The 72,089-nt window shown below is 35.5% G+C and overlaps 5 pseudogenes; 3 read left to right on the top strand and 2 right to left on the bottom strand.

Annotated features, from left to right (window-relative positions):
- Nucleotides 1–21,695: 21,695 nt before the first annotated feature.
- Nucleotides 21,696–24,268, bottom strand: LOC125418822 (ribulose bisphosphate carboxylase large chain-like; annotated as a pseudogene).
- A 798-nt stretch (nt 24,269–25,066) lies between these two features.
- Nucleotides 25,067–26,543, top strand: LOC132804103 (ATP synthase subunit beta, chloroplastic-like; annotated as a pseudogene).
- A 17,400-nt stretch (nt 26,544–43,943) lies between these two features.
- LOC132804249 (large ribosomal subunit protein uL2cz/uL2cy-like) lies at nt 43,944–45,127 on the bottom strand (annotated as a pseudogene).
- Nucleotides 45,128–46,141: 1,014 nt separating this feature from the next.
- LOC132804248 (DNA-directed RNA polymerase subunit beta''-like) lies at nt 46,142–54,472 on the top strand (annotated as a pseudogene).
- Nucleotides 54,473–66,505: 12,033 nt separating this feature from the next.
- Nucleotides 66,506–68,014, top strand: LOC132804147 (ATP synthase subunit alpha, chloroplastic-like; annotated as a pseudogene).
- Nucleotides 68,015–72,089: the final 4,075 nt, after the last annotated feature.

Genomic DNA, 72,089 nt, shown 5'->3' with positions numbered 1-72,089 from the left:
TCAAACTAGTCAACTAGTTTCCTAATTTGATTTTGACTTTTTATTTTAGGAAATTAGTCTTTTATTTGGTTTCTATTTATTTATTTGTGGGAAAAATCAGCTTAGGAAAGTTATTATTTTATTATTTTCATTGTCAATTAATTAATTCCTAATTCAAAATAAAGGTATTAATTAATACAAATTAGATTAGGAAAGGAGGTGAATTTCGCCAAGCTAGGTTTCCTATTCTTTGGTGGCCGGTTTTACCTAGATAATTAGGATTTTATTTTGTAAATTTTTAGCCTATTTAAGGGCTTGTTTTATCAATAATATTCAGTACATTATTCATACAGAAAATTATTTGTGAGGTTGAATTCTCTTTGTTCTCTTTGAATACGTAAAACACCATTAGTGAATGAGTGTTTTAGTTTTGACTTATCAATAGGATATCCATCACCTATTGTGGCATCTTCATTATATCAAGGTTTCTAATAACAGATTGTTTAGGGGTTAAGGTGAGCCTTAGAACTTGAACACAATTAGATTTGGGCTAATATAATACTGGTTTAGACGCAGGTCATCCTAGGTTCATATCATTTGGTATCAGAGCCAAGATTTTGTTCAGGTTTGATCTTTCTTTATTTCTTTATTTGTTTTGTGTTATTCTACAATTTTAGCATTAGGTTAAGGTTTCTTCTATCATCATACACTTTCTGTAGTTCAAAAAAAAGAAAAAAAATTTGTTTCCTAATCAAATTAGGATTCCTTATTTTGTCGTATTTTTATCTCCTAGTTTGTTGGTTGATTTTCATTATTATTCTTGTTAATTTGGTTTATTTTTTATTTTTCTTTTCTGTTTTTGATCTTAATTATTTCCATTCATATATTCAAAAAGAAAAAAAAGAAAGGAAAAGAAGTGTGTTTACGGCAACAAATACAAAATTAATAAATTTTGCAAACTTTGCATTATGTTGTCTCTGGTTTGGTAGTTATTTGGTGTTGGAATTGCAATTTAGTTGTTTATTCTTGCTACTTCCGTTGAGATTGTATTTTTTGAAAAAAAAAAGGAAAAAAAAAAGAATAAGAAAAGCTGAACAAAGAAAAAAAAGGATTTGCGGCAACATATTTGAATTTTGCAAATTGTGTTGGTCACGGGTTTGGATTTTAGTTGGCATTGAAGTTATAGTTTATGCTGTGTTTGGTACTTCTGGAAATTGTGTTTGCATCATTATATTTGAGTTTTAAAAAAAAAGTAAAGCCGAATAAAAAAAAAATCGATTTGTTGAAATTTGGAGTTTAAAATTTGTTTGCTGGAAATTTGTAAGAACTGCCGAGTTGTTGCTTATTTATTCAATATATGGAGTTGATGGAAGTTTAATTTTGCTGCTGGATATTTGAATTTTGGATGCTAAAAATATTGGATTAAAATTAGTTCAAGGATTTGATACAAAAACTTGAATTACAAAGGACAACAACCAGCAACTATTCCTTAGTTTTTATCCAAATTGAATCTTGTTTGTGTTGAATTTCTTTTTCTAGTATTTGACTCTTGAGTTCTTAATTTCTTACCATCTAATCCAGTTCTTATTGTTTCCAAAGTTTTCTTTGTTAAATTGCCTTATTTTTGTTTAGAAAAGCCGAGAATTAGTTGTTTAAAAATTCTCTCGGTATTGTTTGTTTTGTTGCTATTGTTTTGTTGATAAGTTTAATTAAAATATACTTGTGATATAATTGTTGTTTTTTGGGTGTTTTAATTAGAACTTTGAGTAAATTCTTTGAGTGGAAAAAAAGGCAAGAGTGTGTGAGCTTAAAAGAGGGTAAAAGCCGAAACTATTGTACAAACACGAGTGTCGAGTCCTTATTTTAGTGAAACACGTGAGGGAGTAAATTTGGTGAGGTCCTATTTTATTTTGTGTTATTCATACTAACATGGCAGATTCAAGGGTGAGAAGAGGAGATTCACCATTGAAAATTAATGAAGAAGTATTTAAAGGCAATTCTCGAACTATGGGGAGTGGTGAGCAAACGGACATGAGGGCTGTCTTGGAGCAATTACAGCAGATGAATACTCAATTTGACCATATAAGTCAAAGTATGGACAGATTAGAAACATCCCAAGGAATGCCAAATACAAGGTTTGATGCTTATGGAGGCCGAGGTCGAGATCGAGGAGGCCGAGGGCAACGTAGAGAGGAATTTTAGGAAGGTAACTTTGAAGATGACTTGGAGGAGGAGTGTGATGAAATTTTTGAACCTTAAGGAAGGCCAATCCATGGGAGACCAGCAAGGAGTGAAGATGATGATCTTGAGAATATCAAGGTAAACATACCACCTTTCATGGGAAAAAGTGACTCGGAGGCTTACTTGGAATGGGAGGACCATATGAAGATGATTTTTTATTGTCACAACTATTCGGAGGCCAAGAAAGTTAAATTGGCAGAAATGGAGTTTGGATACTGTGCACTGCAATTGTGGACTAATGAGAAAAGTACCCGAAGAAGAGTTGGTGATGACTTTATTACTACATAGCGACAAATGAAAGGAGCCATGTGGAAGCAATTTGTATCATCACACTACCATAGGTTGTTGCATCAAAGACTCAAATAATTATCATAAGGTAGTAGATCTATGGATGATTATTACAAGGAGATGGAGATGCTCATAATGAGATTGAGGTTGAATGAAGATAGAGAGGCAACTACGGTGGTTTCTAGATGGATTGAATTAAGAGATAGCCAACCAAGTGGAATTGCAACAATATGTTGAATTGGAAGAGATGCTACATGTGGCTATTAAGATTGAGAACCAAATCAAAAGGAGGGCCACAAGTTCATGGTTTGAGGGAGTATCAAACAGCGGGAGATCAAATCCAAATGCTTGGAGAAGCAATCCAACATATGGCTACAAGCCAAAATCGAAACAAGATGAAGAAAGCTACAATCAGCCAAAAAAGGAGTCCAAAGCTGAATCTATACAAGCACCAAAGAATGAAGGTAAATCTGATCCTTAAGCTTCTAGAACTCGTGATATTGTGTGTTTTAAGTGCCAGGGACAAGGACACATCACTAGCCAATGTCTAAATAGGAGAATCATGGTATTGAAGGACAATGGTGAGTTGCAGTCTGATAGTGATGATGCTGAAATTGAGACCGAGCATGAAGAGGAAGAAATTGAAGATGAAGCCGAAACCCTAAAGGCTTCAAATTCTTAATTGAGTTTGGTGGCAAGGAGAATGTTAAGTGTGTACAAGGATGAGGATCAAGTTCAAAGAGAAAACATCTTCCATACCCGATGTGAGATTCAAGGTAATGTATGTAGTATGATAATTGATAATGGAAGTTGTGCTAATGTAATTAGTAATGTGGTAGTTGATAAATTAGGATTAACAACCATTAAACATCCTGAACCATATAGATTACAATGGCTTAATGATAGTGGTGAGATTAAAATAAATAAACAAGCCAAAGTAAAATTCAGCTTTGATAAATATGTGGATGTTGTATTGTGTGATGTTGTTCCTATGCATGCGGGTCATATTTTGTTGAGCAGACCATGGCAATTTGATAAAGATGCTACTCATTGTGGTCGAGAGAATTGTATTATTTTTAAATTTAAAAGTAAAAAGGTCAAGTTGGAGTCATTAACTCCCAAGGCGGTGTATAGAGACCAACTACAAATACAACAAAGAGGGAGGCCGAAAAGTTCAAGGAGAAAGCTAGTATGGCACCAATGGCTTCACCATCCATCCAAGAAGGTAAGTCCGAGCTTGCTATTTAAGGTAAGCATTCTAAGACTCAAATTGAAAGGAAAAACCATGAAAAGGCCGAGAGTGGAGTGAGAGAGGAAGAGAAACCTAAGAGTGTGAGTAAGGCTGAAAAAGCTAAGATTGAGGACCGAACCGAGATAAAAAAGAAAAAGAAAGAAAAGAAAAGAAAAATAAAATTTTTTATCTTAGCTCTGGTGATGTTAATAAAGCAATTTTGAATAAGAAACTATTGCTGGTTATGATTTATAATGATGCTTATTTAAATATGTTTTTATTGTATAGAACTTTATCTACATTGTTAACAGCTTTACTTAATGGAAATTTGAAAATTTGGAAGAGATTATTTGCTAAGTTTAAAAAGTGTAATTTTTACCATAATGAGCATGTATTTCTAGATTTTGTCACGTTACTATTTGACCCAGGAGATTTGGTTTAGTTGCACTTATGAAAGGAGAGGTTTCCAAAACAAAGAAAGTCAAAGCTTATGCCGCATGTGGATGGACCTTTCCAAGTTTTGGAGCGGATTAACAAGATTGCTGATATGAACCTAGGACGATCTACTCCTAAGCCCGTATTATATTAGCCCAGATCTAATTATGTTCAAGTTCTAATGGTCACCTTGACCCCTAACCAACCTGTGATTAGAAACCTTGGTATATAATGAAGACGCCACAATAGGTGATGGAAGTCCTATTGATAAGTCAAACTAAAACACTTACTCTCTAATGGTGTTTTAGGTGTTCAAAAGAACAAAGAGAATTCAATCTCAAAAATAATTTTCTGTATAAAATTCAAGCTTCCTTCTCATTAATAAATAAGCCCTTAAATTGGCTAAGATTACAAAGCAAAAATCCTAAAAAAATAAATTCAAAACCGGCCACCTATAGGAATTAAAGAAACTTGGCCGAATTCCAATATTCCTAAACTAAGTTTTCTAAACTAAATTTGATTAATTAATTCCTTTATTTTGAGTTAGGAATTAATTAATTTACAATGGAAATAATAAATTAATAACTTTCCTAAACTTATTTTTCCAGCAAATAAATAAATAAAAACTAAAAAGTAATGGAAGTTTCCTAAAACAAAAAGTAAAAACAAATTAGGAAACTAATATACTAGCTTTTTGACTAAGTTGACTTTGACCAATCTTTGACCAATTTGAACTCCAAATCAGCTTCAATATGCTTTGTAGGATGCCAAATAAGCTGAATATGAAGTCCCACACGTTGCCCTTGCTTGTAAGAAAGAGAAAAAGCCAACTCAGTACAATACAGTAAAGTCAACACAAAATACAGCAAAAATAAGCCAAATTTGAATCTATCCGTACAACCCCTTTTTGAATTCCTTTGAAACTGGCTTGAATTGATTCAATATCCTCTAGACATATGTATTGAATCCATAAAGATTTGGAACCATTTCATGTTGCTCAGTGTCCATATTTGCATCAAAATCTCTACCCGGGTCCGTATCGACTTCCACCACTTGGATGCTTAGAATAGACTTTGTATCTTCTAGTATGGACAAGCTCTGTTGACAATTGATTACCCCTATATAAATGCTCCCAGTTTGTGCTTAAATCTATGAATTTGAGCTCTTGTGATTGGCTTGGTCTTTATCCATGTCGAGTCAGCACCCCAGCGGGTTATCAGTTGAGCAGGCTCGGGCGGAATCACATCATTCCCCTCCTCTTAAAAAGGATTTGTCCTCAAATCTAGATCATCACCTGCAGTAAAATAGAACAAATCAGCAACATTAAATGCAGCACTCATGTTATACTCACCCGTTAAATCAAGCTTGTAGGCATTCTTGTTATTTGGCTCCAAAACTTGAAGAGATCCGTACACATGTGGCAGAGGCTTGGACCTTTTTTGTTTGTTCGGGGGACCTCTCCTTTCTCGAGTACAACAAAACAAAATCTCCTGGGTCAAACACTATCACAACAAATACTAGAAATATAAAATCATCACACTTTTTAATATTAGCAAATAATATCTCCCAAAATTCTCAAATTTCCACTAAGTAAATGTTTTAAAAATGCAGATAAAGTTCTATACAACAAAAGCATTTTTAAATTAGCATCTTCATAATTCATAACCAGCAATGGTTTTTTTACCCATGATAGCCTTATTAACATGCCCAAAACTCACATAAAATTTTTTACTTTTTCTTTCTTTCCTTTCTTTTCATTTCTCTCTCTCTCTGCCACCATACATTTTTCCTCCCTCTCGATTTCTCACCATTTCTCTTGGGTTTCTCCATTCTTCTCACCTCACTTTTGGACTTCTCATGGTTTTTCCACTCAATTTGTGTTTGAAAATGCTTACCTTGGACAGCAAGCTCGGACTTACCTTCTTGGATGGATGGTGAAGCCGTTAGTGCCATACAAGCCTTCTCATTGAGTGTTTCGGCCTCCCTCCTTTGTTGGATTTGTAACTGGTCTTTATACACTTCCTTTAGAGTTAATGGCTCCAGCTTGACCTTCGGGCCTTTGAATCTAAAAACAATACAATTCTCTTGACCAAAATGAGTAGCATCTTTATCAAATTGCCATGGTTTACCTAATAGAATATGTCCGGCATGCATTGGCACAATATCACACAAAACAGCATCCACATATTTATTTATGTTAAATTCTACCTTGGCTTGTTTATTCACTTTTATTTCACCATTATCATTAACCCATTGTAATCTATAAGGTTCTGGATGTTTAATAGAGGTTAAGCCTAATTTATCAACTACAATATTACTAATTACATTTGTACAACTTCCACTTTCAATAATCATACTACAAATTTTAGCTTGGATTTCACATCAGGTGTGGAAGATGTTTTCTCTTTGAATTTGTTCCTCATCTTTGTATACAGTAAGGATCCTTCTTGCAACCAAGCTCAAGTCATCCCTCAAAGGTTGGAGTGTTTCGGGTTCCTCATGCTCATCATCTCTGACTTCTCCATCTTCAATTTTAGTTTCAGCATCACTTTCTTCACTTTCGGATTCTAGTTCTCCATTACCTTTCAACACCATAATCCTCCTATTTGGGCATTGGATAGCTATGTGTCCTCATCCCTGAAACTTAAAACACACAATTTCATGAGTTTTAGAAGGCTTAGGATCATATTTACCTTCACTTTTGTGTGCTTGGACAAATTCGGTTATAGTCTTTCTCCTTGGCCAATTTGAACTTTCTTCTCCCACTTTTGGCTTTGGGCTGTTTTCAAAGGTCGGATTGTTTCTCCAGCCACTTGGAATTAATCTTCCATTGTTGGAAACTCCTCCAAACCATGAGCCTACGCCCCTCCTCTTGAATTGATGATCCAATTTAATAGCCACATGCAACATCTCCTCAAATTCCACATATTGTTGCAATTCTAGTTGGTTGGCTATCTCACGATTCAAACCACCAAGAAATCTTGCCATGGTTGCTTCTCTATCCTCATTCATGTTTAAAATCATCATGAGCATCTCCATCTCTTTGTAATAATCCTCCACAGACCTATTTCCTTGAGATAGGGATTGAGGCCTTTGATGCAGCAATCGATGATAATGTGATGGTACGAACCGCTTTCTCATGGCTCCTTTCATTTGTCGCCATGTAGTGATCAAGTCATCCCCAACTCTCCTTTAGGTGTTTTTCTCATTGGTCCACTATTGGAGTGCATAATGACCAAACTCCATTGCTGCCATCTTCACCTTCTTGGCCTCCGAGTAACAATGACAATCGACATTCATCTCCATTCTCTCTTCCCATTCCAAATATGCTTCCGGATCACTTTTACCCATGAATGGTGGGATGTTTACTTTGATGTTGCCAAGATCATCATCTTCATTCCTTGCTGGTCTCCCATGGGTTAGCCTTTCTTGAGGTTCAAAAATTTCATCAAACCCTTCATCCGAGTCATCTTTATAGTTACTTCCCCATAATTCCTCTCTTGGTCGCCCTCGGCCTCCTCGACCTCGACCTCCATGAGCATCTAACCTTATATTGGGCACCCCTTGGGATGTTTCTAACCTGTCCATCTTTTGATTTAAATGGTCAAATTGGGCATTCATCCGCTGTAATTGCTCCAATACAGCCCTTATGTCCGTTTGCCCACCACTCCCTGTAGCTCAAAAATCACCTTTAAATCCTAATTTCTATCAAGCATCGATTCTATTACATTAAAAGTTATAGAGCCCATGAATCTATTTCCTATTTTTTATTTGTGATTTAGCAAAGTGGTTAGTCCTTGACTATAGAAAGAATACAGAAAAAAATACCGAAACACAATAAGAAAGTGTGCACTTCAAATTCAAAAAAAATAAAAAGCAATTTTGTTTTATGATTATTCCTTGTTCGTTTGCGTTTAGCTCGAATGAGCATTCTAAAGAAACTTCAGTTAAGCTGTACTATATACAAAAGAGGATTCTTTAGTTTTCATTTTTTCCTTCTTGCTAAGAAAGCTATCATTCTTCAGTTCTTATTTCAAAATACTTCAATTTGTACATGTAAGAAATAGGCCAATTCGGCAGCTTTTTGCTCAATTTCTTGTAGAGTCAAATTCTTATTACTACGAGTCAAGGGAATGGACCTGTGGCCTCTTATTTCCATATAAAGGGCATGACGAGCATAAATACCATCTTTAACTTCTATTCTAATGGATTGAATGTCTTTCATAAGGAATTGGAGGAAGATGCAATGATTTTTTCAAGGAAATCCCGAATGAAAAATACACATTATTCCTTCTTTTATATCGAATCGATCATAACCATTACGTACATTCCACAAAATTGTGCACCACAAATAGGAACTAATAAAAAGACCAACGATTCAATAGAAAGACATCACGATCCATTATGGAAAAAAAATTATTTGCTGAGAGGGAACTAAAGATATCAAATTCCTACCAAAATAGCTAGAAGTTCCAACCAATAAAAATCCTAATGAACCTAACAAAAGGATAAAGGCCTAGTAGAAATTAATCATTTTTCGAGACCCCGCTATAAGTTCTATCCATATACGGTCTGATCACCAACTCATACTATACTAGATCTAGCTGCATTTTATTGGAATTAGGGAATAACCCAAAAAAAATTTACTTTCATTTTTTTGTTTCCGAAGTTACTCTCATCAACTAGCACTGTTATGATGTGAACTTTTTAGGAGTAATTCATCGAATTGCCAAGATCTAAAATAAAATACGAACATCCCTTTCATATGATATCTTATAGATATCCACATACATATATTGACCTTACATTTCAGAAATTCATTTCGATATGGATCCATTTGAAAATAGCTCTAATTCAGTTACTCATATATCATGTTTACACATTCATACGAGCTTATGCTCAGAAGAAGCCACACGTTATACCATATTCTAATAAATAGATATCTGTGCTATGATTCACGTAAGTCTTGAAAAAAAAATAGATAAGATTTTGCCCCATTGTATTTAAAAAATTTTGTTTGTTTTTTAACATGAAGAGATAAAGAAACCATTGCAATTGCTAGAAAAACTAAGCTCGACAAAGGCACAAAAATAGAGGGTAAGATGTTAAGAATTGTCATAGAATGGGTACCTCGATTTAATATTTGATTTGTACCTATTATTTATTATTATAGTAATCTTTTAACTTGTTATAAAGATATCTTATAATTCATATAATAATTATACTATTATACTGAGTATACCTAAGTGAGTATATACACTGTTGAAATGTGGTGATCTTGCCACAATGTGCAAGGTAGTTCGGTTACACTTGCACTCTTTGTTTTACAACATCAAAAACCAAACATTATTTATTTTTATGCATTTTATTTTATCTTGTAAAATTTAAGAACAATATCCTTTTTGTAATGCCCTAAGCTCATTATCTAGCTTAGGGCCTTTTTGTCTAATTGCTGGAATTGTATTTCCAGCAACATAAGTCCACTTCCTTGGATGTTGTTTGAAGTAGGTTTGGGATTTGGATTTGAATTTTGGATATGATAAGCTAGATATGCAGAGGAAGCAGCAACAAAAAGAATGGCCCAATTTGGAGCTGGGAAGGCTGAGTTAAGCCCAAAACAATCTGACCCTTGTGCAGTTTTGTTGCCTAGAAAACTAGGCAAAACTAGGCAAAACTGCCTCGGGTTTGATTACTTTTGAATGGGTAAATGGACTTTTTTTTATTTGATTTTTGGCTATAACATAGTTTAATATTCAAAAAGGCTTCCCTACAATTTTCAAGTCAAATGGAGCTGGTTTTCAAATTCAAATGCCTTAGACAAGCTGAACTGCCCATTAAATAAGGTTTCTTGCATGCCCAGCACATTGATTAGAGTTAGTTGAGGTAGTTTGGCTTGGTTGGTTACTTTTAATGCTTTTTTATTTATTGCTCAATATGGAATCATGCCTTATTATCTTTTTGATGTATTTAAAAGTATGAAAATTGTAATGAAAAACGTTGAGAAAGAAAATATTCAAAAAACATATTTTGAAAAACAACATTTTTGGCTCTCTCTCTCTCAACCACTACATTTTAGTTTCTTCTTCTTCCCAAAAGCTAACAACCTTCTCAAGAACCCTAAACCTCCATTAAAACCAGAAAAAAAACCTTATCAAACCCAAAAAAAAAAAAAAAACAAAATCAAGAACCAAGAACCAACAACAATCATTCTTGACTAACACCTTGAATGATTGTGCTCTAGGGTACAACAACATAAACCTACACCAAATTCCATCATGGTATCAGAGCATAGTGTAATTTCTTAGGACCTTGTGAGCTTTCAACTTAGACCATTTTATTTGTGAGAGGATCCCCCACCTAAAGCCTTCCAACCGAAACCAAAACCTCCCAAAAAGACTAGTTGAAACTCACCAAAACACCACCACCCGAGAGCTTGTTCTTGTGTCCATTTTTCAAAACTTTTGAAAAACCATTTTTTCAAATGGCTTCACAATTCTTTGCAACCCCAACACCACCTAAGTTTGAAGGCCAAAACTATTCCATTTGGAGTACAAAAATGAAAGCCTACTTTCAAGCCTTTAGTTTATGGGAAGTCATAGAAGAAGGTTATGTAGTGGAAGAGTTGAGAGCTAATTGTCACGTCCCGTCCAGAAGAGGTGAAAACCTTGAGTTTTGGCTGGAAGGATCTACACTCTCCATGAGGATCCATGAGAAGTCTGGAATATTCTAGAGGATTCAAGAGAAACCTAGACCAATGTAGATGAGAACCTCTCTAGAATACTCCATGTAAATATCTTGTACATAACCCTAGAATAATCTAGAACCCTAACTAGATGGGTGACATGTGTACATATCTAGAACCTTGTATCGTTGTGATACGTGCCAAGCCCTCTATATAAAGGGGTTGGTCTCTCATTTGTAACATATCCAAGAATCCAAGTATTCTAGCAATACAAGTATTCTCCACATTCTCTCAATCTATCCTACTTCCTACTCTTTTACTCTTAGCTTCCGCATTTTCATAGCTTGTGGGCAAGGCTTACTTAGCAAGGGAGGTGCTAAGTGCCGCACGGGAGTGTTGGAAAAGTTAGGCCCGTGACAGTAGTTGATCGAAAAGATCCGCAATAAGAGGGATGGGATACTTGTTCTTGATGGTGATCTTGTTCAAAGCTCGATAGTCGATACACATCCGCAGCGACCCATCCTTCTTCTTTTGGAATAGCACCGGTGCACCATATGGAGCTTTCGAAGGCCTGATGTAACCCGCATCGACAAGGTCCTTGAGTTGCCTCCTAAGCTCTTCCAATTCTGGTGGTGCCATGCGATAGGGGCTCATGGCGGGTGGCTTAGACCCCGGTTCCAACTCGATCTTATGGTCTAACTCCCTCCTAGGTGGTAGTTTCTTAGGTAGCTCCTTGGGCATCACGTCCTTGAACTCTTGTAGCACCGCTTGCACTTCGGGAGATATTAGGACGTCCTCATGGCCATCAAGCTCTTGAACAACAGCTAGATAGCTTTGCTCCTTCTTTTTAATGCCCTTCTTAAATTGCATGGCCGACAAGGCTTTGGCCTCCATCTTGCTAGCCCTTTCCGTAGGTACCATGCAAGTCAACCCTCCATCCATGATGCACATAGAGTTTGCGAATGGAAGGGGGAAGGCCTTCACTTGGTCTAGGAACTCCATGCCTAGCACGACCTTGAAGTCATCCATGGGAACTACCGATAAGTTTAATTGGCCTCCCCATCCTCCAATGGTGGCTTGTACACCTCTAGCAACCCCATGGATGGGCTTTGCAGCCGAGTTAACTGCCTTCATTGATCCACCCTCTTTCGAGGCCTTAACGCCAAGTCGTTGTGCCTTTTCTACCTACAGGAAGTTATGCATAGCCCCCGTGTCCACCAATGCTTTGGTGAGCACTCCATTGATCTTTGCTTCTACAAACATTAGGCCACCCTTCTTTGAATCTTTAAGAGTGGCTTTGATGGCATTCAACAATTGTATGGAGCCCATATTGGCCTCTTCCTCTTGTCTCTCCTCGTATTGGGTAGTCATGGCATTCAAAGCCTTTCCTGAACTGGACGCCTGCTAACGGCCTAAGGAATTTTATGCTCCAGAGCCAGCAAGGGTGGACTTTATATAGACCCAAGCCCAGGTGTCCAGAAAGCTTCAAAGATTAGGACTGCCACTCTCTACCTTAGCGACACGGCAATGTTATGGTGGAGAAGGAGGCATGGCGACATAGAGCGAGGTACGTGCACTTTTCATACCTTTGATGACTTTAAAAAGGATCTCAAAAGGTAATTCTATCCGGAGAATGCCAAAGATAAGGCAAGGAGTCGCCTTCGACGACTCAAGCAAGTAGGCCATATCCGGGAATACATCAAGGAGTTCACCAACTTGGTGTTGGAGATCCCGGACCTATCGGATAAAGACTCCCTTTTCTACTTCATGGATGGATTACAACCCTGGGCCAAGACGGAGTTGAAGAGGCATGGAGTACAAGATTTGGCTAGTGCCATTGCGTATGCCGAAGGCTTCATCGACTACTCCAACCAAAGAGACTCTCCGAAGCCAATGGAGAAGAAAACCAACCATGGAAAAGGTGGGGGAGAATCAAGCAAGCCCAGAGAAGACAAAAGAGAGGAAGGTGCACACAAACCTCAAAGCTCGAAATGGAAGCCGCCTAGAGAAGGTAAGGATGCTTCCAAACCTAAAAACTCTTGTTTCTTGTGTGATGGACCGCATTGGGTTAGGGATTGTCCGAAAAGAAAGGAATTGATTAAGGAGTGCCATGACACCAAGTGGGCTGGCCACCCGGGCACTCGACGCACCCTAGCCCTAATAGGAGCCACATACTATTGGCCCCATATGAGGGACGATGTGGAAGTCTACGTGAGGACATGTCTTGTGTGCCAACAAGACAAAGTAGAGCGAAAGCAACAAGGAGGGTTGCTAGATCCATTGCCCATTCCAAACGGACCTTGGGAGAGTGTCTCAATGGACTTCATCACTTGTTTACCTAAGTCGGAGGGCTATGGTAGCATTATCGTTGTAGTGGATCGGTTTAGCAAGTATGCTACCTTTATCCCTGCACCTAAGGATTGCACGGCAGAGGAGACTGCCCGACTATTTCTGAGGCACGTGGTGATGCTGTGGGGAGTACCTAACAATATAGTAAGTGATCGGGACCCTCGATTCACTGGAAGGTTTTGGACCGAGCTCTTCAAACTTCTTGGTTCAGATTTAAACTTCTCCACTAGCTTCCACCCACAAAGTGATGGGCAAACAGAGCGCACGAATGCCTTATTGGAGCTCTACTTGAGGCACTATGTGAGTGCCAACCAACGAGATTGGGCTAAGTTGCTAGATGTGGCCCAATTCTCCTACAATCTACAGCGGAGTGAATCAACTAATAGGAGTCCATTCGAGATCGTGACGGGAAGACAACCAATGACTCCTAATGCCCTAGCCTTAAGCTATGGAGGTAAAAGTCCCGCTGCCTACAGGTTTGCCAAGTCCTGGGAGGAACAAGCCGATTTAGCTAGAGCATATTTGGACAAGGCATCTAAAAAGATGAAGAAGTGGGCAGATACTAAGAGAAGGCATGTAGCATTCCAAGAAGGGGAGTTAGTCATGGTGAAGCTACTGCCCCAACAATTCAAGGCCCTACGGAAGGTGCACAAGGGGTTGGTTCGACGCTATGAAGGACCATTTCCCATTGTGAGGAAGGTGGGTAAGGTTTCCTATCAACTACGACTTCGTCCTAAGTTGAAGATTCACCCTATTTTCCATGTGAGTGTCCTGAAGCCTTACCATCAAGACATGGAAGACCCTAGTCGGGGGGAATCAAAGAGGGCACCTACGGCGGTTGTGACTTCGTTTGATAAGGATGTAGAAGCTATACTTGCAGATCGGGTCATACGACGTAGGGGGGTGCCTAACTATACCGAATACCTAGTGAAGTGGAAGAACCTACCGGATAGTGAAGCTAGTTGGGAGCATGAAGACGCTTTATGGCAATTTAAAGACCACATTCGGAGGTTCAAGGAAGAAGACGCGACGAGGGCGTCGCGAGATTACGTGGGGGAGGGTGTCACGTCCCGTCCAGAAGAGGTGAAAACCTTGAGGTTTGGCTGGAAGGATCTACACTCTCCATGAGGATCCATGAGAAGTCCGGAATATTCTAGAGGATTCAAGAGAAACCTAGACCAATGTAGATGAGAACCTCTCTAGAATACTCCATGTAAATATCTTGTACATAACCCTAGAATAATCTAGAACCCTAACTAGATGGGTGACATGTGTACATATCTAGAACCTTGTATCGTTGTGATACGTGCCAAGCCCTCTATATAAAGGGGTTGGTCTCTCATTTGTAACATATCCAAGAATCCAAGTATTCTAGCAATACAAGTATTCTCCACATTCTCTCAATCTATCCTACTTCCTACTCTTTTACTCTTAGCTTCCGCATTTTCATAGCTTGTGGGCAAGGCTTACTTAGCAAGGGAGGTGCTAAGTGCCGCACGGGAGTGTTGGAAAAGTTAGGCCCATGACATAATGCAACCCAAGCACAAAGAAATGCACATGAGGTCGAAGTTGCCAATGGGTTCAAGGCCCTCACTGCCTTGCACTCCTCCATGAGTGATTCCATTTTTACAAGGATAATGTCATGCACAAGTGCTAGAGAGGTTTGGATAAAGCTTCAAGAGGAGTTCCATAGAAATACTAGAACTCGGCAAATGCAAGTTTTAAACCTAAGAAGAGAGTTTGAGACCTTGAAGATGAAGGAGAATGAGCTTGTCAAGGATTTCACGGAAAGGATGCTCAAAGTGGTAAATCAAATTCGAGTCCTTGGTGAGCAATTGACCGATCAAAGGGTAGTAGAGAAAGTATTGGTGACCTTACCCAAAAGGTTTGAAGCTAAGATTTCCTCCCTTGAAGAATCTAGAAATCTTAGTGAAATAACCTTGAGTGAGCTCATCAATGCTCTTCAAGCAACCGAACAAAGGAGAGCCATTAGAAAGGAGGAGACCATAGAGAGTGCATTCTATGGTGGCCACGGCAACAAAAAGAAGAATAAGGGAAGGAAGAGCAACAATAACAACCAAACTGGTTTTACAACCAACAACAACAAAAGTGGATGGAATCAACAACAACAACAACAAAGCCATCAAAACTGAGGAGGGCATCAACTTTGCCCTCATTGCAAAAAGCTTGGACATCCACCATCCAAGTGTTTTTGGAGGCCGGATGCATCTTGTGAAAGATGTGGAGGAAAAGGCCACATTGCCAAAGTATGCAAGTAAAGGAGACAACAAGCCAATGTGGTTAATGAAGAAGCCGAGAACCTATTTGTGGCCACATGCCTTAAGGCCACAAGTAGTGGTTTCGGTTGGCTTGTGGATAGTGGTTGCTCACACCACATGAGTTTCCAAAAGGATGGCTTTATGGAGCTTGACCGAAACTACAAAACCAAAGTGAAGATTGGTGATGCCCGGTTCATGAAAGTAGAAGGCAAAGGAGATGTGTGCTTGAACACCAAGGAAGGTACCAAAATTATAAAAGATGTGCTATATGTTCCTAGTTTGTGTGAGAACTTGCTTAGTGTAGCACAATTGGTAGAAAAAGGCTTTGCTTTAAATTTTGCAAAAGATGGATGTATCATATATGATGCTTGTGGTAATGAGCTGTTTAAGGTACCATTGAAGGACAAAAGCTATAGATTGGACCTAGTTAAGAATGAACAAGCCTTAAAAACCAAAGTGGAGTCCATTTCTCAACTTTGGCATAAAAGGCTTGGGCATTCTAGCTATGGTGCCATGAAAAACACCAATGCCATTGTGAAGGACATGCCAAAGATTGAGGAGATGAAAAGCCTATGTGATGTATGCCAACTAGGGAAATCCACACTGCTTCCATTCCCTAAAGCCGGTTCATGGAGAGCTAAGGAGAAGCTTGAGCTAGTCCATTCGGATGTGTGTGGACCGATGAGTTTGTCATCAATTGAAGGATGTAAGTACTTGCTAACCTTCATTGATGACTACTCAAGGATGTGTTGGGTATATTTTCTAACAACCAAGTCACAAGTGCTTGAGAAGTTCATGGAATTCAAGAAGATGGTGGAAACCCAAAGCAATGCAAAGATCAAGTGCTTGAAAACCGACAATGGTGGAGAATATACAAGCTTGGCTATGGAGGATTTTTGCAAAGAAAATGGAATGGTGCATCAATTCACAACACCATGCACACCACAACAAAATGGTGTTTGTGAGAGGAAAAATAGGACCTTGATGGAGATGGCAAGGTGCATGATACATGAGAAGAACATGCCAACGAAGTTTTGGGCCGAAGCCATATACACGGCTAGCTACATCCAAAACTGAGCATACACCAAAGCCAATGAGTCCAAGACACCCTATGAGATATGGTATGGAGAAAAACCATCTTTGGACAACATAAAAATCTTTGGAAGTGTTTGTTTTCTCCATGTTCTTCCACACATGAGAGACAAGCTTGGCAAAAGGGCAAATGTGGGCATCTTGGTCGGCTTTAGTGAGGTTACCAAAGGTTTTAGGGTTTTCAACTTGGAAACCAAGAAACTTGTGGTAACAAGGGATGTGAGGATTGATGAAGATGCTGTTTGGGATTGGACAAAGGAGGAGCTTCTTGTCCATGAAGATAATGCTCGGTTGGATGATGAAGAAGAAGAAACAAATGACAATGACAATGAAGAAAATGAAGATGATGAGGAGGATGCACTTAAGACCATTGGAGCCGAATTGGAGATTGGAGATGGTGTTAGAGGAGAAAGGCCATTGTCCAAAATATATGAAAGGTGCAATGTTGCCTTGAGTGATCCTACCAATGCTTAAGAAGCTATGCAAAAGAAAGAGTGGATGGAGGCCATGCAAACCAAAATGGATATGATAGAAAAGAATGAAACTTGGTCTTTGGTTTCTAAACCTAAAAACAAGAAACCAATTGGTGTAAAGTGGATCTTTAGGACCAAGTTCAACCCGGATGGAACAATATGCAAGCACAAGGCAAGGCTTGTGGCAAAAGGCTATGTACAACAAGTGGGTGTAGATTATGGAGAGACGTTTGCACCGGTTGCAAGAATGGAGACCATAAGGCCCATCCTATCCATCTCAGCCTCAATGTCATGGAAGGTGTAGCACCTTGATGTAAAGTCAGCTTTCTTGAATGGTGTGCTTCAAGAGGAGGTTTATGTCAAGCAACCCGAGGGCTTCATTATTCAAGGATATGAGGACAAAGTCTACCATCTACACAAGGCACTTTACGGGTTAAAGCAAGCACCTAGGGCTTGGTATGGCAAGATTGATGGTTACTTGACCTACCAAGGCTTTAGGAGGAGTCCAAATGAGCCAACACTATAGGAATGAAGAAGGCATGGTTGTTATCTCACTCTATGTGGATGATTTGTTGGTCATGGGTGAAAATGAAAAGAATGTGGAAGTTTTGAAAAATGAACTTGAAAAGGAGTTTGACATGTCAAGCCTTGGTGAACTGAATTACTTCCTTGGAGTGGAAGTGATGCAATGCTCTAGGGGTATTTTCATATCTCAAGAGAAATACATCAAAAATCTTTTGAAAAAGTTCAACCTGGATGAATGCAAGCCAATGTCAACACCAATGAGCCAAGGAGACAAATACAAGAAGTAGGATGGCACACCAAAGGTAAACCCGACCCTATATAGAAGCATGATAGGAAGTTTGGTCTATGTATGTTCAACAATACCAGATATTATGCATGCCACATGTGTTTTGTCTAGATATATGCAAGCACCATCCCAAAACCATTTTGTAGGTGCCAAAAAAATTCTTAGATACTTAAAAGGAACACAAGACTTTGGAGTTTGGTATGATAGGCAAGATGTGATGAGATTAATGGCCTACTCGGATAGTGATTGGGCTGGATGCTTGGATGATATGAAGAGCACTTCGGGGTATCTTTTCTCACTTGGTAGTGGACCATTCTCATGGAATGCAAAGAAGCAAGCAACAACCGCTCAAAGCACCACCGAAACCGAGTACATTGCTTGCTCATCATATGCAAATCAATGCATTTGGCTTAGGAAATTATTGGAGGACCTTGGTTATCCTCAAGAGGGCTCAACCATCATCAAATGTGACAACACTTCATCCATATCAATAGCCAAGAACCCCGTTCAACATGGAAGGACAAAACACATACCGGTGAAGTATCACTCTTTGAGGGAGTTTGAAGAAAATGGAGAAGTAAGCTTGGAATATATCAAGACCGAAGATAACCTTGCAGATTTCTTCACCAAGCCACTTCCAAAAGCAAGATTTGAGACCTTGAGGAAGCTTCTAAATATTCCAAGCAAGAACACCAAGGAGGAGTGTTGAAATGTGGTGATCTTGCCACAATGTGCAAGGTAGTTCGGTTACACTTGCACTCTTTGTTTTGCAACATAAAAAACCAAAAATTATTTATGTTTATGCATTTTATTTTATCTTGTAATGTTTAAGAACAATATCCTTTTTGTAATGCCTAAGCTCATTATCTAGCTTAGGGCCTTTTTGTCTAGTTGCTGGAATTGTATTTCCAGCAACATAAGTCCACTTCCTTGGATACCGTTTGAAGTAGGTTTGGGATTTGGATTTGAATTTTGGATATGATAAACTAGATATGACGAGGAAGCAGCAGAAAAAAGAATGGCCCAATTTGGAGCTGGGAAGGCTGAGTTAGGCCCAAAACAATCTGACCCTTGTGCAGTTTTGTTGCCCAGAAAACTGGGCAAAACTGCCTCGGGTTTGATTACTTTTGAATGGGTAAATGGACTTTGTTTTATCTGGTTTTTGGTTAGAACATATTTTAATATTCAAAAAGGCTCTCCTCCAATTTTCAAGTCAAATGGAGCTGGTTTTCAAATTCCAATGCCTTAGACAAGCTGAACTGCCCATTAAAGAAGGTTTCTTGCATGCCCAGCACATTGATTAGAGTTAGTTGAGGTAGATTGGCTTGGTTGGTTACTTTTAATTCTTTTGTATTTATTGTTCAATATGGCATCATGCCTTATTTTCTTTTTGATGTATTTAAAAGTATGAAAATTGTAATGAAAAACGTTGAGAAAGAAAATATTCAAAAAACATATTTTGAAAAACAACATTTTTGGCTTTCTCTCTCTCTCAACTACTTCATTTTGGTTTCTTCTTCTTCCCAAAAGCCAACAACCTTCTCAAGAACCCTAAACCTCCATTAAAACCAGAAACAAAACCTTAACAAACCCAAAAAAAAAAAAAAAAACAAAATCAAGAACCAAGAACCAACAACAATCATTCTTGACTAACACCTTGAATGATTGTGCTCTAGGGTACAACAACATAAACCTACACCAAATTCCATCATACACTAATTAATATTAATTATTAATAAAGGGTATATAATGTATATATACTAAGATATAATAAAATAAGGATATAATAAGGAATCTATAATATAAGATAATAAAATAAGGATATAATAAGGAATCTATAATATAAAAGTCTATAGACTAATATATATATTTTTAATATATTTAATATATATTAAAAAAAAGAAAAGAAAATGTTACAAATCTGTGAAGTATATAATAGACTAGAATATACTAAGTACGTATATAATATAATTAATGTAAATCAAAAATGTAAATATGTAAACAAAATAATAAGTAAATGGGCTTATTCATCTTTCTACATGCAATATATGTATCATAATTCACTTTTTTATTATGTTCATTATTTATTTTTATTATTCTACATTTTTGTTTGTCCCTTTGCGAAAAAATTCGTTATAATACGAACTGACAAAAGAGATTCTTAGTAAAATCAGGGATTCTTAAGGGATATAGAAAGATGCAAGATCCCCTCGGCCAATGTCCATGGATGAAAGAGACAAAATTCGTTCTTTCTATTTTGTTTGATAGAGATTTCCTGACCTGATTAGTAATCAGGGCTATCGATAAAAAAACATATCTACATGATTCTTTTTCCAATTTAATCTTATGTTACCAAAGAAAAATCCATTCTTGGAATTTTGACTTTGCTTCCCATAAACTAAATAACTACTTGGTTCCACAAAACAAGTACTAAATTTTTTAATTTATTAAATATTAATTAAGGATAAGATTAAGGATAAGGATATATGGCTTTCCTTAATTTTATTTTTGATTTCATTTTTTTATTCAAAGGAAAGAAAGCATGGAGCTGAAATAACTCACTCAGAACACGTTTTAAAGGATTATGTGGTACGGTTGGATCGAATAAGCCCTTATGGAATAAATATTCAGCCATTTGTGCACCCTTAGGTACTGTCCTGTTCAATGTTTGTTCAATAACTCTTTTACCTACAAATGCAACGTAGGCATTTGGTTCGGCAATAATGATTAATACATAGAATAACTTATCATTTGATAGATAATAATATAAAGCAAAAGATATTTTAGTCATTTGCATCAAGCTCAAACTTCCTTCTTGCATACATGCTCCTTTAGAAGCACACTCTAGAATAAGAGGTAAAATTTATTGGTAGCATGTTCAATCAAACGTGTGATTTTCTCGCTCACTACCGATCCCATACGATCTCCCATAAACTGAAAATCCATAACCCCGATTGTTACAGGAATACCATTTAGTTGACCTATGCCTGTTTGAACAGCATCAGTTAATCCTGCTGTTCTTTCACTAAAACCAATACGATCTTTATAAGGTTCCTCCCGCCAATGAAATTTTATGGGATCGCTGGAGACCATGTTTTCATCTAGAGGCTCCCAAGCACCTGGATTAACCAAAGTTTCGATTCTATTTCAACTAGTCATTTTCAAATGACGTCCACAATGTTCACAAATATTCATTTGAAATTTAAAAAATTTCTTATAATTTAATCCATAACAACTTTCGCATTGCACCCACAAATATTTGTATTTTTTTAGTTATCTCTAAATTAATTTTTCTATCTCTTATTTGTATTTGATTTAGAGAAAATGCTAAATCATTTTTTCTTTCTCTTATTTCAGCTAGAACTTTCCTTAATTTGTTTTCTTTTAAAATTTTATTTAATTTTAATTTGTTTTCTTTTAGTTGAGTTAGAGCTCTTTATAAATTCCTTTTTCTTTTTCTTATTTCAGTTAGAGCTCTCTCGAACTCTCTTTTTCTTAGAGTTTTTGTAGTATCATCTGTACTGGTTCGTATACTGAAACTCCCACTTTTACTACTCTTATCGCTTTCGCCATGAATGTAACTATAAATGTAACTGTCATTGGAATTGACACCATTACTTAAAATATAACGATCAGTACTAATTTGAGATCGAAGATAACTATCAATGTAACTAGTAATATGATTATTCCAACTATATTTAGTATCATACATGTAATAATAATAGTGAGGATTATCACTCTTAGATACATTATTCGGATAACTAGAATTTTGATAACTATAAAAAGAACTTTTTGGTGCACTTAGAAAAGAACGATCGGTGTCAGTCTCAAAAATTTAATTTTTAATATCAAAATATATGGAGTAATGGTCCCTATTACTATCCCTAAATAAAAAAGTTTAATCATATATGAAATTTTGAATGTACCTCCTGATGCTGACTAAATGATCGACATTACTGTAACTATAATTGTTACTTTCAATCCCATTAGGAATCTTTTTATTCATATGATTTAAAATCAGATCTTTATTTACACTCATATTTTCATTTTTAGTAGGACCACCAAAACTATCCATTGATTTGCTTAACCTACACCTGTATTCTAACCCCCTCCTTAACATCATCGAATTGAATCAACATTTTCCATAGAGCTTTCTTGCCCCCATTTACACAAAAATACAATAAACAAATAGTCATTTGATAAAAATCATTTGAATATTCTAATTAGAATTTAGAATCAAAATAAGCATATAAATCAAATTGTTAGGATTATTGACTAATAACAGGTAGATACTAAAAAAAAAAGTGATTATCCCTTGCGAGAATCCAAAGTATCTATTCTCTATATATGATAAAATAGGATGAAACTTTTTTGCAATTAAAAATAATTGGAAAAAAGGTTTTTTTTTAAATTATAAATAGCAAATAGCGGATTCCTCCATGTTGTGTCAAATTCACATTGAAAAAAGAAAAAAGTTGTTTTCTCGTATGAATATGAAGAACCTTTATTCATAAAATCTCACCTACTAATCAGTTTCTATTCCAACACAGAATGAAAAGGACAATATACAGGATGGGTAGAAGAAATTATGATACTAGACTCGATCCATGATCCGAAATGGCAAGATATAATAATATATAAAATAAAAATATAATTATAAAAATGATAATTAAAATATATAATATAAAAAATACAAAAGTACACCAATCCTAAGGATCCATAGGATTAATTATGGATCCAACACAACAATAGAAACATTTAAGTTGTTTGGCCTTATATTTTGTATTTAAGATCTTATCTTGTATATCTAGATAGGTCTGTATCTATCAAAAATTGATAAAATCATTGTATTCGACTAAATCCTTTTACTAAAAGATTGGGCCGAGTTTAATTTCAATTACAATTAAGAGGACGGATAGTTAGTAATTATTAGATTACAAAGTATCCATTGCTTCGAATTCAAATTTGATATGCTTCCATAATGAACTGTAAGTAATTATTGGATTACAAAGTATCCATTGCTTTGAATTCAAATTTGATCTCCTTCCATACTTCAGAAGCAGCAGCTAGTTCAGGACTCCATTTACTACCCTCACCAATAATTTCATTATGAGCTTGTACACATGCTTTTAGAACTACTCGATTAGCTACGACACTGGCGCATTTCCCCAAGGGTGTCCTAAAGTTCCTCCACGTAGCTATAGTACGGAGCAAAGATCTTGGTTAGAGCGGGCATATGCCAAACATGAATATCCCCTGAAGCCACAGGGATAACACCTGGTAAAGAGACCCAATCTTGCATGAAATAAATACCGCGGCTTCGATCTTTTTCAATAAAATCATCGTGTAGTAAATTAACAAAGCTTAAAGTGATGTTCCTTTCGCCTTCAAGTTTGCCTACTATAGTACCAGCATGAATATGATCTCCACCAGACAGACGTAATGCTTTAGCTAGTACACAAAAGTACATGCCATGATTTTTCTATCTATCAATAACTGCATGCATTGCACGGTGGATGTGAAGAAGTAGACCATTATCTCGGCAATAATGAGCGAAGTTAATATTTGCAGTGAATCCCCCTTTTAAGTAATTATGCATTACTATAGGAACTCCTAATTCTTTGGCAAATACAGCCCTTTTAATCATTTCTTCCCATGTACCTGCAGTAGCATTCAAGTAATGCCCTTTGATTTCACCTGTTTGAACCTGTGCTTTATAAATGGCTTCGACACAAAATAAGAAATGGTCTCTCTAACACATAAATGGTTGGGAATTCATATTGTCATCATCTTTGGTAAAATCAAGTCAACGTGAAGACATTCATAAACTGCTCTACCATAATTCTTAGAATATAACCACAATTTAGGTTTAATAGTACATCCCAATAGGGGGTGGCCATACTTGTTCAGTTTATCTCTTTCAACTTGGATTCCATGAGCCAGTCTTTGGGAAGTTTTAGTATAAGAAGGAGGGATTCGCAAATCCTCCAAACGTAGAGCGCGCAGGGCTTTGAACCCAAAAACATTACCCACAATGGAAGTAAACATGTTAGTAACAGAACCTTCTTCAAAAAGGTCTAAGGGGTAAGCTACATAAGCAATATATTGACTTTTTTCTCCAGCAATAGGCTTAAGGCTATAGCATCGACCTTTGTAGTGATCTAGACTGGCAAGCCCATCAGTCCATATAGTTGTCCATGTACCAATAGAAGATTCAGCAGCTACCGTGGCCTTTGCTTCCTCAGGTGGAACTCTAGGTTGAGGAGTTACTCAAAACGCTGCCAAGGTAACAGTATATTTGGTTTCATAGTCAAGAGTGTAATATGTCAATTTATAATATTTAACAGTGGCTTTGAATCCAACACTTGCTTCAGTCTCTATTTGTGGTGACATAAGTCCCTCCCTACAACTTATGAATTAAAAATTCTCGCAATACCAAGGTCTACTCGACATGAATTAGGAGTCAATGAAACCTTTGATAGGAATCTTTCACTAAATCATCAACTAATTAGAACGGTTCATTATTAGACCGTGGTATTTGATTTGCTAAATACATCATTATTGTATACTCTTTCATATGTATGGCGCAACCCGCTTTTTGTTTTTCAAAGTTTCTAATCTCTTACCTTTTTTTTAATCGAAATATCTAAGAAATTCACTCTTGACAGTAATATATGTTATATATGTAAATCCTAGATGTAAAAATATGCAGAATTCATTCATGAATAGAAAGAAAGGGCATAGGTATAAAAAAGAAAAATAATATAAAATAATATAATAAATAATAGGCTAGGAATAAATCAATATGCTAAAATAGGAAATAGGACATGAAATAAGGGCCGATGAGATAGAAAATAGGAATCGTAAATAGAATGAGTTTGGGTTCAAATTCCATAGATAACATGGTTCGTATTGTATATAATGATAGGAAAATGAAAGACTTTCTCAAGATTTTTATTCATCTACTTGATATTTTGAAAATGGATTTTGGTTAAACTTGAAAATTCACTCATTGAAATTGAATAAGTAAACAATTGGATTGCATTCGATTGGATGGCCCTCACAAAGTTGAGTGCTAGCGCCCATTTTTATTTCTTATAGAAATATTGAATTAACCGATTAACTTAACTTACTATCGAACATTTATTTTTTATTTCAATAATTTTTGCAAAAAGTTTCGACATCTTTTTATTTTATTATGAGAATCAATCCTACTACTTCTGGTCCGGGGTTCCCGCACTTGAAAAAACAACCTGGGGTGTATTGCTTAAATCATTGGTTCGGTATTGGATGTAGCTTTTCCATCGGGCAAGATGCCTAATATTTACAATGCTCTAGTAGTTAAAGGCCAAGATACTGTTGGTCAAAATATTAATGTGACTTGTGAAGTACAGCAATTATTAGGAAATAATCGAGTTAGAGCGTTAGCTATGAGTGCTACAGATGGTCTAACGAGAGGAATGGAAGTGATTGACACAGGAGCTCCTCTAAGTGTTCCACTTGGTAGAGCGATGCTAGAACGAATTTTCAATGTGCTTGGAGAGCCCATTGATAATTTAGGTTCTATAGATACTTGCACAACATCTCCTATTCATAAATCTGCATCTACCTTTATACAGTTAGATATAAAATTATCGATTTTTGAAACAGGAATTAAAGTAGTAGATCTTTTAGCCCCTTATCACCGTGGAGGAAAAATAGGACTATTCGGGGGAGCGGGAGTGGGAAAAACAGTACTCATTCTAGAATTGATCAACAACATTGCCAAAGCTCATGGGGGCGTATCCGTATTTGGCAGTGTAGGTGAACGTACTCGTGAAGGCAATGATCTTTACATAGAAATGAAAGAATCTAAGGTAATTAACTAAAAAAATATTTCAGAATCAAAATTAGCTCTAGTCTACCGTCAGATGAATGAACCACCAGGAGCACATATGAGAGTTGGTTTAACTGCCCTAGCTATGACGGACTATTTTCAAGATGTTAATGAACAAGAAGTACTTCTATTTATTGACAATATCTTTCATTTTGTCCAAGTGGGATCTGAAGTATCAGCCTTGTTGGGTAGAATGCCCTTCACTGTGGGATATCAACCTATTCTTACTACCAAAATGGGTTCTTTACAAGAAAGAATTACTTCTACCAAAAAGGGTGGGTCCATAACTTCTATTCAATCAGTTTATGTACCCGTAGACAATTTGACCGATCTCGTTCTGGCCACAACATTTGCATATTTAGATGCTACTACCGTACTATCAAGAGGATTGGCTGCCGAAGGTATCTATCCAACAGAAGATCCTTTAGATTCAATGCCAACTATGTTAAAACCTCGGATCGTTTGGTGAAGAAAGTTACGAAACTGTGCAAAAGAGTTAAACAAACTTTATAACATTGCAAAGAACTTCAGGACATTATAGCTATCCAGGGGTTGGATGAATTATCCAAAGAAGATCGCTAAACCGTAGCAAGAGCATGAAAAATTGATCACTTTCTATCACAACCCTTTCTAGTAGCAGAAGTATTTACCGGTTCACCAGGAAAATATATTGGTCTAGCAGAAACAATTAGAGGATTTAAATTGATCCTTTCTGGCGAATTAGATGGTCTCCCTGAACAGGCTTTTTATTTGGTGGGTACTGCAAAGGCTACGAACTTAGAAATGGAGAGCAATTTGAAGAAATGACCTTAAATCTTTGTGTACTGATCCCAAATCAAATTGTTTGGGATTCGAAAGTGAAAGAAATAATTTTTTCTAATAATAGTGGACAAATCAGCGTATTGCCAAACCACACGCCTATTGCCATAGCTATAGATATCGGTATTTTGAGAATATGCCTTAGCGACCAATGGTTAATGATGGCTTTGATGGGTGGTTTTGCTAGAATAGGCAATAAGAAGAACACTATTTTGGTGAATGATACAGAGAAAGGTAGTGACATTGATCCACTAGAAGCTCAACAAACCCTTAAAATAGCAAAGGCTAACTTGAGTAAAGTTGAAGGCAAGAGACAAAGAATTGAAGAAAATCTCGCTCTCAAACGAGCTAGGACATGAGTAGAGGCTAAATGTGATATCATAACTAGATGATGGGTCTAAATAAGCAAAATAAGGTGTATAAATATACACCTTATTTTATTTTGTTTGCTTCTGCCGATTGAAATGAAAAAAATATTTAATTCGAAATGAAAAAGATAAATAGAGTAGGATGAAAAAGTTACAAAATCAATAAAAGAGCATAAGTAGAAAAACATAATAGAGACTATTCACGCTAGTATTGAATCAGTTCTACCTACTATTGGATTTGAACCAATGACCCCCGCCGTATGAAAGCAATACTCTAACCACTAAGTTAAGTAGGTCATTTATCATCACAAAGAGGAACAAGTGTGGCCTATCACATTGATAGATTATAAATGGAATATTGTTTATAAGCAATTCCAATCGAACAAATCAAAGAGATATGATGTTGGATCATGTAATATTCATCTTGACAAGAAATTATCTACATGATAAAATATGTATCACAAGCATAAAGGCTATAGCTTAATTAGGTAGAGCACCTCGTTTACACACGAGCCAATGTTTTTCAGAGGAGTCCATCATGGAATCAAAAGATTTGATCTTATTGAAAAATGGATGTCTTACTCTATGATGTTTAGGGAACAAAATAAGAGAACAATAGCCTGACAAATGGTTTGGTCCGATATGGATTCGTGCGCCCATGTAGGTGCCAATATAGAACCCATCATTAAGTTGAGATAGTGATAAGGTAAATACCCTGTTGATTCAATGCTAGGCATAATGAGTATAAGGACCTCAAAAAAATTATCTTTTCATTCTATCTTATGAACTTTACGGTGCATGAAGTTTCATATTTGATTCTAACAGTGCAATAAAGACTCCATTTAACCTAAGTTGATCTAGGCCTTAAGCAGACCTACATCAGAATGACCCTTCTTTGAAACACTTTGATACGAACCTAGGACGACCTGCTCCTAAACCCGTATTATATTAGCCCGGATCTTTAATTAAGTTCAAGTTCTAATGGAATGGACCTTAACCCCTAACCAACCTGTGGTTAGAAACCTTGGTATAATGTAGACGCCACAATAGGGGATGGAAAACCTATTGATAAGTCAAGCTAAAACAACCAATTCTCTAATGGTGTTTTAGGTGTTCTCAAAGAACAAAGAGATAATTAATCTCACAAGTATTTTCTTAATCAAATCAAAGTTGTATTATTATTGAAAAAATAAGCCTTTAAATAGGCTTTGAAAGAAACAAAATAAACCCTAAAAACCCTAGGAAAAACCGGCCACGCAATGAAGAAGTCTACCTTGGCCGAAACTTTCCTTTTCCTAAACTAATTTGGATTAATTAATTCCTTTATTTTGAAATAGGAATTATTTAATTTACAATGAAAATAATAAAATAATAACTTTCCTAAACTTATTTTTCCAGAAAGTAAATAAATAAAAACTAAAAAGTAATGGTAGTTTCCTAAAACAAAAAGTAGAATAAAATTAGGAAACTACAATACTAGCTTTTTGACTAAATTGACTTTGACCAATCTTTGACCAAATTGAGCTCCAAATCAGCTTCAAAATGCTTTGTAGGATGCCAAATAAACTTATTGTGAAGTTCCTCACGTTGCCCTTGCTTGGAAGTATGAGAAAAGGCTAATACAGTAAAATACAGTAAAGCCAGCAAGGAATACAGCAAATCCGGCCTTTCCTTCTCCTTGTGCGCAAACCACCTTGTTGGTCGGCTTTGAAGCTTCTTTGGCTGGTTTCTATGACTCATACTCCATATGAATTGAACCCATAAGGATGGGGTTCCAATTCATACAACCCGGCCTCCTTATTATCACCAAAAACGTCACCCGTCCCTATTTTGGCTTCTATTGCTTGTATGAGTAAAACAGGCCTTAGTTCTTTAGATGTGGCCAACCCCTCTTGACTATGACTTATTCCTTGTATGAAGACAGCAAGATTTTCCTTGAACTTCTTGGCTTGGGCCCTAGTGATCGGTCCCACCTTCATTTGTATTGGGTCAGCACCCCAGCGGGTTGTCGGTCGAGCAGTCTCGGGTGGATTCGCATCATTCCCCTCCTCTTGAAAAGGATTTGTCCTCAAATCGAAGTCATCACCTGCAGCAAAAGGAGATAAATCAGCAACATTAAAGGTGGCACTAACACTATACTCACCCGGTAGATCAAGTTTGTAGGCATTGTCGTTTATCCTCTCCAAAACTTGAAAAGGTCCATCACCCTTCGGCATGAGTTTTGATTTCCTTTGTTTGGGGAATCTTTCTTTCCTTAAATGCAGCCACACCCAATCTCCAGGTTCAAACACCATTGATTTTCGGCCTTGATTAGCCACCCTTGCATATTGCTCGGTCCTCCTCTTAATGTTTGCTCAGGTCTTCTCATGAATCTACTTTACAAAATCAGCTTTTTGATTTCCATCTAGATTAGCACGCTCACTTAAAGGCAAAGGTGTTAAATCTAATGAAGTCAAAGGATTAAAACCATAAACAATTTCAAATGGAGTAAATTTAGTTGCTGAATGTAAAGACCTATTATATGCAAATTCAACATGTGGCAAACATTCTTCCCAAGTCCTTAAATTTCTACTAATTAATGCTCTCAACAATGTAGACAAGGTTCTATTTACTACTTCGGTTTGTCCATCAGTTTGTGGATGACAAGTAGTTGAAAATAAAAGCTTAGTACCTAATTTAGCCCACAATGTTTTCCAAAAATAGCTTAAGAACTTAACATCCCTATCCGACACAATAGTTCTTGGCATTCCATGCAATCTCACAATTTCCTTGAAAAATAAGTTAGCAATATTGGATGCATCATCAGTTTTGTTACATGCAATAAAATGTGCCATCTTAGAAAACCTATCTACTACAACAAATATTGAATCCTTACCTGTCCTTGACCTAGGCAACCCAAGAATAAAATCCATAGACAAATCTACCCAAGGATAGGTAGGAATCGGCAAAGGCTTATACAATCCATGCGGTTTCAATGTTGATTTTGTTTTTCGGCACTTCAAACATCCTTCACAAATTCTCTCAACATCTCTCCTCATGTTAGGCCAATAAAAATGTTCTTGCAGCAAGGATAAAGTTTTTAAAACACCAAAATGACCCATTAAACCATCCCCATGACCTTCCCGAACCAATAATTCCCTAATACTACAATTAGGCACACAAAGTTTATTTTCCTTAAATAAATATCCCTCAAATATGTAAAATTTATTAAATCCATGTTTCAAACAGGTTTTAAAAATTTCTCCAAAGTCACTATCATGCTAATAAAGTTCTTTCAATTGTTCAAATCCAAGCAACCTAGCATCTAAAGTAGAAAAGAGCACATACCTTCGGGATAATGCATCGGCAACCACATTTTCCTTACCTTTTTTGTAGCGGATCACATATGGAAATGTTTCAATAAATTCAATCCACTTAGCATGCCTTCGGTTGAGCTTTCCTTGACCCTTGATATGCTTCAAAGACTCATGATCCGTATGAATCACAAACTCCTTTGGCATAAGATAATGCTGCCACGTCTCCAAAGCCCTCACCAAAGCATACATCTCCTTGTCATAAGTCAGGTAGTTTAGGGCAGCTCCATTCAATTTTTCACTAAAGTAGGCTATGGGCCTTCCTTCTTGCATTAAAACAGCTCCAATACCTACACCCGAAGCATCACACTCAATTTCAAAAGTCTTAGAAAAATTTGGCAAAACTAACAAAGGTGCATTACACAGTTTTTCTTTCAATAAATTAAAAGATTTTTCTTGTACTTCCCCCCATTTGAAAACAACATTCTTCTTGACAACTTCATTCAATGGTGCTGCTATGGTACTAAAATCCTTGACAAATCTTCAGAAAAAACTTGCCAAGCCATGAAAGCTCCTCACTTGGGTGATAGAAGTAGGAACCGGCCACTCTTGAATTGCTTTCACCTTAGCTTGGTCAACTTTGATTCCTGCAGCACTAACTACAAAACCTAGAAACACAAGCTCTTCTTTGCAAAATTGACATTTTTTAATGTTAGCAAATAATCTTTCCTTTCTAAGAACTTGCAAAACTTGCCTAAGTTGATCCACATAGTCATCCAAATTTCGGCTATATATTAGAATGTCATCAAAATAAACAACCACAAATTTACCAATAAATGGACGCATTACATGATTCATAAGCCTCATGAAAGTACTAGGTGCATTGGATAATCCAAAAGGCATAACTAACCATTCATACAGCCCATATTTAGTTTTGAATGCGGTTTTCCATTCATCACCTTCTTTCATTCTAATTTGGTGATAACCACTCCTAAGATCAATTTTTGTAAACATGCAAGCACCATGCAACTCATCAAGCATATCATCTAATCTAGGAATGGGATGTCTATATTTGATGGTAATATTGTTTATAGCCCTACAATCAACACACATTCTCCAAGAACCATCCTTTTTAGGTACCAACAAAACAGGGACAGCACATGGACTTAAACTCTCACGAATATATCCTTTATCAAGCAAATCACTTACCTATTTTTGCAGCTCCTTTGTTTCTTCAGGATTACTCCTATAAGCTGGTCTATTTGGTATGGCAGCCCCTGGAACAAAGTCAATTTGATGTTCTATCCCTCGAATAGGTGGTAGTCCACTTGGAATTTCATTTGGGAAGACATCTCCAAATTCCTTCAAAAGAGAAATCATTGAACTTGGCAATTCAAGTTCTTCAAAGTTAGTTTGATCATTAAAATAATTTTCTTTGTAAAGCATGACCAGCAACGGTTTCTTACACTCAATAACCTTATTAATATCCCCTAGACTCAAATAAAAATTCTGGTTTTTCCTCTCTTTTCTTTCTTTTCTTTTTCTTTCCTCGGTTTGGCTCTCATTGGCGGAAATTTCCAGATTTTTTGTGCTCTCGGGTTTGCTCTCTTTTCTCACCCCTCTCTCAGCTTTTTCTTGGTCTTTCCACTCAATATGAACCTTAGAAACCTTACCTTGGTCAGCAACCTCAATCTTACCTTCTTGAAAGGATGGTGAAGCCGTTGGTGCCATACTTGCTTTTTCCTTGAGCTTTTCGGCTTCTCTCCTTTGTTGCATTTGTAATTGGTCTTTGTAAACCTCTTTAGGAGATAATGGTTCCAGCTTGACCTTCTTCCCTTTAAACCTGAAAATAATACTATTTTCTCGACCAAAATGAGTAGCATCTTTATTAAATTGCCATGGTCTACCTAATAGTATATGTCCGGCAATCATGGGTACAATATCACATAAAACTACATCCTCATATCTACCTATATTAAATTTTACTTTGGCTTGTTTGTTTACTTTCATCTCACCACTATCATTAAGACATTGTAATCTATAAGGTTCTGGATGTTTAATTGTTTTCAAGCCTAATTTATCAACTACAAGATTACTTATCACATTAGTACAACTCCCACTATCTATAATCATGCTACAAATTTTACCTTGTATTTCGCAGCGAGTGTGGAAGATGTTTTCTCTTTGTATCTGCTCTTCATCTTTGTAGACAGCAAGTACTCTCCTTGAAACCAAGCTCAACTCAGCATTAGATGTATCTACAGGTTCGGCTTCATCTTCATTGCAATCCTCCTCTTGCTCGGTTTCAGCCCCACTTTCTTCACTTGCGGATTCCAGCTCACCATCACCCTTTAATACCATGATTCTTCTATTTGGGCATTGGCTGGCTATGTGTCCTCTTCCTTGGCACTTAAAACAAATTATTTCTCTGGATTTCTGAGGTTTAGGATCAGATTTTATTTCACCTCTAAGTGCTTGGACAGATTCGGTCTTGACCTCCCTTCTTGGCTGGTTGGTAGATTCTTCTCCTAATTTCGGCTTCAACTTGTTTTCATAAGTGGAATTGTTTTTCCAGCCACTTGAACTTGTCCTTCCACTGCTAGAAACTCCTCCAAACCGTGTACTAACACCCATCCTCTTGAATTGGTTCTCAAGCTTATTGGCTACATGCAACATCTCCTCCAATTCCAAGTATTGTTGTAATTCAAGTTGGTTGGCAATGTCTCGGTTTAACCCTCCAAGAAATCTTGCCATGGTTGCCTCCCTATCCTCATTCATATTCAGCCTCATCATTAACATCTCCATCTCTATGTAATAATCCTCCACGGACCTACTTCCTTGAGACAAAGATTGAAGCCTTTGGTGCAGCAACCTATGGTAATGGGATGGCACAAACCGCTTCCTCATGGCTCCTTTCATTTGTCGCCATGTTGTAATTAAGTCATCACCAACTCTCCTTCGGGTGCTTTGCTCATTTGTCCACCATTGGAGTGCATAATGGCCAAACTCCATTGCTGCCAACTTCACCTTCTTACCTTCCGAATAGTTGTGGCAGTCAAAAATCATCTCCATTTTCTCTTCCCACTCCAAATAAGCTTCGGGATCACTTTTACCCATAAAAGGTGTGATATTAACCTTGATATTTCCCAAATCATCATCGGTATCTTCCCTCCTATATCTCCCACGTAGGGATGTCAATTTGCCCCGCCCATCCCCGAAACCGCGGTGCACCGCCCCTAACGGGGAGGTTTTTCCCTGCAAAAACGGGGTGACGGGACGGGCTTGGGCTTACTCTCTTAGACCCGAAGCGGGGATGGGCCGGGATCGGGTATTAAAGACCCCGGCCCGAACCCGGCCCGTATATATTACCTTTTTTTTTTTTAATATTTTGAAAATTAAAATTAAAGTTATTCGATTGGTTATGGGCTGAAATTAATGGTATGAAAAATTAAATTTTATATTTTTTTATGTTTAATAATTTTTATATTTATTGTTAACTAATTAATCTCATTTTTGTTAGCTTCATCTTCACCATATGTTGGAGTTTGTTCTTCTACTATGAGTGACATAGTAATTGATAAGGAGGTAAATTGAATTTATTTATTACAAAAAATGTTTATATTAAATTGTTTAAAATTTTTTGATATTATTTAATATTTTTGTTTATTTTTGTAGCAATCAACTCTTACGGAACATTCTTTCATGGAGACTTAAGGAAATGAGAAGTAAAACTTTATTATGTGTGCATGTGTATTTTTATAAATTTTATGTTTATGTATTTGGATTATATTATATTGTATTTTTTGAGAATGTATGTTATTAAAATTATAAATTTGAACTTTGATATCTTTTATTGTATTTTTATTATATTTTTGGTCATTTTATTTATATTTTGCTTATAGAAGAAATGTTTTTAATATAAATTTATCAAAAAAAATTATATTAATTATATGAAAAAAAACAAATGGGGAAACCGTCCCCGCACCGCCACCGATTGGGGAATCCCCGTCCCCGCCCCGCTTCTAAAAAAACGGGGAAAATTGCGGGGATGGGATGAAAAATCCCATACGAGGATGGGGACGGGATTTTAAAAACCGGCCCCACCCCGCCCCGTTGACATCCCTACTCCCACGGCCAGCTCTATCTTGGACAGCAAAGGTTTCGTCCATACCTTCCTCAAAGTCACCGTCGAATGGATCCTCATCAAATTCCTCTCTCGGCCTCTCACGACCTCCTCGTCCTCCATGGAATTCTTGCCTATTTCTTGTATTCGGCCTTCCTTGTGAGACTTTTAGTCTTCCCACTCTTTGATTTACATGCTCAACTTGAGCACTAACCCGTTGTATTGACTCCAAAACAGCTCTCATGTCCATTTGGCCTCCGCTCCCGGTAGCTCGGTCATCACCATGGAATGCTACGGACTCTTCCTCATTGATCCTCAAGGGTGGATCCCCTCTTCTTATTCTAGAATCTGCCATGTTAGTAAAATACTGCAAAAATAAAATAAATCCTCACAATATTCACTCTCTCACGTGTTTCACTCAAACAAGGTCTCGACACTCATGTTTGCACACTAGTTTCGGCTTTTACCCTCTTTTAAGCTCACACACTCTTGCCTTTTTCCACTCAATGAATTATTTCAAAGTTCTAATTAAAACACCCACAAAACAGCAATTAGATCACTAGTATGTTTTAATTAAACTTATCAATAAAGCAGTAGCAAAAAGTAGGCAATACCGAAAGAATCCAACAAATCCTAATTTTTCGGCTTTCTAGACAAGAAAACACAAAATAATGGGAAAACGTTGGAATTTTTGAAAAATGCACCAGATGGTAGTAGATTATGAGTTCAAGAATAAAATTCCAGAAAAAGAAATTCAAATACGAACAAGAATCAAAGAGAACAAAATTATAGAAAAGTGTTGGTTGTTGTTCTTGTAATTTAAGTTTTGTATCAATTCCTTTATCTAATTTTAATCCAAATAATTTAAGCACCCAAAATCCAAATATGCAGCAGCAAAAATAATTCTCCAACAACTCAAATATTGAATAAATAATAAAAAACTAGCAGCTCAACAAATTTCCAGCAAACAAATCAAACTCCAACAAACCGAAATATATTTTTTTTTTGTTTTTTTGTTTTTTTTTTATTTGGCTTTACCTTCTTTTTTTTTTTTTTTTTTTTCAGTCACAGAACATAAACAACTGCAGTAGCAAGAATAATTACCAAAATTGCAATTCCAACTCCAAAACAAACACCAAACCCGTGACCTCCAAATAAACAAAATGTGCAGTTTTTTTATTTTTTAAATATTGCCGCAAACTTCTTTTTTTTTTCTTTTTTTTTCTTTTTTTTTTTGAATATATGAATGCAAATATTTAAGACTAAAACAGCAAATAAAAATCAACAGAAACCAAATTAACAAGAACAATGATAAAAGACAACCAACAAACTAGGAAACAAAAATACGATAAAACTAGGAAATCCTAATTCAACTAGGAATGAATTTTTTTTTTTTTTTTTTTAAGATGCTGAACGTGTATAATGATAGAAGCAACCTTAACCTAATGCTAAAATTGCAGAACAACACAAAAACAAATAAAGAAAATAAAGATAGATCAAACCTGAACACAATTTAGCTCTGATACCAAATGATACGAACCTAGGACGACCTGCTCCTAAACCCGTATTATATTAGCCCGGATCTTAATTAAGTTCAAGTTCTAATGGAATGGACCTCAACCCATAACCAACCTGTGGTTAGAAACCTTGGTATAATGTAGACGCCACATTAGGGGATGGAAAACCTATTGATAAGTCAAGCTAAAACAACCAATTCTCTAATGGTGTTTTAGGTGTTCTCAAAGAACAAAGAGATAATTAATCTCACAAGTATTTTCTTAATCAAATCAAAGTTGTATTATTATTGAAAAAATAAGCCTTTAAATAGGCTTTGAAAGAAACAAAATAAACCCTAAAAACCCTAGGAAAAATCTGCCACACAATGAAGAAGTCTACCTTGGCCGAAACTTTCCTTTTCCTAAACTAATTTGGATTAATTAATTCCTTTATTTTGAATTAGGAATTAATTAATTTAAAATGAAAATAATAAAATAATAACTTTCCTAAACTTATTTGTCCAGAAATTAAATAAATAAAAACTAAAAGGTAATGGTAGTTTCCTAAAACAAAAAGTAGAATAAAATTAGGAAACTACAATACTAGCTTTTTGACTAAATATACTTTGACCAATCTTTGACCAAATTGAGCTCCAAATCAGCTTCAACATGCTTTGTAGGATGCCAAATAAGTTTATTGTGAAGTTCCTCAAGTTGCCCTTGCTTGGAAGTATGAGAAAAGGCTAATATAGTAAAATACAGTAAAGCCAGCAAGGAATACAGCAAATCCGGCCTTTCCTTCTCCTTGTGCGCAAACCACCTTGTTGGTCGGCTTTGAAGCTGCTTTGGCTGGTTTCTATGACTCATCCTCCATATGAATTGAACCCATAGGGATGGGGTTCCAATTCATACAACCCGGCCTCCTTATTATCACCAAAAACGTCACCCGACCCTGTTTTGGCTTCTATTGCTTGTATGAGTAAAACAGGCCTTAGTTCTTTAGATGTGGCCAACTGATACGAACCTAGGACGACCTGCTCCTAAACCCGTATTATATTAGCCCGGATCTTAATTAAGTTCAAGTTCTAATGGAATGGACCTCAACCCCTAACCAACCTGTGGTTAGAAACCTTGGTATAATGTAGACGCCACAATAGGGGATGGAAAACCTATTGATAAGTCAAGCTAAAACAACCAATTCTCTAATGGTGTTTTAGGTGTTCTCAAAGAACAAAGAGATAATTAATCTCACAAGTATTTTCTTAATCAAATTAAAGTTTTATTCATATTGAAAAATAAGCCTTTAAATAGGCTTTGAAAGAAACAAAGTAAACCCTAAAAACCCTAGGTAAAACAGGCCACACAATAAAGAGTTCTATGGTGGCCGAAATTCTCACTCCTTTCCTAATCTAATTTGGATTAATTAATTCCTTTATTTTGAATTAGGAATTAATTAATTTACAATGAAAATAATAAAATAATAACTTTCCTAAACTTATTTTTCCAGAAACTAAATAAATAAAAACTAAAAAGTAATGGTAATTTCATAAAACAAAAAGTAGAATCAAATTAGGAAACTATAATACTAGCTTTTTGACTAAGTTGACTTTGACCAATCTTTGACCAAATTGAGCTCTAAATAAGCTTCTAGATGCTTTGTAGGATGCCAAATAAACTGAATATGAAGGCCCACACGTTGCCCATGCTTGGAAAAATAAGAAAAGGCTAATACAGTAAAATACAGTAAAGCCAGCAAGCAATACAGCAAATTCGGCCAAATTGTTGAAGCTGTCCGCACAAGCCCTTTTTGATTGTATTTGAGGCTGCTTTAACTTGATTCCATGACCTCTTAGGCATATGTATTGAACCCATAAAGCATTGGAACCATTTCATGCTTCTCGGACTCCAAAAATGTACCAAAACCGTCACCCGGGTCCGTATCGGCTTCCACCACTTGGATGCTTAGAATAGGCTTTGTATCTTCAAGTATAGACAAGCTCTGTTGAGATTGATTATCCCCTGTATAAATACTTCCAGGTTGTCCTTAAATCTCTTAATTTGAGCTCTTGTGATTGGCCTAGTCTTCATCCGTGTCGAGTCAGCACCCCAGTGGGTTATCGGTGGAGCGGGCTCGGACAGAATCACATCATTCCCCTCCTCTTGAAAAGGATTTGTCCTCAAATCAACATCATCACCTGCAGCAAAAGGAGTTAAATCAGCAATATTAAATGCAGTACTCATGTTATACTCACCCGGTAAATCAAGCTTGTAGGCATTCTTGTTATTCGGCTCTAAAACTTGAAAAAGTCCATCCATAGGCGGCATGAGCTTTGACTTTCTTTGTTTAGGAAACCTTTCCTTTCGTAAGTGCAACCAAACCAATTCTCCTGGGTCAAACACTATTACAACAAAATCTAGAAATACATGCTCATTATGGTAAAAATTACACTTTTTAAAGTTAGCAAACAATATTTCCCAAATTTTCAAATTACCACTAAGTAAAGCTCTCAACAATGCAGATAAAGTTCTATGCAATAAAGACATCTTTAAATAAGTATCTTTAAAGTTGATGGTCAGCAATGATTTCTTATTCATAATTACTTTATTAACATCACCAAAGCTCAGATAAAAATTTATATTTTTCCTTTCTTGTCTTCCTTTTCCTTTTTCACTCACGGCCATCTCACCTTCCTCACTCTCGGCTTTTGCACCAAATTTTTCACTCTTGGTTTTATTAAAAATTTTCCACACAACCTGAGTATTAGAAGACTTACCTTGGACAGCAAGCTCACCTTTTCCCTCTTGATTGGATGGTAGACCACTTGGAATTTCATTTGGGAAGACATCTCCAAATTCCTTCAAAAGAGAAATCATTGAACTTGGCAATTCAAGTTCTTCAATGTTAGTTTGATAATTAAAATAATTTTCTTTATAAATCATGACCAGCAAAGGTTTCTTACACTTAATAACCTTATTAATATCCCCTGAACTCAAATAAAAGTTGCTACTTGACCTTTCTTTTCTTTCTTTTTCTTTTTCCCCCTTGGATTGGTGCAAACCTTCAGATTTCCCTTCCTTCTCCAAGCTCATGGGTTTGCCACTTTCTTTCCCCTCTCTTTCGATTTTTCTTTGATCTTTCCACTCAATATGAGTCTTAGAAACCTTACCTTGATCAGCAACCTCATTCTTACCTTCTTGAAAGGATGGTGAAGCCGTTGGTGCCATACTTGCTTTTTCCTTGAGCTTTTCGGCTTCTCTCCGTTGTTGCATTTGTAATTGGTCTTTGTAAACCTCTTTAGGAGATAATGGCTCCAGCTTGACCTTCTTCCCTTTAAACCTGAAAACAATACTATTTTCTCAACCAAAATGAGTAGCATCTTTATCAAATTGCCATGGTCTACCTAATAGTATATGTCCAGCAATCATGGGTACAATATCACATAAAACTACATCCTCATATCTACCTATATTAAATTTTACTTTGGCTTGTTTATTCACTTTTATTTCACCACCATCATTAAACAATTGTAATCTATAAGGTTCTGGATGTTTAATAGTTATTAAGCCTAATTTATCAACTACAATGTTACTAATTACATTTGTACGACTTCCACTATCAATAATCATACTACAAATCTTACCTTGAATTTCACATCGGGTGTGGAAGATGTTCTCTCTTTGAATTTCATCCTCATCTTTGTATGCAGCAAGTACTCTCCTAGAAAGCAAGTTTAATTCGGCATTGGATGCTTGCAAGCTTTTGGGTTCATCCTTCAAGTCCTCCTCCTCTTGCTTGGTTTCATCCTCACTTTCTTCACTTTCCGATTCTAGCTCGTCATTGCCCTTTAACACCATGATTCTTCTATTCGGGCATTGGCTATCAATGTGTCCTCCTCCCTGGCACTTAAAACACACAACATCATGAGTTCTAGAAGGTTTAGGATCTAATTTTACCTCATTCTTTGGTGCTTGGACAGATTTGGTTCTAGTCTCCTTCCTTGGCCAGTTTGAACTTTCTTCTTTGACTTTCGGCTTTAGCTTGCTTTCATAGATGGGATTGTTCCTCCAGCCACTTGAATTGGACCTTTCACTGTTGGAAACACCTCTAAACCATGATCTTACACCCCTCCTCTTGAATTGGTGCTCAAGCTTAATGGCAACATGCAATATCTCCTCCAACTCCAAGTATTGTTGCAAATCTAGTTGGTTGGCTATCTCACGATTCAAACCACCAAGAAATATTGCCATGGTTGCTTCTCTATCCTCATTCATGTTTAACCTCATCATAAGCATTTGCATCTCCTTATAGTAATCCTCCACAGACATACTTCCTTGAGATAGGGATTGAAGCCTTTGATGCAGCAACCTATGATAATGTGATGGCACGAACCGCTTCCTCATAGCTCCCTTCATTTGGCGCCATGTAGTGATCAAGTCATCACCAAATCTCCTTCGGGTGTTTTGTTCATTGGTCCACCATTGGAGTGCATAATGGCCAAACTCCATTGCTGCCAATTTCACCTTCTTAGCCTCTGAATAATTATGGCGGTCAAATATCATCTCCATCTTTTCTTCCCACTCCAAATATGCTTCGGGGTCACTTTTTCCCATGAATGGTGGGATGTTGATCATGATATTACTAAGATTTTCATCTGTTTCTTCCCTCCTATATCTTCCACGGCCAGCTCTATCTTGGACAGCAAAAGTTTCATCCATACCTTCCTCAAAGTCTCCACTGAATGGCTCCTCATCAAATTCCTCTCTCGGTCTCTCGCGACCTCCTCGTCCTCCATGGAATTCTTGCCTATTTCTTGTGTTCGGAATTCCTTGGGAAACTTCTAGCCTTCCCATCCTTTGATTCACATGCTCAACTTGAGCACTAACCAGCTGTATTGACTCCAAAACAGCTCTCATGTCCACTTGGTCTCCACTCCTGATAGCTCGGGCATTGCCATGGAATGCTACGGACTCTTCCTCATTGATCCTCAAGGGTGGATCTCCTCTTCTTATTCTAGAATATGCCATGTTAGTAAAATACTGCAAAAAATAAAATAAACCCTCACAATATTCACTCCCTCACGTGTTTCACTCAAACAAGGTCTTGACACTCGTGTTTGCACACTAGTTTCGGCTTTTACCCTCTTTTAAGCTCACACACTCTTGCCTTTTTCCACTCAATGAATTATCTCAAAGTTCTAATTAAAACACCCACAAAACAGCAATTAGATCACTAATATGTTTTAACTAAACTTATCAACAAAACAGTAGCAAAAAGTAGGCAATACCGAAAGAATCCAACAAATCCTAATTTTTCGGCTTTCTAGACAAGAAAACACAAAATAATGGGAAAACGTTGGAATTTTTGAAAACTGCACCAGATGGTAGTAGATTATGAGTTCAAGAATAAAATTCCAGAAAAAGAAATTCAAATACGAACAAGAATCAAAGAGAACAAAATTATAGAAAAGTGTTGGTTGTTGTTCTTGTAATTCAAGTTTTGTATCAATTCCTTTATCTAATTTTAATCCAAATAATTTAAGCACCCAAAATCCAAATATCCAGCAGCAAAAATAATTCTCCAGCAACTCAAATATTGAATAAATAATAAAAAACCAGCAGCTCCAACAAATTTTCAGCAAACAAATCAAACTCCAACAAACCGAAATATTTTTTTTTTTCTTCTTTTTTTTTTTTGTTTTTGTTTTTTTTTTTTATTCGGCTTTACCTTCTTATTTTTTTTTTCCACTCACAGAACATAAACAACTGCAGTAGCAAGAATAATGACCAAAATTGCAATTCCAAGTCCAAAACAAACACCAAACCCGTGACCTCCAAATAAACAAAATGTGCAGTTTTTTTTTTTTTTTAAATGATGCCGCAAACTTCTTTTTTTTTTTTTTTTTTTGAATATATGAATGCAAATATTTAAGACTAAAACAGCAAAGGAAAATCAACAAAAACCAAAATTATCAAGAACAATGATAAAAGACAACCAACAAATTAGGAAACAAAAATACGATAAAACTAGGAAACCTAACTCAACTAGGAATGAATTTTTTTTTTTTTTTAAAGATGCAGAACGTGTATGGGATGGATGCAACCTTAACCTAATGCTAAAATTGCAAAGTAACATAAAAACAAATAAATCAAATAAAGATAGATCAAACCTGAACCAAACTTAGCTCTGATACCAAATGATACGAACCTAGGACGACCTGCTCCTAAACCCGTATTATATTAGCCCGGATCTTAATTAAGTTCAAGTTATAATGGAATGGACCTCAACCCCTAACCAACCTGTGGTTAGAAACCTATTGATAAGTCAAGCTAAAACAACCAATTCTCTAATGGTGTTTTAGGTGTTCTCAAAGAACAAAGAGATAATTAATCTCACAAGTATTTTCTTAATCAAATCAAAGTTTTATTCATATTGAAAAATAAGCCTTTAAATAGGCTTTGAAAGAAACAAGGTAAACCCTAAAAACCCTAGGTAAAACAGGCCACACAATAAAGAGTTCTATGGTGGCCGAAATTCTCACTCCTTTCCTAATCTAATTTGGATTAATTAATTCCTTTATTTTGCATTAGGAATTAATTAATTTACAATGAAAATAATAAAATAATAACTTTCCTAAACTTATTTTTCAAGAAACTAAATAAATAAAAACTAAAAAGTAATGGTAATTTCCTAAAACAAAAAGTAGAATCAAATTAGGAAACTATAATACTAGCTTTTTGACTAAGTTGACTTTGACCAATCTTTGACCAAATTGAGCTCTAAATCAGCTTCTAGATGCTTTGTAGGATGCCAAATAAACTGAATATGAAGGCCCACACGTTGCCCATGCTTGGAAAAATAAGAAAAGGCTAATACAGTAAAATACAGTAAAGCCAGCAAGCAATACAGCAAATTCGGCCAAATTGTTGAAGCTGTCCGTACAAGCCCTTTTTGATTGTATTTGAGGCTGCTTTAACTTGATTCCATGACCTCTTAGGCATATGTATTGAACCCATAAAGAATTGGAACCATTTCATGCTTCTCGGACTCCAAAAATGTACCAAAACCGTCACCTGGGTCCGTATCGGCTTCCACCACTTGGATGCTTAGAATAGGCTTTGTATCTTCAAGTATAGACAAGCTCTGTTGAGATTGATTACCCCCTGTATAAATACTTCCAGGTTTTCCTTAAATCTCTTAATTTGAGCTCTTATGATTGGCCTAGTCTTCATCCGTGTCGAGTCAGCACCCCAGCGGGTTATCGGTGGAGCGGGCTCGGACAGAATCACATCACCAACCCCTCTTGACTATGACTTATTCCTTGTATGAAGACAGCAAGATTGTCCTTGAACTTCTTGGCTTGGGCCCTAGTGGTCGGTCCAACCTTCATTTGTATTGGGTCAGCACCCCAGCGGGTTGTCGGTCGAGCAGTCTCGGGTGGATTCGCATCAAAGGTCGTGTAATTAATACCTGGGCTAATATTATTAACCGTGCTAACTTAGGTATGGAAGTTATGCATGAACATAACACTCATAACTTCCCTCTAGATCTAGCTACGGTCGAAGCTCCGTCTATAAATGGATAAGACTTTGGTATTAGCGTATACTGAGTTATTGAACATAAAGGAGCAATAATCAATTTCTTGTTCTAGCAAGAAGTTTGGTATTGCTCCTTTAGGAGTTTTTTTTTTTTACTTAAATTTTTTTCTTTACTTTATCTTTACTTCAACATACTCATACTGTCGTTATGTAGAAATTTGTATTTTCGATATCCTCTTTTCAATTTTTTCTTTAACATTTAAATTTAAAGGTTTCAATTCCATTTTTCTTCTTTTAGTTTGAAGAATGAAAAAAAATAATAAGTGGTGTAAATTAACCTATTTTTTTATAATTTGTAAGTTTGTAATTTGTAATAGGGGCAGATGTAGCCAAGTGGATCAAGGTAGTGGATTGTGAATCCACCATGAGCCAGTTGAATTCCCGTCATTTGCCTATATAGATATATATATATTTAAATTAAAAGCAAAAAGTTATTAAAAATATTAAAATAGTTAACTATATATACTATACATCTTAACTAAATATACTATAGATATTAACTATTTTCTGGTTCACCCCGCCATTCCCACTTGTTCGACTGTTGTTGAGTAGTTTTTGGGTATCAAACGGACCTCCCCAGAAGGTAATTTTAATGTGGCTGATTTCCCCTCTTTTGCAATCAGTTTTACTATAGCACCTACTACTCTAGCCAATTGTCCACCCTTTCCAAGTGTGATTTCTATGTTATGTATGGTCGTGCCTAAGGGCATATCGGTTGAAGTCGATTCTTCTTTTGATCAATCAAAACCCTTTCATAAATTGCGCAAGCTTCTTCCAAAGCATATGGCTTTTTGGATGTAGATGATGATATCTATACAGATGGATCTTATATATATTGTATAATTCTTATATATATCATACAATGAAGTACCACATTAGTGGATATGTAGGAATCAAAATTTGCCGAATCACTCATGTTATGATCTTCTACATCCTAGGCCTTCCTGTTCCTTCATCTGGCTAATGTTCTTCATGTAGCATTCAGACCGAATGACTCTATGAAATTAAGTCGATACTTTGACATATTCCGGGTAATGTAGGAGACATCTCTATTTTCCCCCTGGGAATCCTTACAATTACCACTACTTAGGTTTCAATTTGCCTTTGACCATCAAATGAAATGTGAATAACCTGTCTTCCTCTTTTTGAAACAAGGGGCGCTTCTGGTTCTGTCGGTGCTTGAAACAATTTTGTCTTCTCCATTTTACTATATCTCTAGAGTCAATAATTTTATATGAGGAACTACTTAACTCAATCATTTGCTACCGTTACTCTTCAGTTTTCTGTTCAGGTCTATCTTATAGAGGTACTCAAATTGGATCAATGATCAATTTCTAGGTTTCATCATAAACCTAATTGGTTACTTCCAATTACGTAAATCAATAGCTCAAACCCCACTTAAAGGTAGGGCATTTCTCATTTTTATAGGAACTTCTATGCCGGAAACAATGGTATATCCTGTTATATTCCCTTTGTGATGTAAAATATATTTTTTCTCACCATCCCCATAGTGTATGAGACAAATGTATGCATTTCGATAAGGATCATATTCTAGAGTTACGATTCTACCATATATGTCTTTTTCATCTCGTTGAAAATTGATTTTACGGTATAGACATCTATGACCTCCCCCTTTATGCCCTGTAGTAATGATTCCTCTGGCATTACAACCTTTACCACAATGATGCTACCTATAGATCAAATTATTTCACGGTTTGGATTTCACTTGATTGTCTACGGCTCCTTTACGTGTGCTTGGGGTAGAAGTTTTGTATAAATGTATCGCGATGCTATTAAGTATTTTGATTTAAGTTCTTTTCTTTCTAATAGGTGGAATAGAATAACTCGGTTGAAGCATAACGATCACATGTCTGTAATGCATTGTATGTCCCATAATAGGCCCCATTCTTCTACCCTTTCCTGGGAGTCAATGACTATTCATAGCTATTACCTTGACACCAAAGAATAGTTCGACCCAATGCTTTATTTCTGTCCTAGGTGATCTTGACTAGACATTAAAAGTATATTGATTTTTCAACAATAACCAAATACTTTTGTCTGTAAATACTGCATATTTGATTCCGTCCATAAATATATTTTCTTCCCTATAAGTTCTAGTCTTAATAAGAATGCTAGTTCTTACTGTTCATATGCTATGATATGAATATGTTCATTATGCATGGATGATGAGATTCCATTGATATAGAGCCAATTCCAATAGACTTATTTTATTGGGGGGTCCCATTGGCATGCATCCAGCAGGAATTGAACCTACGAATTTGCCAATTATGAGTAGGGTGCTTTAACTACTCAGCCATGGATGCTTAGTGGGGATGCTCGTACATGGTGAATAACCAAATTGCAATTCAAATGAAATCTTTTGGATAAATCAATGCAATTTAGGAGGACTCAATGAAAAGACATCAATTCAAATCCTGGATTTTCAAATTAAGAGAGATATTGAGAGAGATCAAGAATTCTCATTATTTCTTAGATTCATGGACCTAATTCAATTTAGTGGGATCTTTCATTCGCCTTTTTTTTTTCTCCATAAAGAACGTTTTATAAAACTCTTTAACTCCCAAATTTGGAGTATCATACTTTCACAGAATTTACATTTATAGGGTTCAACAACAATCGATATTTCACCATCAAGGGTGTAGTAGTCTTTGTAGTAATGGTCTTTATATATCGTATTAACAATCGAAAGATGGTCGAAAGAAAAAATCTCTATTTGACAGGGCTTCTTCCTCTACCTATGAATTTCATTGGACCCAGAAATGATACATTGGAAGAATCTTTTGGGTCTTCCAATATCAATAGGTTGATTGTTTCACTCCTGTATCTTCCAAAAGGAAAATTGGTCTCTGAGAACTATTTCTTGGATCCGAAAAAGAGTACTTGGGTTCTCCCAATAACTAAAAAGTGTATCATGCCTGAATCTAACTGGGGTTCACAGTGGTAAAGGAATTGGATTGGAAAAAAGAGGGATTCTAGTTGTAAGATATCTAATGAAACCATCGCTACATTGAGATCTCATTCAAAGAGAAAGATATTAAATATCTAGAGTTTCTTTTTGTATATTCTATGGATGATCCGACCCACAAGGACCATGATTGGGAATTGTTTGATCGTTGTTCTTTGAGAAAGAGGCAAAACATATTCAACTTGAATTCAGGACAGCTATTCGAAATCTTAGTGAAAGACTGGATTTGTTATCTCATGTTTGTTTTTCATGAGAAAATGCCAATTTAAGCGGAGGGTTTCTTCAAACAACAAGGAGTTGGGTCAACTATTCAATCAAATGATGTTGAGCATGTTTCCTATCTCTTCTTGAGAAACAAGTGGGCTATTTCTTTGCAACATTGTGCTCAACTTTATATGTGGCAATTCTGCCAATATCTCTTCTTTAGTTGGGGGAAGAATCCACACGAATCGGATTTTTTTAGGAACATATAGAGAGAGAATTGGATTTGGTTAGACAATGAATGGTTGGTAAACAAGGATCAGTTTTTTAGCAAGGTACAGAATGTATCGTCAAATATTCAATATGATTCCACAAGATCCAATTTTGTTCACGTAGAAAGGATCTTCTGATCGATCCAGAGATCATTTCGATTCCATTATTAATGAGAATTCAGATATCACACGTTGATCAATCAAAGAGAGATACAACAACTGAAAGAAAGATTGATTCTTTAAGATCCTTCTTTTCTTCAAACGAAATGAACAAAGATAGAATCAAACCAATTCCCTAAATGCCTTTCTGGATATTCCTCAATGTCCCGGATATTCACTAAATGTGAGAAGCAAATGAATAATCATCTACTTTTGGAAGAAATCGAAGAATCTCTTGGGAGATCCGTTAGTTCTTTTTTCTCTGACAGGTGGTCAAAACTTCATTTAGGTTCAAATCTGACTGAGAGGTCCACTAGAGATCAAAAATTATTGAGGAAAGAACAAGATGTTTCTTTTGTCTTTTCCAGGCGATTGAAAAATAAAGAAATAGTTAATATATTCAAGATAATTACGTATTTACAAAATACTGTCTCAATTCATCCTATGTCATCAGATCCGGAATGTGATATGGTTCCGAAGGATCAATTGGATAGTTCCAATAAGATTTCATTCTTGAATAAAAATCCATTTTTTTGATTTATTTCATCTATTCCATGACCGGAACAGGGGGGGTTACACGTTACAACACGATTTCGAACCAGAAGTTCAAGGAATGGCAGATCTATCCACTCTATCAATAACCGATGTAAATCTGGTGTATCATAAGGGATTTGCCTTTTCTATTGATTCCTATAGATTGAATCAAAAATGATTCTTGAATGAGGTATTCAACTCCAGAGATGAATCGAAAAAGAAATCTTTATTGGTTCTACCTCCTATTTTTTATGAATAAAATTAATCTTTTTATTGAAAGATCATAAAATAATGGGTCCGGGCCTTCTATGGGAATGATTTAGAAGATATAAAACCAAAAATAGTGGCATTTGCTAGCAACAACATAATGGAGCAATCAATCAATATAGATTGATCCAAAGTCTGATTCAAATCCAATATAGTCTGATTCAAATTTAATATAGCAGCTATGGGTACAGAAGAAATGTATTGAGAAATGTATTGAATCGATTATTTTTAAATGAATAGATCCGATCGCAACTTCAAATATGGAATTCAAAGGCATCAAAGAGGAAATGATAGGTCTTCCTAGTCTTCCTGTTCTTCCTATTTTTTAATGAATAGATCTGATCGCAACTTCTACATCCTAGGTCTTTCTATTCCTTCATCTGGCTTATGTTCTTCATGTAGCATTCAGACCAAATGGCTCTATGAAATTACGTCGATACTTCCACATATTACGAGTAACGTAGGAGACATCTCTCTTTTTCCCCCAGGGAATCCTTACAATTACCACTACTTAGCTTTCAATTTGCCTCTGACCATTAAATGAAATGTGAATAACATGTACTCCTCTCTTTGAAACAAAGGGCATTTCTGATTATATCGATGCTTGTAACAATTTTGTCTTCTCTATATTACTATATCTCTAGAGTCAATAATTTTATATGAGGAACTACTCAACTCAATCACTTGCTGCCGTTACTCTTCAGTTTTTTGTTGAGGTATATCCTGTAGAGGTATTCAAATTGGATCAATGATTGATTTCTAGGTTTCATCGTAAACCTAATTGGTTACTTCCAATTACGTAAACCAAAAGTTCAAATGGCACTTAAAGTTTGGACATTTCCCATTTTTATAGGAACTTTTGTACCAGAAACAATGGTATCTTCAATTATAGCCCCTCTAGGATGTAAAATATATATTTTCTCACCATCCCCATAGTGTATGAGACAAATGTATGCATTTCAATTAGTATCGTTTTCTAGAGTTACGATTCTACCATATATGTCTTTTTCATTCTATCAAAAATCTATTTTACGATATAAATGCTTATGACCTTCCCCTCTACGGCCTGCGGTAATGATTCCTCTGGCATTACGACCTTTACCACAATGATGCTACCCATAGATCAAATTATTTCGTGGATTGGATTTCACTTGACTGTCTACGGCTCCTTTGCGTGTGCCCACGGTAGAATAAATGTATCGCCATGCTATTAAGTATTTTGATTGAAGTTCTTTTCTTCCTAAGAGGTGGAATAGAATATCCCGGTTGAACTGTAATGATCATACATCTTTAATGCATTGTATATCCCATAATAGGTCCCATTCTTCTACCCTTTCCCAAGAGTCAATGACTATTCATAGCTATTACCTTGAAACCAAAGAAGAGTTCGACCCAATACTTTATTTTTGTCCTCGTTGATCCTGATTTGACATTAGAAGTATATTGATTTTTCAACAATAATCGAATACTTTTGTATGTAAATACTGCATATTTGATTCCATCAATAAATATATTTTCTTCCTTATGAGTTCTAGTCTCAATAAGAATGCTAGTTCTTACTGTTCATATGTTATGCTATGAATATACCATACCAATTCGTTATGTATGGATGATGAGATTCCATTGATACAAAGCCAATTCCAATAGACTTATTTTATTGGAGGGTCCCATTGGGATGCATTCAGTAGCAATTGAACCTATAAATTCGCCAATTATGAGTTAGGCGCTTTAACCATTCAGCCATGGATGCTTAGCGGGGATCCTCGTACATGGTGAATAACCAAAGTCCAATTCAAATGAAATCTTTAGGATAAATCTACATAATGAAATCTTCCTATAGCTATGAATTTCGTTGGACCCATAAATGATACATTGGAAGAATGTTTTGGCTCTTCCGATATCAATAGGTTGATTATTTTGCTCCTATATCTTCCAAAAGGAAAAAAGATCTCTGAGAGCTGTTTCCTAGATTGAAAAGAGAGTACTTGGGTTCTCCCAATAACTAAAAAGTGTATCATGCTTGAATCTAATTGGGGTTCACGGTGGTGGAGGAACTGGATTGGGAAAAAGAAGGATTCTTTTTGTATATTCTATGGATGATCCGATCCGTAAGGACTATGATTGGGAATTGTTTAATTGTCTTTCTCCGAGGAAGAGGTTTTTGCAATTCCTATGATGCAATTGGAGCTTATCAGCGGAAATAATCCATTTAGACAGTCTTTTATGGCTCCAGTGGCAACTAGATCAATGCGTTATTACTTTAAGAGAAGCTTCCCTCGAAGTTCACTATGAAATTTTGGTTGCCTATCATGAGATTTATGGGCCCTATCTAATAGTAAGAAGCATAAAAAGGAAAATTTTTGTATATACGCTTGAACCTCTGTTGGTCATATTTCTCTTCATCGAGAAAACGAAGAAGCTATACAAGGATTTCGCCTAGCCTGCTCATATGATACCAATAATATGGTATCCAAGCTAAGTAATTCTATGACACAAGTGTGAATTCAGGTCTCTCTGGTTCGAGTAGGACCATAGTTCCTGAATTTCTACATGAATTAAGATCAAGAAAAGGAAGTTTTCCTATCATTGACTCAAACCCATTGGTGAGCCCTACTCAGCGGAATATGGAGGTACTTATGGCAGAACGGGCTAATCTGTCCTTTCACAATGAAGTGATAGATGGAACTGCCATTAAATGGGTTATTAGTAGATTAATAGACCACTTTGGAATGGCATATACATCACACATCCTAGATCAAGTAAAGACTCTGGGATTTCGAGAAGCCACTGCTACATCCATTTCGTTAGGAATTCATGATCTTTAACAATACCTTCTAAGGGATGGCTAGTCCAAGATGCTGAACAACAAGGTTTGATTTAGGAAAAACACCATCATTATGGGAATGTACACATGGTAGAAAAATTACGACAATCTATTGAGATATGGTATGCTCCAAGTGACTATTTGCAACAAGAAATGCATCCTAATTTTAGGATGAAGGACCCTTTTAATCCAATCCATATAATGCCCTTTTCAGGAGCTAGAGGAAATGTATCTCAAGTGCACCAATTAGTAGGCATGAGAGGGTTAATGTCGCATCCACACGGACAAATGATTTATTTACCTATCCAAATCAATTTATGTGGAGGGCTGTCTTTAACAGAACATATCATTTCTTGTTACGAAGTTCGCAACGGAGTTATGGATATTGCTATACAAACATCGAATGCTGAATATCTTACATGCAGACTTGTTGAAGTTGTTCAATACATTGTTATACGTAGAACAGATTGTTGCACCGCCCAAGGTATTTTTGTAAGTTCTCGTAATGGGATGATGCCGGAAAGAATTTTTATCCAAACATTGATTGGTCATGTATTAGTAGACGATATATATATATAGGCCCTCGATGTAATGCCATCCAAAATCAAGATATTAGGATTGGACTTTTCAATCGATTCATAACCTTTCAAATATAACCAATATCTATCCAAACTCCCTTTGCTTGTAAAAGCACGTCTTGGATCTACCAATTATGTTATGCACGGAGCCCTACTTATGGTGACCTAGTCGAATTAGGGGAAGCTGTAGGTATTATTGTAGGTCAGTCTATTAGGGAACTAGGCATTTAACTAACATTAAGAACTTTTCATACCGATGAGGTATTCACAGGGGGTACTGCATAACATGTACGAGCCCTTTCTAATGGAAAAATAAAATTCAATGAGGATTTGGTTCATCCTACATGTACATGTCATGGGCATCCCGCTTTTCTATGTTATGTAGACGTGTATGTAACCCAAAAGTTTTATTTTAGTTCAAAATGATCAATGTGTAGAATCCAAACAAGTTAATGCTAAAATTTGCCTGGGAACATACACTTTAAATTTTAAAGAAAATGTTCGAAAACATATTTATTCTGACTCAGAAGGAGAAATGCACTAGAGTATCGATGTAGACCATGCACCAAAATTTACGTAGAGTAATGTCCATCTCTTACCGAAAACAAGTCATTTATGGATATTGTCAGGAGGTTTGTGCCGATCCAGTGTCATCCCTTTTTCACTCCACAAAGATCAAGATCATATGAATGTTCATTTTATTTCTATCGAAGGAAAAATATTTTCTACCCTTTTAGGAAATTAAATAAATAATGATCAAGTAAAACAAAAATTCTTTAGTTTGTGTCTTTCTGGTAAAAAAGAAAGTATCGTTTCCGATTATTCAGAAATTAATCGAATCATATATAAAGGTCATTGTAATTTCATATTTCCTTCTATTCTACAGGAGAATTCTGATTTATTTTTATTGGAAAAGAGATGATGAAATAGATTCATTATTCCATTCTAGTAGATTTAAAAATGAGAGAAAGAATTAATGCCTCATCCCACTATTTCGATTGAAATATTGATAAATGGTATTTTTGTAGAATTTAAGAGGGTTTTCTTGAGTATCAAGGAGTCAAAGAATTTAAGCCAAAATACCAAATGAAAGTAGATTGATTTTTTTTTCATTCCCGAGGAAGTGCATATTTAACCTGAATCTTCTTCCATAATGGTAGGAACAATAGTATCATTGGAGTAGATACACGAATCACTTTAAATATAAGAAGTCAAGCAGGCGGATTAGCACGAGTGGATAAAAAAAAAAAGATTGAACTTAAAATCTTTTTTGGAGATATCCATTTTACTATAGAGATGGATAAGATATTTCGACACAGCAACATCTTGATACCACCGGGAACAGTTAAAAAAAATGTAAGGAATCAAAAAAATCGAAAAATATTTTGTTTTGGTTCGGCCCGTAATCATACATAAAATAGCGGACGGTATAAATTTAGAAACACTTTTCCCTCTGGACCCATTGCAGGAAAGTGATAATCTAGAACTTAGAGTTGTAAATTATATTCTTTATGGAAATGATAAACCAATTCGGGGCATTTCTGGCATAAGCATCCAATTAGTTCAGAGTTGTTTAGTGTTGAATTGGGACCCAGACAAAAAAAAAACTTCTTTTATTGAAGAGGCCCACGCTTCCTTTGTTGAAGTAAGGACAAATGGTTTGATTTGAGATTTCCTAAGAATCAACTTAGTGAAATCCCATATTTCGTATATCAGAAAAAGGAATGATCTGTTAGGTTCAGGATTGATCTCTGATAATAGGTCAAATCGTACCAATCCATTTTGTTCTATTTATTCCAAGGAAAGGATTAAACAATCCATTGCCAAAATCAATGAACTATTTGTATGTGGTTCAATAGAAGTAAGGAATCTCAATCTTTGATAATTTTGTCATCATTTAATTGTTTTCAAATGGGTCCATTCCGTGATGTAAAATATTACAATGTAATAAAAGAATCAATTAAAAGAGATCCTCCAATTAGTAATTCATTAGGCCCTTTAGGAACAGCCTCTTAAATTGATAATTACCTTTTAAAAACTCATGATCAGATCTTTGTAACTAAACATTTAGAACTTGACAATTTAAAACATACTTTTCAAGTACTAAAATATTATTTAATGGATGAAAACGGGAGAATTTATAATTCTGCTCCATGCAATGACATCCTTTTGAATCCATTCAACTTAAATTGGCATTTTCTCCATCATAATTATGATCGTAATTATTGTGTAGAAACAACTACAATAATTTAGCCTGGGGAAATTTGTTTGTGAAAATGTATGTATAGCTAAAAAAGGGCCCTACCTAAAATCGGGCCAAGTTATAAATGTTCAAATTGACTTTATCGTAATAAGATCGGCAAAGCCTTGTTGGGCCACTCTAGGAGCAACTGTTCATGGCCATTATGGAGAAATGCTTTCGAAAGGAGATACATTAGTTACATTAGTTACATTTATATATGAAAAATCGAGATCTGGTGATATAACACAGCGTCTTCCAAAAGTGGAACAAGTGTTAGAAGTGTGTTCGATTGATTCAATATTGATGAACATAGAAAATAGGGTTGAGAGCTAGAACGAACATATAACAAGAGTTCTTAGAATTCCTTGGGGATTCTTGATTGGTGCTGAGCTAACTATAGTGCAAAGTCATATCTCTTTAGTTAATAAGATCCAAAAGGTTTATCGATACTGGGGGTGCAAATCCATAATAGACATATAGAAATTATTGTCAAATAACATTAAAAGTGATGATTTCAGAATATGGAATGTTTAATATTTTTTCACCAGGAGAACTAATTGGATTGTTGCGAGTGGAACGAACGGGGCATGCTTTGGAAGAAGTGATTTGTTACAGAGCCATATTATTGGGAATCATGAAAGCATCTTTAAATACTCGAAGTTTCATATCCAAAGCGAGTTTTCAAGAAACTACTTGCGTTTTAGCAAAGCTGCTCTACATGGTCATATCAATTGGTTGAATGTTCTGAAAGAGAACATTGTTCTATGGGGGATGATACCCGTTGGGATCGAATTCAAAAGATTAGTGCACTGTTCAAGGCAATATCACCACATTCCTTTGGAAATGAAAAGGAAGAATTTATTCGAGTGGGAAATGAAAGACATTTTGTTGGACCACAGAGAATTATTTGATTTTTGCATTTCAAAGAATTTACATGATATATCAGACCAATCGTTTGTAGGATTTAATGATTCCTAAAAGAAAATTCATCCTTTTCTCTATTTGTGTTGTGGTCGTTTAATTTGGTAATAGAAATAAAGATAATAATGAATAGAAAGAAATGAGTGGTCTGGATCGTGCATCAATGGCCAATCTTCGGTAGAAAAGAAGTTTCCGTGGGAACAATTATTTATTTCTATTTTAGCTTCTTCTTTTTTTTTTTTCAATGGAAAAAAAAAAATAGACGAAGTGTGGGGAGAAATGCCAAGAACATATTGGAACATCAATTTGGAAGAGATGATGGGAGTAGAAGTTCATTTTGGTCATGGTACTAGGAAATGAAATCCTCGAATGGCACCTTATATTTCGGCAGGCGTAAAGGTATTCATATTATAAATCTTACCAGAACTACTCGGTTTTTGACAGAAGCTTGTGATTTAGTTTTTGATGCTGCAACTAGGGGAAAAGAATTCTTAACTGTAGGTACCAAAAATAAAGCGGTAGATTCAGTAGCACGGGCTATAATAAACGCTCAGTGTAACTAAGTTAATAAAAAAATGGCTTGATGGTATGTTAACGACTTGGTATACTATCGAAACAAGACTTCACAAGTTCAGGGACTTGAGAACAGAAAAAAAAGATGGGGAGACTCAATCATCTACCGAAAAGGGATGCGGCTGTGTTGAAGAGACAATTATCTCACTTGCAAACATATCTCGACGGGATTACTTATATGACTGGATTGCCTGATATTGTAATAATTGTTGATCAGCAAGAAAAATCTACAGCTCTTCGCGAATGTATGAATTTGGGCATTCCAACAATACAAATTGTGACCCAGATCTAGTAGATATTTCGATTATGACAAATGATGATGCTATAGCTTCAATTCAATTCAAATTGGTTAGGGGCTTTTTTACCCTGGAAAATCATACAGTTACCTCATGGGGAGTTAACTGCACGCACAAATAATATAAATACTATTGTTGCTTTAGCTTCACTCACGTTAGTAGCATATTTCTATGTGTACCTTTCAAAAAAGGGATTAGGTTATTTTGCTAAATACATTCAACCAACCCCAATCCTTTTTCCCATTAACATCTTAGAAGATTTCACAAAATCCTTATCGCTTAGTTTTTGACTTTTCGAAAATATATTAATCGATAAATTAGTAGTTGACGTTCTTGTTTCTTTAGTACCTTTAGTGGTTCCTATACCTATCATGTTCCTTGGATTTTTTACAAGTGGCATTCAAGCTCTTATTTTTGCAATCTTAGTTGCAGCTTATATAGGCGAATCCATGGAAGGTCATCATTGATTAGTTTTCGACATAGTCTTTTTTTTAGCTTAGCGTGACGGCATGTCTACGTGTCTCAAAGTAATCCACTTAGACTTAAGGAAGAAAAATATACAAATAGGATCGAAATAAGAATAAAGTATTTACGATCTAGAGTAATAGTAAAAAGAATATTACGATATTAAGTTAAGGAATTGTAAAAAAAAAAAAAAAAAAAAAAAGGAAAGAGATCTATCTCTTTCCTCAAATTCCTGTTTGCTTGATTTATACCACCCTCCAATGAATACTCCCTTTCTATTGATATTGTTTTGTTCATCCAATTCATCGATTGACCAAAAAAAATTAATAAATAATAAATTACATGAACTTCGATCAACTCAATCCTGATATTTCTATGCAATGATTATGTCTAACGAATTTGTCAATTAGATTGATTGTAGTCATGGGGGAAAATGATAAATAAAAATAGAAGATAAGGGTTTACAAAAGGATATTTATAAAAAAGGGGGTTGATTAAAGGGGGGGGGTGATGCAAACCCGCCCGAGCTTGCACCACCGACAACTCGCTGGGGTACTGATCCGATACAGATGAAGACTGGACCAATCACTAGGGCTCAAGCTAAGAGGTTTAAGGATAACCTTGCTGCCTTTATCGAGAGAGTAATTCATTCTCAAAAGGGCTTGTCCATACCTGAAGATAAAAGACCTGTTTTAAGTATCCAAATGGTGGAGGCTAATACATCGGATACTCATATATCGGACATTTTATATCGGACACCCTTGTCTCGGACATTTTATATCGGACACCCTTGTCTCAGACATTGGAATCTTGCCTCGGACATCTGATCTCTGACTCGGAGCCTTGCCTCAGACATCTGATCTCGAACTTCGGACATCGGATGCAACTTAGCTCGGACAGACATCTGTTAGCTCGGCTAGACACAACTTAGCTCGGACAGACATCAGTTAGCTCGGCCCGACACAAGTTAACTCGGACAGACATCAGTTACAGACATCAGTTATCTCGGCCAGACACAAGTTAGCTCGAACAGACATACGTTAGCTCGGTTGAAGACATAATTCAGCCTAGATGTCAAAGTCAACTCGTTACCTAATTTGCGATTGACTTTATTTCTTTTTGGGTTTTTATTTATTTATTTTCTGGACAAATTACTTTAGGAAGGTTTTTATTTTATTGTAAATTAATTAATTCCTAATTTAATATAAAGGAATTAATTAATCAAACTTAGATTAGGAAAGGAAGTATAGTTTCGGCCAACTAGATTTCTTTATGTGTGGTGGCCGGTTTTCTTTACGTTCTAGGGTTTTATTTCATGGCTTTGTAGCCTATTTAAAGGATTATTTTTCAATAAGAATACAACTTTGATTTGATAAAGAAAATACTTATGAGATTAATTATCTCTTTGTTCTTTGAGAACACCTAAAACACCATTAGAGAATTGGTTGTTTTAGCTTGACTTATCAATAGGTTTTCCATCCCCTATTATGGCGTTTATATTATACCAAGGTTTTTAATCACAAGTTGGTTAGGGGTTGAGGTTCATTCCATTAGAACTTGAACTTAATTAAAGATCCGGGCTAATATAATACAGGTTTAGGAGCAGGTCGTCCTAGGTTCGTATCATTTGGTATAAGAGCTAAGTTTTGTTCAGGTTTGATCTATCTTTATTTTCTTTATTTGTTTTTGTGATATTCTGCAATTTTAGCATTAGGTTAAGGTTGCATCCATCCCATACACGTTCTGCATCTTTAAAAAAAAAAAAAAATTAATTCCTAGTTGAATTAGGATTTCCTAGTTTTACTGTACTTTTTGTTTCCTAGGTTGTTGGTTGTCTTTCATCATTGTTCTTTTAATTTGGTTTTTATTGATTTTTCTTTGCTGTTTTAGTCTTAAATATTTGCATTCATATATTAAAAAAAAAAGAAAAAAAAAAAGAGTTTACGGCAACATTTAAAAAAAAAAAAAAACTGCACATTTGTGATTATTTGGAGGTCACGGATTTGGTGTTTGTTTTGGAGTTGGAATTGCAATTTTGGTACTTATTCTTGCTACTACAGTTGTTTATGTTCTGTGAGTTAAAAAAAAAAAAAGAAGAGGTAAAGCCGAATAAAAACAAAAAAGAAAAAAAAGAAAAATATTTCGGTTTGTTGGAGTTTGATTTGTTTGCTGGAAATTTGTTGGAGCTGCTGGTTTGTTGATTATTTATTCCATATTTGGAGTTTCTGGAGAGTTATTTTTGCTGCTGGATATTTGAGTGTGAGTGCTAAATTATTTGGATTAAAATTAGTTAAGGGATTTGATACAAAAACTTGAATTACAAAGAACAACAACCAACAACTATTCTATATTTTTGTTCAATTTGATTCTTGTTCGTATTTGAATTTCTTTTACTGGAATTTTATTCTTGAACTCATAATCTACTACCATCTGGTGCAGTTTTGAAAAATTCCAACGTTTTCCCATATTTTATGTGTTTTCTTGTCTAGAAAGCTGAAAAATTAGGATTTGTTGGATTCTTTCGGTATTAACTACCTTTTGCTTGCTGTTTGTTGATAAGTATAATTAAAACATACTAGTGATCTAATTGCTGTTTTGTGAGTGTTTTAATTAGAACTTTGAGATAATTCATTGAATGGAAAAAGGCAAGAGTGTTGAGCTTAAAAGAGGGAAAAAAGCCGAAACAAGTTTGCAAACACGAGTATCGAGTCCTCATTTAAGTGAAACACGTAAGGGAGTGAAATTGTAAGGTCCTATTTTATTTCTATTGCATTATTATACTAACATGACAGAATCAAGATTGAGGAGAGGAGAGCCACCCTTGAGGATCAATGAGGAGGAGTCCGTAGCATTCCATGGCGATGCCCGATCTACCGGGAGTGGAGATCAAGTGGACATGAGAGCTGTTTTGGAGTCAATACAATGGGTTAGTGCTTAATTGGAGCATATGAATCAAAGAATGGGAAGGCTAGAAGCCTCACAAGGAATTCCGAATACAAGAAATTGGCAAGAATTCCATGGAGGGCGAGGCCGAGGACGAGGAGGTCGTGAGAGACCGAGAGGGGAATTTGATGAGGAGCCATTTGGTGGAGACTTTGAGGAAGGTATGGAGGAAACTCTTGCTGTCCAAGATAGAGTTGGCCATGGAAGATATAGGAGGGAAGATACAAATGATGATTTGGGAAATATCAAGGTTAACATCCCACCTTTTATGGGTAAAAGTGATCCCGAAGCTTATTTAGAGTGGGAAGAAAAAATGGAGATGATTTTTTACTGCCACAATTATTCAGAAGGTAAGAAGGTGAAGTTGGCAGCAATGGAGTTTGGCCATTATACACTCCAATGGTGGACAAATGAGCAAAGCGCCCGAAGGAGAGTTGGTGATGACTTGATTACAACATGGCGACAAATGAAAGGAACCACGAGAAAGCGGTTTATGCCTTCCCATTACCATAGGTTGCTGCATCAAAGGCTTCAATCTTTGTCTGAAGGAAGCAGGTCCGTGGAGGATTATTACAAAGAGATGGAGATGTTAATGATGAGGCTGAATATGAATGAGGATAGGGAGGCAACAATGGCGAGATTTCTTGGTGGTTTGAACCGTGACATTGCCAACCAACTTGAATTACAATAATACTTGGAATTGGAGGAGATGTTGCATGTAGCAATTAAGCTTGAGAACCAATTCAAGAGGAGGGGTGTTAGCACACGGTTTGGAGGAGTTTCCAGCAGTGGAAGGACAAGTTCAAGTGGCTGGAAAAACAATTCTACTTATGAAAGCAAGCTAAAGCCAAAGCTTGGTGAAGAAGCTACTAACCGGCCAAGAAGGGAACTTAAAGCCGAATCTGTCCAAGCCATTAAAGGTGAGGTAAAATCTGAACTTAAACCTTAAAAGTCAAGAGAACTTATTTGTTTCAAGTGCCAAGGAAGAGGACATATAGCTAGCCAATGCCCGAATAGGAGAATAATGGTAATTAAGGGTAATGGAGAAGTGGAATCTGAGAGTGAGGCTAGTGGGGCTGAAACCGAGCAAGAGGAGGATTGCAATGAAGATGAAGCCGAACCTGTAGATACATCTAATGCCGAGTTGAGCGTGGTTTCAAGGAGAGTACTTGCTGTCTACAAAGATGAAGAGCAGATACAAAGAGAAAACATCTTCCACACTCGCTGCGAAATACAAGGTAGAATTTGTAGCATGATTATAGATAGTGGGAGTTGTACTAATGTGATAAGTAATCTTGTAGTTGATAAATTAGGCTTGAAAACAATTAAACATCCAGAGCCTTAGAGGTTACAATGGTTAAATGATAGTGGTGAGATGAGGGTAAATAAGCAAGCCAAAGCAAAATTTAGTATAGGTAGATATGAGGATGTAGTCTTGTGTGATATTGTTCCCATGATTACTGGACATATACTATTAGGTAGACCATGGCAATTTGATAAAGATGCTACTCATTTTGGTCGAGAAAATAGTATTGTTTTCAGGTTTAAAGGGAAGAAGGTCAAGCTGGAACCATTATCTCCTAAAGAGGTTTACAAAGACCAATTACAAATGCAACAAAGGAGAGAAGCCGAAAAGCTCGAGGAAAAAGCAAGTATGGCACCAACGGCTTCACCATCCTTTCAAGAAGGTAAGATTGAGGTTGCTGATCAAGGAAAGGTTTCTAAGGCTCATATTGAGTGGAAAGATCAAGGAAAAATCGAAAGAGAGGGGAAAGAAAGTGGCAAACCCGAGAGCTTGGAGAAGGAAGGAAAATCCGAAGGTTTGAGCCAATCCAAGGGAAAAAGAGAAAAAGAAAGAAAAGAAAGGTTAAGTAGCAATTTTTATTTAAGTTTAGGGGATATTAATAAGGTTATTACATGTAAGAAACCTTTGAAGAAAATTATTTTAATGATCAAACTAACTTTGAAGAACTTGAATTGCCAAGTTCAATGATTTCTCTTTTGAAGGAATTTGGAGATGTCTTCCCAAATGAAATTTCAAGTGGACTACCACCTATTCGAGGGATAGAACATCAAATTGACTTTGTTCCAGGAGCTGCCATACCAAATAGACCAGCTTATAGGAGCAATCCCGAGGAAACAAAGGAGCTGCAAAAACAGGTAAGTGATTTGCTTGATAAAGGATACTTTCGTGAGAGTTTAAGTCCATGTGCTGTTCCTGTTTTGTTGGTACCTAAAAAGGATGGTTATTGGAGAATGTGTGTTGATTGTAGGACTATAAATAATATTACTATCAAATATAGGCATCCCATTCCTAGATCAGATGATATGCTTGATGAGTTGCATGGTGCTTGCATGTTTACAAAAATTGATCTTAGGAGTGGTTATCATCAAATTAGGATGGAAGAAGGTGATGAATGGAAAACTGCATTCAAAACTAAATATGGGCTGTATGAATGGTAAGTTATGCCTTTTGGATTATCCAATGCACCTAGTACTTTCGTGAAGCTTATGAATCATGTAATGCGTCCATTTATTGGTAAATTTGTGGTTGTTTATTTTGATGACATTCTAATATATAGCTGAAATTTGAATGATCATGTGGATCAACTTAGGCAAGTTTTGCAAGTTCTTAGAAAAGAAAGATTGTTTGCTAACATTAAAAAATGTGAATTTTGCAAAGATGAGCTTGTGTTTCTAGGGTTTATAGTAAGTGCTGCAGGAATCAAAGTTGACCAAGCTAAGGTGAAAGCAATTCACGAGTGGCCGGTTCCTACTTCTATCACCCAAGTGAGGAGTTTTCATGGCTTGGCGAGCTTTTATAGAAGATTTGTTAAGGATTTTAGTACCATAGCAGCAGCCATGAATGAAGTTGTCAAGAAGAATGTTGGCTTCAAATGGGGGGAAGTATAAGAAAAATCTTTTAATTTGTTGAAAGAAAAATTGTGTAATGCACCTTTATTAGTTTTGCCAAATTTTTCTAAGACTTTTGAAATTGAGTGTGATAGTTCGGGTGTAGGTATTGGAGCTGTCTTAATGCAAGAAGGAAGACCCATAGCCTACTTTAGTGAAAAATTAAATGGAGCTGCCCTAAACTACCCGACTTATGACAAGGAGATGTATGCTTTGGTGAGGGCTTTGGAGACGTGGCAGCATTATCTTATGCCAAAGGAGTTTGTGATTCATACGGATCATGAGTCTTTGAAGCATATCAAGGGTCAAGGAAAGCTCAACCGAAGGCATGCCAAGTGGATTGAATTTATTGAAACCTTTCCCTATGTGATCCGCTACAAAAAAGGTAAAGAAAATGTGGTTGCCGATGCATTATCCCAAAGATATGTACTCTTTTCTACATTAGATGCCAGATTGCTTGGATTTGAACAATTGAAAGAACTTTATGAGCATGATAGTGACTTTGGAGAAATTTTTAGAACCTGTTTGAAACATGGATTTAATAAATTTTACATATTTGAGGGATATTTGTTTAAGGAGAACAAACTTTGTGTGCCTAATTGTAGTATTAGGGAATTATTGGTTCGTGAAGGACATGGGGGTGGTTTGATGGGTCATTTTGGTATTTTAAAAAATTTATCCTTGCTGCAAGAACATTTTTATTGGCCTAACATGAGGAGAGATGTTGAGAGAATTTGTGAAAGATGTTTAAAGTGCCGAAAAACAAAATCGACATTGAAGCCGCATGGATTGTATAAGCCTTTGCTAATTCCTACCTATCCTTGGGTAGATTTGTCTATGAATTTTATTCTTAGGTTGCCTAGGTCAAGGACAGGTAAGGATTCGATTCAATTTTTGTTGTAGTAGATAGGTTTTCTAAGATGGCACATTTTATTGCATGTAACAAAACTGATGATGCATCCAATATTGCTAATTTATTTTTCAAGGAAATTGTGAGATTGCATGGAATGCTAAGAACTATTATTTCGGATAGGGATGCTAAGTTCTTAAGCTATTTTTGGAAAACTTTGTGGGCTAAATTAGGTACTAAGCTTTTATTTTCAACTACTTGTCATCCACAAACTGATGGACAAACTGAAGTAGTAAATAGAACCTTGTCTGCATTGTTGAGAGCATTAATTAGTAGAAATTTAAGAATGTTTGCCATATGTTGAATTTGCATATAATAGAACTTTACATTCACCAACTAAATTTACTCCATTTGAAATTGTTTATGGTTTTAATCCTTTGACTCCATTAGATTTAACACCTTTACCTTTAAGTGAGCGTGCTAATCTAGATGGAAAACGAAAAGCTGAATTTGTAAAGCAGATTCATGAGAAGACACGAGCAAATATTGAGAGGAGGACCAAGAAATATGCAAAGGTGGCTAATCAAGGCCAAAAATCAATGGTGTTTGAACCTGGAGATTGGGTGTGGCTGCATTTAAGGAAAGAAAGGTTTCCTGAACAAAGGAAATCCAAACTAATGCCAAGGGGAGATGGACCTTTTCTAGTTTTGGAGAGGATAAACGACAATGCCTACAAACTTGATTTACCGGGTGAGTATAGTGTTAGTGCCACATTTAATGTTGCTGATTTATCTCCTTTTGCTGCAGGTGATGACTTCGATTTGAGGACAAATCCTTTTCAAGAGGAGCGGAATGATGCAAACCCGCCCGAGCACGCACCACCGACAACTCGCTAGGGTACTGATCCGATACAGATGAAGATTGGACCGATCGCTAAGGCTCAAGCTAAGAGGTTTAAGGATAACCTTGCTGCCTTTATCCAGAGAGTAATTCATTCTCAAAAGGGCTTGTCCATACCTGAAGATAAAAGACCTGTTTTAAGTATCCAAGTGGTGCAGGCTAATTCATCGGATACTCATATATCGGACATTTTATATCGGACACCCTTGTCTCGGACATTGGAATCTTGCCTCGGACATCTGATCTCTGACTCGGAGCCTTGCCTCGGACATCTGATCTCGGACTTCGGACATCGGATGCAACTTAGCTCGGACAGACATTTGTTAGCTCGGCCAGACACAACTTAGCTCGGATAGACATCAGTTAGCTCGGCCAGACACAAGTTAGCTCGAACAGATATAAGTTAGCTCGGTTGAAGACATAATTCAGCCTAGATGTCAAAGTCAACTCGTTACCTAATTTGCAATTGACTTTATTTCTTTTTGGGTTTTTATTTATTTATTTTCTAGACAAATTACTTTAGGAAGGTTTTTATTTTGTTGTAAATTAATTAATTCCTAATTTAATATAAAGGAATTAATTAATCAAACTTAGATTAGGAAAGGAAGTATAGTTTCGGCCAACTAGGTTTCTTTATGTGTGGTGGCCGGTTTTCTTTACGTTCTAGGGTTTTATTTCGTGGCTTTGTAGCCTATTTAAAGGCTTATATTTCAATAAGAATACAACTTTGATTTGATAAAGAAAATACTTGTGAGATTAATTATCTCTTTGTTCTTTGAGAACACCTAAAACACCATTATAGAATTGGTTGTTTTAGCTTGACTTATCAATAGATTTTCCATCCCCTATTGTGGCGTCTACATTATACCAAGGTTTCTAACCACAAGTTGGTTAGGGGTTGAGGTTCATTCCATTAGAACTTGAACTTAATTAAAGATCCGGGTTAAAATAATATGAGTTTAGGAGCAGGTCATCCTAGGTTCATATAGGGGGGGGGGGGGGGGGGGGGGGAGGGTCAAACTAGATGTATGTAATATAATCGTTATAAGACAATTCTTATGTATGTTTCGAAGAATGATTCTAGAATCTAACTGAATCTAACATAGGAATACGTGGTTTACATTATGGGGGAAAGACATGTATATGTGATATTCAATAGTAACTAGGTATATATGAATTAAAGATATATTTAATTTGCCTTACTATTATGTTATGAATTTCGATAGGGATTCCAATATTTGGATAGGGATTCCAATATAAGTCCTTCCATTTTGACTATAATTTTTTCTGGATAGTGAATGAATTTAAATCACAAAAAAAAAAAACAGAAAATACAAAGAATGGTTCGGAAAAAAAAAAAAAAGAACTGGCCGAACAAAAGTTGTACGAATTAACAAAAATTACATGTATAGGAAAATATCGAAGCAGTTCTATTGCTTCAAGAATATTATTATTTCAATTTGTGGTTTTTAGTGACTTTGAATGGATAAATCTTACTGATAGAATAAGTAAGCCATAATTCATTGGTTGATTGTATCATTAACTGTTTCTTTATTTTATTTATTTTTTGCAAGGAATTTATCATGAATCCACTGATTTCTACCACTTCCGTTATTGCTGTTGGATTGGCTGCTGGGCTTGCTTCTATTGTACCTCCGCGGCCCAAGCTGTGGAAGGGATTGCTAGACAACCAGAAGTGGAGTGAAAAATACGAGGTACTTTATTACTTAGTTTGGCTTTTATGGAAGCTTTTAACAATTTATGGACTGGTTGTGACAATAGTGCTTTTATTTGTAAATCCCTTTGTTTAAACTTTTACCCTATTCCTGTTTAATTTAGAAAATAATAGAATAAAAAAATATAGATAATTAGTCTATCTATAAGAAATAGGAGATCATATGAAAAATGTAACCGATTCTTTCCTTTCATTGGATAATTGACCATTCGTTGGGCGTTTCGGGTTTTATATCTAAGTGTAGTCTTTGATGTATTGATTTTTTTTGGAAAGGGAGTGTGTATGAGTTGTTTATTTCAAGAATAGGCTGGATTCAACCAACTGCACTTTTTTTCATTTTAACTCGAAAAGGTGCACGATTCCGCGAGTTACTTATGAATAAATTAAGAAACCATATTTAAGAACCATAGCATTTGTGATTCATTGGTAAATCTACTTTGATTCTCTATCAACCAATAATGTGGGATTGTTAACAGGGTTAAAGCTAAATCGTTTGAAGTTTATATGTAATAAAGAATATGTTAATCCATAAATGATTTCCAAAAGTTGGAATTTTTTTTTTGATATAAAACACTCATGTCGATAAAAGAAAATGATTTCAACCCGTTATTTGTATTTGATTTTTAAAAATTAGAAAAATGGATATTTCACCCCTTTTTTTTTATGTTTTTTATTCTATGCTGAATCTATGCTGGTAATTATTTGTTTGGTCAAAAAAGTGCTTCGAATATTATGTTCTTGGATTAGTGATCAATTTCTATACTTTCACAAATATGAATAGAGAAAAGAGGATAGGCTCACTACATTAAAAAAAAGCTAGGGAGCTTCCCCCATGCATAAGTAATTGGGTGTGAGAGCCAAATGAATCAAAAGATTCATGTTTGGTTTGGGAAGGGATCGTGGAAGTTTTAAAATGAATGGAAAGATAATCTACTTTCATTTAGTGATTTATTAGATAATCGAAAATAGCAGATCTTGAAGTCTATTCACAATTCAGAAGAACTAGGTGGGGGGGGGGGGGGGGGGGGGGGGGGCCTAGAACGGCTGGAAAAAGCCCGGTCCCACTTGCAGAAAGTAGAAATGGAAGTGGAGCAGTTTCGAGCGAATGGATACTCTGAAATAGAACGAGAAAAATTGAATTTGATTAATTAAACTTAGAAAACCTTGGAACAATTAGAAAATTACAAAAATGAAACCATTCATTTTGAACAACAAAAAGCTATTAATCAAGTTCGACAACGGGTTTTCCAACAAGCCTTACAAGGAGCTCTAGGAACTCTGAATAGTTGTTTGAACATCAAGTTACATTTATGTACCATTAATACTAATATTGGCATGTTTGGAGAGATGAAAGAAATAAAAGGTTAGTCTTTCTACTGCAAGAATTACCTTTTTTTCAACCAAAAATAAAGAATTAGGAAATACTCATGGTAACTATTTGAGTAGGTGAAATTAGTAACATTATTCATGAATGTATTAAGCAATATAATAGAGACGTAAAGATTTTAAATACCGGTACTGTACTTTAAGTAGGCGACGATATTGCTCATATTTATGGTCTTGATAAAGTAATGGCAAGGGAATTAATAGAATTTGAAGAAGGTACGATAGGCATTGCTCTAAATTTGGAATCAAATAATGTCAATGTTGTATTAATGGGTGATGGTTTGATGATACAAGAGGGACTTTCTGTAAAAGCAACAAGAAAAATTGCTCAAATCTTAATAAGTGAGGCTTTTTGGGTTGTGTTATAAATGCTATGGCTAAACCTATTGATGTCGAGATGAAATTTCACCTTCTGAATCCCAGTTAATTGAATCTCCCACCTCGGGTATTATTTCGAGACGTTCGATATATGAGCCTCTTCAAATGGGACTTATTGCTATTGATTCAATGATTCCTATAGGACGTGGTCAGCGAGAATTAATTATTGGGGACAGGAAAACCAGTAAAATAGCAGTAGCCACAGATATAATTCTCAATCAACAAGGGCAAAATGTAATTGGTCAAAAAGCATCTTCTGTGGCTCAGGTGGTGACTCCTTTACAGGAAAGAGGAGCAATGGATTACACTATTATGGTGGCTAAAACAGCCGATTCTCCTGCTACATTACAATACCTCGCTCCTTATATAGGAACTGCTCTGGCTGAATATCTTATGTACCGCGAACAACACACTTTAATTATTTATGACAATCTCTCAAAACAAGTAGAGGCTTATCGCAAAATGTCTCTTTTATTACACAGACCAGCAGGCCGACAAGCTTATCCGGGAGATGTTTCTTATTTGCGTTCATGCCATTTGGAAAGAGTTGCTAAATCAAGTTCTCATTTAGGTGAAGGAAGAATGACTGCTTTACCAATAGTTGAGACTCAATCGGGAGATCTTTCGGCTTATATTCCTGCTAATGTAATGTCCATTACAGATGGACAAATATTCTATCCATTGATGTATTCAATGCCGGAATCAGACTTGCTATTTATGTGGGTATTTTTGTATCCACAGTCTGCAACTCAAATTAAAGCCATGAAACAAGTAGCTAGCAAATCAAAATTGGAATTGGTGCAATTCGCAGAATTGGAAGCCCTTGCACAATTCACTTATGATCTCGATAAAGCTACTCATAATCAATTGGCAAGAGGTCAACGATTACATGAGTTGCTCAAACAATCTTAATCAGCCCCTCTCGCGGTGAAAGAGTAGATAATGACTATTTATATTGGAACCAATGGTTATCTTGATTCATTAGAAATTGGGCAGGTAAGGAAATTTCTCATTGAGTTCATACTTACTTAAAAACAAATAAAACTTAGTTCCAAGAAATCATAGCTTCTACCAAGACATTTACCGAGGAAGCAAAAGCCCTTTTGAAAGATGCTATTCAGGAACAGCTGGAGCGTTTTCTACTTCAGGAACAAGTATAAAGAAAATAATTTGATCACTTTTAATTTTTATGAATCTTAATTAAAGAAAAGAAATTGATCAGTTTGAATTTTTGCCAATCTTAATTAAAGAAAATAAATTGATCACTTTTAATTTTTATCAATCTTAATTAAAGAAAATAAATTGATATTAATTAAATCTTGATTTAATACTAATTTTAAATTTTAATACTAATTTTAATAATAAGAAATAAATTATATACTTTTTTCTATTATATAATTATGTAAATTATTTTAAAATACTAAATTATTTTAAAATAAAATATAAAAAAATTATAAAATATAAAAGTTTTTGTTTTTTGTAATAAATATTTTTTATAATAATATAGAAATAATAATATATTACATTTCTATATCAAATATATTATTAATATGAAATACAGAATAATTATGTACACATATTAACATACATTAAATATGTAATATATGGAAATAATATATAAACTAGATTATACTTATATTACAAGTACTAAATGTATAAGAGCTTATTCAAATTATTCAAAAGATCTTTCTTGACATGGAAATCTCAAAATATATGGAAATAAATTGCGTTCAATAGGATTTGAACCTATACCAAAGGTTTAGAAGACCTCTATCCTATCCATTACAGAATGGATGCTTTGCATTCCAATTTTTTTTATATTTATTTTCTTTTCACATTTATTATTCAGACGAAACAAATATGTGAAAGAATTCCTGGAATTGTGTATTCAACTATGCACTACATTAATTATATTTATTTTTTAATTATATTCATTTTGTTTATATTTCTATAAAACATATTTATTAGAAATTTGATATTTTAATGCATATCAAAATATATAAATGTATATTAGATTTAAATATCTATTAGATATATAGATTTATAGGTTTTGACTATAAAAAATAAATATTGAAAAATATTGAATAGAGATAAGAGAAAGTAAGCACAAGCAGGTAGCGGGAATCGAACCTGCATTGTTAGCTTGGAAGGCTAAGGGTTATAATCGATGTTGATTCATCATTGTTGACGTCTCTAATTCAAAATTGAACGTGAAACTTTGGTTTTATTCGACTCCTTTATGGAAGATAAATAAATTTCCAGATGTCAATTGAAATTAAAAAAATTCAACCTATAACATCTATGTCAGCTTTTCGGTCTGAATGCATTCAAAATGGCCCGCTTTCTAGACGATCCTTATAACAATCTTTCTAGTTACTTTGTTCTCTACTTCTATTTGAAAGAATCCTTAGGAAAAGGATTTTGTTTCCACCGAGCTAAAACAATTTTTTGATGTCTCTAGTAAACCAAAGTTATTGTTTAATTAGCTATTTTGTTTCAATTTTCCCCATACAAAAAAGAAAAATTCAAGATTTAGTTACGATTAGAAATACACTTTCTATCTTTATCCATGGATCCTTTACTCATACTCATTCAATTGGAAATATTGATTGATCCAATTTAAAAAAAAAAAATTATGTTTCGTAGTTTCGTAATCCAATTTTTCAATTTCTAATTAACTCTTGGATACAAATCACGAGAATGTATATTCTTCCTCGAATTTTTAATTGAAAGGTAAAGGATTTAATGCTTTTAAGAAATAAAGTTTTTGCTCAGAATGGAATACTAATCAAACCAAGAGACCCCTTAACTATTCAGGGGTTAATAAAACGAATCGCACTTTTACCACTAAACTATACCCACTCCAATCCGATTATTGCATATAAATGAACTTTTTGTTGAACAAGAAACTCGGGCGTAATCAAAAGATAGGATAAAAAAAAAATGCATTGTGCATGAATCCATAGTTCCATTTTTTATTATATACGTAAGAAAAAAAAATATATAAAGAAGATAAGAAATCTCGCTTTGATTCTATATCAAAATAGGTCCTTTTATGACTTTTGTTGTTTCAATAACAAGCCTTTTTGTTTTGGTTTCAAATTAATTGTTTTCAAATGAAATAAATCATTTTATCTTATTACGATTGAACAGAATCAAAGAGGCCCGGCCCGGCTAGGTACTGACCAGGCCAAGCCGTGGAAATAAAAGGCCCTTTTGGATGAACTCAAAGAGGTTTATTTATTTATTATCAATAATAAATATTTTTTCTCATTATTTCTAATTTTTCTTTTCTCTATTTCTTTTTTCTATTTATACATTATTTTTTCTATTTATATATTACATAAAATATAGAATATATCTATTAAACATATATTAATTATATAAATCTATTCAAAAAATCTAAAAAATCTATGTTAAACATATTAACAAATATAATTCCATTTTTAGATTTGATTTACAGTGATTTTTTTATATTTATTTCATTTATATTGGATTTATATATTGGACTATTATAGATTGTTTAGATTGGATTTTTGATATATTTTATGCATACGTTTTATATACATTTTATATAATCTAATTAATGCTTTTATTTTATCCAAATGGAATTTGATTCTATATCATTATCATTCCATATCTATTATATAGTCTAAATGGAATTTGATTCTATATCGTTATCATTCCATATCTATTATATAAACTACTGTATATATATATTATATATAATAAAATAATAAATAAGACAATAAGAAAAAATATAAAAAACACTAAAGAAAAGAAAAGAAAAAAAAAAAGGGCTTTTTTCAAGCCTTATTTTTGTGATCTAACATAGTAATTACCTCCTTTCAACTGGAGGAGAGATGGCTGAGTGGATGAAAGCATTAATCCGTTGTACGAGTTTTTCGTACCGAGGGTTCGAATCCCTCTCTTTCCATTTTCTTCGATATCTTGTTCATTTCTTTCAAATTTCTCGTGAGTTCAGTGTGGAATAGAATAAATCCTACTAAGCTAAGAACTTTTTAAAATCAAGGAAGAAAAACATTTTTTCTTTTTTTTTTCTTTTTCTTCACATCCAGGATTACGGTCCTGGGTCGTTAGATAGGAATCCGAAGATAAAGAGAGAAACAAAGAGAATATTACTACCATGTAAAGAAATAGTTTGAGAGTAAGCATTACACAATCTTCAAAATTATTTTTTAGGAAAAAAGAGAAAAGATTCGCTATTTTATTTTAGACTGCACACCCTACTCTTTTTATTTTGTATTTTGACACCAAGAAATAAAGTTTTTTTAAGAAATAGAAAATGAAATTTTCAAAAAATGCATTTGTAATATTTATAATATAAATGGATAAGTGGAGTTTTTCATTACCAAAAATTTTCTTTCATACCCACAATTAACATTGTGAGTACTCCAATAAGGTCTTTAAATGGAGAATAGGTCATAATAAGGAAATTGGTTGATCCATATCAGGGAATTAGCAATAATTTTTCTGTGGACTTTCGGAAATCTGTTTCATGTAGCTTGGCAAGGAAACTTTAAGCCATGGGTGCAGGACCCGTTACCGGTAAGACCTATTGCTCATGCAATTTGGGATCCTCATTTTGGTCAGTCGGCTATGGAAGCTTTTACTGGGGGGGGGGGGGTGCTCTTGGCCCAATGAATATCGCTTAGTGGTGGTATACAATCAGTTTACGTACTAATGGAGATCTTTATAACGGAGCTCTTTTTCTATTATTTCTTTCTGCCATATCTTTAATAGCCAGTTGATTACACCTACAACCAAAATGGAAACTGAGCATTTCGTGGTTCAAAAATACCGAATCGTGCCTCAATCATTATTTATCAGGACTATTTGGAGTAAGTTCCTTGGCTTGGACAGGACATTTAGTTCATGTCATTATTTCATGAGCCAGGGGGAATATGTTCACTAGAATAATTTCTTAGATGTATTGCTGCACCCCTAAGGATTAGGCCCACTTTTTACAGGTCAGTGGAATCTTTATGCTTAAAACCCCGATTCAAGTAGTCATTTATTTGGTACCTCCCAAGGGGCAGGAACTACCATTCTAACCCTTCTCGGAGGATTCCATCCACAAACGTAAAGTTTATGGCTGACTATATTGCTCATCATCATTTAGCTATTGCATTTATTTTTCTTATTGCTAGTCATATGTATAGAACTAATTTTGGGATTGGGCAGAGTATAAAAAATCTTTTCGAAGCACATATT

Source organism: Ziziphus jujuba, chromosome 6, assembly GCF_031755915.1.
Source record: "Ziziphus jujuba cultivar Dongzao chromosome 6, ASM3175591v1".
In the NCBI taxonomy this organism is placed as follows: Eukaryota; Viridiplantae; Streptophyta; class Magnoliopsida; order Rosales; family Rhamnaceae; genus Ziziphus; species Ziziphus jujuba.
This window is presented reverse-complemented; position numbering and strand designations above follow the sequence as displayed.